General features: G+C 41.8%; 2 protein-coding genes, 1 non-coding gene and 1 pseudogene across 13 annotated transcripts; 3 read left to right on the top strand and 1 right to left on the bottom strand.

The window, feature by feature from the left end:
* Positions 1-1339: 1339 nt before the first annotated feature.
* LOC124989769 (zinc finger MYND domain-containing protein 19-like) lies at positions 1340-2111 on the top strand. The gene has a single exon (XM_047559766.1). It carries the CDS (start codon positions 1428-1430, stop codon positions 2109-2111), a length of 684 nt encoding a protein of 227 aa, XP_047415722.1. The 5' UTR covers positions 1340-1427.
* A 5193-nt stretch (positions 2112-7304) lies between these two features.
* Trnaa-agc (transfer RNA alanine (anticodon AGC)) lies at positions 7305-7377 on the top strand. Its single transcript has one exon. It is a non-coding gene; the product is annotated as a tRNA-Ala (tRNA).
* A 13670-nt stretch (positions 7378-21047) lies between these two features.
* LOC124989478 (phosphatidylinositol N-acetylglucosaminyltransferase subunit A-like) lies at positions 21048-24913 on the bottom strand (annotated as a pseudogene).
* A 189-nt stretch (positions 24914-25102) lies between these two features.
* On the top strand, positions 25103-53008 carry Znf322 (zinc finger protein 322). 11 transcript variants are annotated; one of them, XM_047558060.1, is made up of 5 exons: positions 25103-25382; positions 26365-26458; positions 37539-37613; positions 47079-47169; positions 48772-53008. In XM_047558060.1, exon 5 carries the CDS (start codon positions 48954-48956, stop codon positions 50157-50159), a length of 1206 nt encoding a protein of 401 aa, XP_047414016.1. In that variant the 5' UTR covers positions 25103-25382; positions 26365-26458; positions 37539-37613; positions 47079-47169; positions 48772-48953; the 3' UTR covers positions 50160-53008. The 11 variants fall into 11 exon arrangements, 10 of the variants coding, with proteins under 10 accessions (XP_047414016.1, XP_047414010.1, XP_047414009.1 ...); XM_047558054.1 differs by lacking the exon at positions 47079-47169 and adding an exon at positions 26185-26260; XM_047558056.1 differs by lacking the exons at positions 25103-25382; positions 47079-47169 and adding exons at positions 25721-25844; positions 26185-26260.
* Positions 53009-71793: the final 18785 nt, after the last annotated feature.

The following is a 71793-nucleotide window of genomic DNA, read 5'->3' as shown; positions in this document are numbered from 1 at the left end:
CCTTGCTCCAGCCCACCCAGACTGCCTCTTCTCTGCAGGAACCTGTAGGCTGACCACGTGACTTGTCAGCTGGGGAGCCATGTCACTGGGTCAAAAGGATTTAAGTCATTCTTAAAGCTTTTTCTAGTGTCCTGCTATCCTTGCATAACTGAGCAGTGCCTTTTGTAACTTTGACTTAGCTCTTGACTGTTCAGACTCCTTATCATGCAACTGCATAAATACCTGCACATACAGAATCTTTTCTATGTATATACCTTTGACAGACTAACTCCAGCTGCAAGATTGTGTAATGATTCAGAATAATTCAGAAAGCCATAAAGGTTAGATTGTTACAGTAAACCCTCTTTCTCTTGAACTGTCTTACATCTATAGGTAGCCCATTCAGCCAAGATCTTTCCCAAGAGATTACCTGTAAGATTCATGCAGCATGGCCCATGTCTTAAAGGGCTAGTAACAGATACAAAAACCACAGAAACAGACAACCAGAGAGGATCCCCCACCCCCAGACCATAGTAGTTTTGTTATAGCAGCCTTAAAAATCTAAGACAAATACCAAGGCCTGAGGTTGATCCAGTATCAGGTTTTCATTTATTTTAAGGAGTCAGAAATAGTTCTGTATGAATTTTAGTAGGAAAAGTGATGCTAGATGCATTCAATATTGAGATACTAAAGGGTTTCTGGTGATAGCAATAGGCAATCATTCAACACTTGTGAAGTAATGAGTCTCAGATCTAGATTTGTGATCAAAAGAACACTCCGTAGTGTGGGTGATGTAGAAAAGCCTGAAGCAGCAACGTGGTGGATGAGAAGGCTGTCCCTTGAGCTGAGCTTGTCAGAGACAAGAGCTACTGGTGCTTTCACTGAGATGGCGTACTGCCTTAGCAAGTGTGCGTGATCTCTGACCACAGCACTATTAACTTAGAATGCAATGGCAAATAGGCAACCAGAAGGTCCCCAAGCATCAGGAATTAAACACCATGCGCTACGTAATTCGCTGGTCAAAGTAACCGTGTGAAAGCAACAGACAATGAAAGATATTTGGAATTGAATGACAATAAAAGCACAACATATGAAAAAAATTGGAATGTAGCTGAAGCAGTAATAGAAGAAAATCTATAGCTGGACTTACTTATACCAGAAAAGAAAAAAGTCTTAATTCATGATAAAAGACATCACCTTAGGAAGCTGAAAAATAGAAAATTAAATACAAGTTAAAAAGGAAATAAGAGGCTCACGGGGGTGCGCGCGGCGGCGGCGCGGGCAGGTCTGGCGGGCGCTAGGCGGCGGCGGCGGCCCGAGCGCGGCCCAGCCGCGTCCGCCCTGGGCCCGCCGGGTTCGACTCCAGTCCTCCCGGAGCGCCGCGGCCTCGCCCCGGCCCGGCGCCTCCCGAGGGAGCGGCGTTGCCGGCCGAGAGCGCAGGCCCGGCCATGACCTACTTCAAATTGGGCATCGTGCGGCTCGGCCGGGTGGCCGGGAAAACCAAATACACACTGATAGATGAACAAGACATCCCCTTGGTGGAGAGCTACTCCTTTGAGGCCCGAATGGAAGTAGATGCAGATGGAAATGGTGCTAAGATATTTAAATATGCCTTTGACAAAAACCGAGGAAGGGGATCAGGCAGGCTCCTTCATGAGCTGCTGTGGGAGAGGCACAGGGGCGGCGTGGCTCCCGGTTTCCAGGTAGTGCACCTCAATGCTGTGACTGTGGACAACCGTCTGGACAACCTGCAGCTGGTGCCTCGGGGCTGGCGGCCCAAAGCCGAAGAGACCTCCAGCAAACAGAGGGAGCAAAGCTTGTACTGGCTCGCAATCCAGCAGCTTCCCACGGACCCCATAGAAGAACAGTTCCCTGTCCTGAATGTGACCCGGTACTACAATGCCAATGGGGATGTGGTGGAAGAAGAGGAGAACTCCTGTACCTACTATGAGTGTCATTACCCTCCCTGCACAGTGATTGAGAAGCAGCTCCGGGAGTTCAATATCTGTGGGCGCTGCCAGGTGGCCCGGTACTGTGGCTCCCAGTGTCAGCAGAAGGACTGGCCTGCCCACAAGAAGCACTGTCAGGAGAGGAAACGTCCCTTCCAGCACGAGCTTGAGCCAGAGCAATGATGGGCAGCAGAGCTGCCACTGATGCAGGCCTGTGGCTTTGGGCTTTTCCATGGCACAGCAGAGACAGGCGCTTGAACCTGGAGGTGCCAAAGAATCCAGTGGAAAGCCCAGAAAGCTACTATGAGACTCCCCATGGCACACGCTGTTGGTGGGGAAAGTGCTCCTCCAGTGTTAGATGTCCAGCAGAGACAACGGGGAGGCGCCCCAGGACCTTTCTCATTATTTATATGTTAATATGTTTGTAAACTCATGTACAGTTTTTTTGGGGGGGAGGCAGGGAGAGGGTTAGAAACTACAAATAGGATCATTTGCTGTAAGCCTCAAATGGCAAATGGTCGACCACAAGTCTAGAAACTCAATAGTGGAGCTTCTCTCCTGGGCAGTGGGGGCCCCACCATGGGTAGCCTGCACAGAGTTGTGTCCTAAAGGACAGAGTAAAGGGTGGAATCATCTGCCGTCTCAGCCATTCTCTGCTCCTCACACCTTGCTGTTGAGGGTCAGGCTTATTTTTGTGGAATCAGCCAAGTGATGTGGAATGAAAGGACCAGCTTGTGCTCTTCGTTGGTATCTGTGGAGCAGAGCATACCACACTTTCTCTGGAGTCTGGCTGGGAGTGGAGCGAGACTCAGTGTTCCACTGGTCAGCAGGAGCAGTGGGGGTGGTCCAGGAGGCCGGCCACTGTTTCAGTGACTGTGGGGTGCACTAGACCTGCATTGACCCTAGACTGTACCTCGCTTGAAGTGGGATGTTCTATCCAGAAGGATACACAGGGCCTGCCCAATGGCTGCAGGGTAGCCAGGGTGGAGTGAGTGACACTTCTCCATCAGCTATGCAGGACGTGGCCCCCAGGACGGCCATCCTTCTCCCTTTGGGGGCTGTAGATGTCTGAGGGCTGGCCAGCATCTTGTCCATGTAGAGTCACCTGTGTGGCTGGGATTTTGCTTGTCTTCACGTCTGGTCAGCTGTCTTGCCCCCAGGTTCTTCCCATCTGACTGGCCCTGTGTTGGTCTGTAGGCCTTGCTACACTGTCTCTTGTAACATTTCTGCCATGTTCTCATGCCTGTCCTGGCAGAGCATGGCCCTTTGGTGGCCTTTTGCCTGTGAGCAGAGCTCCTATGGCTGCTTTTAATTAATTAATTAATTTATGATTTTTTAAATTCTGTGCTGAGGAGCAAACCCAGTACCTCACATGTGCTAAGCAAGTGCTCTACTACTGAGCCACAATCTTGTGGCTGCTTTTTATTGTACCTGGTGGCCTCGTGGAGGAGGGAGGACTGGAAAGGGTGATTGAGCTGGGTGTGGTAGTGCACACCTCCAGTGACTTGGGAGGCTGAGGCAGGAGGATCTAAAGTTCAAGGCCAGCCTCAGCAATTTTTCGAGGCCCTAAACTTGTTGAGACCCTGTCTCAAAATAAAAAATAAAAAAACAAAGGGCTGGGGAAAAAAAAGGAAATAAGAGACATTTAAAGCAATGAAACAGAAAATGAACAAGCAATAAAGGAAATCAGTGAAAAAATTTGATTCTCTGAAAATATCAACACAATTAACAAACTAGATAATCTGACAAAAAACAAGGAAGATACAATTCCTCATAATAATTAGGACATTATCAAAGATACCATAGAGACCAGAAAAGATAACAGTTACCTTGTGTACAATAGCAAGGGAAATGGGAACATTATGAACAACTGTTTGGGAAAAATCTGTTACAAGAAATTAATTGGAAATGCATACTACCTAAATATACACAGAGGAAATAGAAATATCAAAGACATGTCTGTGAAAGACATTATACTCATAAGTTTAGAACTTTCCACAGAGCCCTTGGTGCTTTCACTGGTATAGCTTATTAAACACTATTGGAAAAAAATTCCAATTAAGCATGACATCTTAGAGATGCATGAGGAGGAACTATGTTTTATCTTGTTTTGAGAAAAGCATCGCCCTGATACCAAAAGCAAAGGAGGGCCTTGCAATAAAAAGAAAGTGTAGGTTCATAGCTGTTATGGTTTGGATGTGAGGTGTCGCCCCAAAGCTCATGCTGAGACAATGTGAGGAGGTTCAGCGGAGAAATGATTGGGCTGTAAGGGTCTTGACCCAGTCAGTCAGAGATTCCCTGGTAGCGATTAATTGATTAGTAACTGAAAAGGTGGGCGTGGCTGGAGGAGGTGGGAATGGGGGCGTGGCTTTGGGCATCTATTTGTATCTGACAAGCTAGTCTCTGTCTGCTTTCTGATGACCATGTGAGCTGCTTCCCTCTGCCACACACTTCCACCATGTTGTTCCTGCCTCACCTGCCTCACCTGTCTCACCTGGAGCCCTGAGGAATGGAGTGGACTGTCCATGTATTGAGCCCTCTGAAACTGTGAACCACCCCCCCAAATGAACCTTTCCTCCTTTACAATTGTGCTGGTTGGGTCCTTTAATCACAGCAGCAAAATAGCTGACTAAAACAACAGACTTCATGAACACAGAGGTAAACATTAACATTAAATACTAACAAGTTGATTCCAGCACCATCTATGAAGGATTAATACACCGTGAATTAGAGGAGATTGTCATAATTATGAAAGATTAGTTCAGCATCAGAAAGTCAATCAATCCTAATTTATCACAGTATCAGGACACCATTTATTCATTTTTTTGCATTTAGTGTACCTTTTACGATTGTGGCAGGGAGAAAACGTGTTTTTTCTCACTCTTTCTATAATGGGGGTGCGGGGTACATGAATGAATGAATACATAACATATACTTTTGAGATGCACACAAGTTAAGATGCATACCTGGCCAATAGGCACATTAAAAGGTACTCAATACCATTAATCAGTAGGGAAATGCACATTAATCCAAACACAAATAATAGTGCACATGAACTAGAATGGTTGCAGTTAAAATGACTGACAACATCAAGAGCTTGATGCGTGTGAATAAACTGGACCTCTCACACGTTGATGGTGGTAATGTAAATTTGAGCAACCAGTTTGGAGGAAAATTTTGGTAGTGCATTATCAAATTTAGCATGTCCTTATACATGACCTAACAATGTCCTTTTGCCCCAACTGAAACTAAAGCATATGCCCACAAAAGCCCTCTCCATGAAATTTCATTGCTGCTTCTTCCACAGTAGCTAAGTGACACTGATTTTCTGTCATGCTCTACCAGGGAAGGGTAGGCAGTTTAAAGAACATACACTGGTACATGCAAAAACAAGAACACACTGGGTGAAAAAAAAAAAAGACAAAATAGTGCAAGTTGCATTAAATTCAAGAGCAAACCAAACTCAATTACATTGGTGGGTGGGAGGTGAACAGCAGGAGCCCTGAGGAAGCCTCTGAGATGACAGCTCTGTGGGGGGTTGCACTGTGTCCCTCTAAAAGGACACGTTTAACTCCCAACCCCAGCACCTTAGAAGGATCCTCACCAAGGCCATCGACTTAATATGAAGCCTCTAGAGTGGGCTCAAAATTGATGTGACTGGTGTCCTCATGAAAAGGGAAACTCTGATAGAGACACATAAAGCCAGGAGGAAGGGGACTTGAAGACATAGGTAGGGGACAGGAGTGACACATCAAAGCAAGGGAGCTCAAGGACCCCTGGAAACGCCAGAGGCTAGAGACTCCAGGTGGGCTCTCCCTAGAGCCACCAGAAAGAGCAGGGCCCTGCAGAAACCTTGACTTCCTACTCCCACCTCCAGAACCAGGACAGGACATGTTTGTTTTAGCCCTGGGCTGAGGTCTTTGCTATCCAGCCCTAGGAAACGACAGAATGGAAATACCTCAGTGAATTTGTTTTAGTTTTTAATAAGCTTCACAACTCTGAACTGTGTAAAGTAAATTAACACAAGTGAGTTCCTTGATCTACTTGTGTCTGGAAAGACAAAAAGAAGGAGAAGGAGGAGGAGGAGGAGGGGGAGGAGAAGTTTGCTAAATTCAAAGATCTGATATTCAATAGATAGATACACCACACTCCAGATTCAAGGAGGAAGTAGGTAGGAAATGATCTCAATCCCCCTAAACAGATAAAGAATTAATAATAGATACAAAGAGAAGCTACTTGAAGGAACAAAAAGTGGAGGAATATTTGAGTTTATTTCCATATTGGGGGCATGGCTTGGAAAACGTGCTATTTTTTTTTTATGTTCAACATCATTATTTATTAGGAAAATGCAAGTCAAAACTACAATGAGATACCACTTAATACCCCCTGGGACAGAAATTGGAACCCACATACATTGCTGATGGAAATGTAAAAGATGCATCCACTGTGGGAAACAATATGGCACTTCCTCAAAAAGTTAAACATGAAATTATCAAGTGACCCAGCAATTCTATTTCTAGGTATATTCCCAAGAATCAAAGCAGGTGTTCAAACACAAAGGTATACACAAATGTCACAAGAGCACTATTCACAGCAACCAAAAGGTGGAAACAATCCATTTCCAACATACATGGAATATTATTCATCTATAAGAATAAAGGATCGATACATGCAACAGCATGGATAAGCCTAAAAAACATTCCATTTATATGAACTATCCAAAATAGGCAAATTTGTACAGAGAAAAAGGTTAGTTATTGCCAGGGGCTGAAAGGAGGGAAAAATGGAGAGTGACTGCTTTAAAAGTACAAAGTTTGTGTTTATTAATCAGAAAAGCCATTTTTATTGGGCAGTGTTTATATGTCAGCAAAGTAAAAAACATTGAGTTAACTTGGTAATCTAAAATTTATCTTTTTAAAAAGGTAATGGAAGTCTTTCTTACTGTATTTTCTTGAAACAATAGAATCATATTGAAAATAGCTGTGTTATTTTTACTGTAATTCCCAAATGTGAATTGAATGTTATAATAGCAAATAAATACAATAATTAAAAGCTGTCACTACTTTAGATTATCTGGAAAACGTGCTATTGACAAGCAGAGCGTTCAAGAGAGCGCCTGGAGTCACTGTGCTACTTCGGGTGTGTTCTACTTCATCTACGCGGGAGAAAGAACCCGAGTGAGAACCAGGCTTCCTGGGCCTCTGTCCTCGGCCTCCCTGTGCCGGCTCAGAACAGAGGCTTCTGGCTCCGCTGTGGCTGAGAAGGCCGTTACTGGCTCGCCCTGCTGGGAAAGTTTCCGGGCGGTCTCAGCAGCCTGGAAACCTGGAAAGATATTCTGTCCTGGTTATAAAAATAGCCGGAGAGGCCGGACGCCAGGGGGAATTAGCTCAGGCGGTAGAGCGCTCGCTTAGCATGCGAGAGGCAGCGGGATCGACGCCCGCATTCTCCAGTTTTGGTCCCCTCGCTCCCCATCCCTCTGTCCGTGGTGCCCGGTAAACACCTTCACCAGATTTGTCTCCAGCTCAGTGCCGCCCTGCACTGTAGCTTTTTGCAAGATTAAAGAAGAAAATCATATATCATACACAAAACCAAACTATTGCACAGGCTTGCAATTTGGGGGGGCATCATCTACAAGTTAAAAAATATTGTTGGTAGAAAACCAAATGTTTAGCCTTTGGGTACAAAGTGAGACAGCCTGTGAGTTGTCAGTAGGCACAGGTCTGGGTGTGTCGACATTTTGCTTTTATTCACTTTGGTCAGGTAGAGGATGAAAATGTGTTTTCTGTCAGATTGAGAGCTGGACAGGTATTAAGAAGAAAGGCAAAGATGGAAAGACATTTGCAAGGGAGAGAAGTAGCCGACTAACTCTGGTGGTCAATTGGCTCACCACGGAAGGTGACATTCCACCCTTTATCTCTCTGCATAGTTCATTCTGATGAAAATGTGCTCAAGATATATTGGGAACTAGGTCCTCTAACTTCTGAGATGAACCATACAAAAGTATTTTTGAAATTGCAAATTCAAAAGAAACTGCATATGAGATTCTGTGTTAATCACACATCAAGTGGCATTTAGCTCTGTTAGCCAGGGCAGAGCTTAGAACTTCGCTCAAGAGGGTGTTTGATCTTTGCCGGACTGGCTTGCAGGGAACTCTGCAGGCCCCTGACCCTGCTGTCAAGATTGCCCTCTTTCCGTTCTTTTCTCTTTCTCATAACCCAAATCTGTTTTGATTCCTCTCAGCACTGCCTATGTTGATTGTGATAGAAAAATAGTTTTGTCAAATACATGTGTCCCATAAAAACTGTCTTTCCATTCTTAGGATATGCATTCCTCATAAACTGGGACCATGAAGGAGGGCCCACCTGATGGTGCCCCAAACCAGCTGCAGTTTCTTGAAGGCCAGTGGCTAATATCCGTACCCATGAATCACTTTGAAATGAAGAATGGGACTGGGCCACAGTAGCTGTTCCCTCCGGATCATGGGCTTCATCCATGCCTGGTGCTCAATAAGCACTTCAGGAACACATCTATGGACTGAGACTCAAATTCTCAAGTGTTCTCTTCCTGGACTCCTCCAAGGTTCTCCATCACTCCCAGAGTTTGAGGGGAGGAAAGTCAGTGTAGCTTCAAGAACTGTGTCTTCTAGGAAATGCAGGAGTTCTCCACCATGGACAGCCACCCAGAGGCTTGGATCAACAAAGAGGTAGAGGCAAGGAGACCAAGATGTTTTAATGAGATACCTGGGTCAGAGCTAAAGGCCGTGACAGACATAATTCTGTGGTCAAATGGGTTGATTCCATGTCCACAATTAAAGAGAAATATGGAAGAGTTCTTGCCTATTGAACTTGGGAGAAGGCGCCAGGTGCTCAACCATTCTTTCAGGTAAAGGAAACTTATTTCAGATTCAATATCCCCATGCTTACCCAGCACTAGGACAGGGTTGACAGCAATGTTTTCGTCCTCTAACTTTCCTCATAGTACTCTTAATCCAACTGAGGCAAGGTCTGCATTCTCACTTATAGCCAATGACCTTTAAAACTCCCCCAGCCACAAACTGGTTATCCCTCTGTAGAAGATTAAAACTGAATCCTCATCTCTCATGCTGCACAAAAATCAACTCAAAATAGATCAAAGACCTAGGAATTAGATCAGAAACTATCCAAATCCCAGAAGAAAACATAGGGTCAACACTCCAGCATATAGGTATGAGCAATGAGCTTTCTCAATAGGACACCTAAGGCTCAGGGAATAATGCCAAGAGTTAATAAGTGGAACAGCATCAAATTAAAAAGTTTCTGCATAGCAAAGGAAACAACTAGGAATGTGAAGTGAAAACCTGCAGAATGGTAGGAATCTTTGCTAGCTACTCTTCTGACAGAGGATTAATGTCTAGAAAATATAAAGAACTCAAAAAACTTCACACCAAAAATCAATAATGCAATTAATAAATGGGCAAATGAATTAAACGGACACTTTTCAAAAGAAGAAAAAGAGTCAGCAAACGTATGGAAAAATGTTGGACGTCATTAGCAATCAGAGAAATGCGAATCAAAACCGCACTGAGATTTCCTCACACCCGTCAGAATGGCTGTCCTCAAAAACACACATAATCAATGCCGGAGAGGACGTGGAGAAAAAGGAGCATTTTTTTACACTGTCGGTGAGATTGTAAATTAGTACGACCTTTATGCCAGTCAGAATGGAGATCCCTCAAAAGACTGGGCATGGAACCACCATATGACCAGCTATACCACTCCAGAGTGTTCTTCCTGAAGAACCAGTCATCTCACTGCTGTGATACGTGCGTACCCATGTTTATAGCAGCACAGTTCACCATAGCCAAACTGTGGAACCAGCCTAGGTGTCCATCAGTGGATGAATGGACAAAGAAAATGTGGCATATATTGTATAATGGAGTTTTATTCAGCCATAAATGAACTTATATCTTTTGTAGAAAAGAATGGAACTTGGGTGCATTATGCTAGGTAAAATAGGACAAGCTCAGAAGGTGAAGATTCATGTGTTTTCTTTCCTATGCCGAAGTTGGAGATGAAACAGCGAAAGGTGGGGATGGGTCTCATGAAAATCGAAGGGAGGTCCGCAGAGGCCAGGGAGGGAGGGTCGGCGGAGTGAGGGCGGGAAGTGCTGGGGAGCTGTAGAGGCCCGTTGTGTCGTGTCGTGTCGTGTCGTGTCGTGTGCGCGCATGAACAGGCAGCGGCAGATCCCAGCATCGCGCGCGAGTACGATGCACCGGTGAAAGAAACGTGGGGCAAAAGCGACCCTCGGGCCGCCGGACTTCCCCACTCGGGCTGCGGGTTTGTGTCTCCGGGACGTTGTGGACTGACTTCAGGAACCCAGGACTTCCGTGGAAGTCGGAGAAAGGGAGGCCGCGCCTGGCCCGCGGCGCGGACGGCCGGGCCGGGGTCTGGGGAAGGAGGCCCGCCCCGGCGACCCTGGAGGCCAGCGGACCTCGCCGTGCGGGCGGGCCTCGCCGTGCGGGCAGCCCGGCGCTCCCACGGCTGGGCCGAGCTCCCGGCCTTCCTGGGGGCTCCGAGCAGCCCCGCGTCCGCCCTGGGGAGCCCTGCGCCTTCCTCGGGGCCGGCGGGCGGACCGTGGCCGAGGCGGGGCCGAGCAGCCGGGGCGGTTTCCCGTGCTGGGGGCTGACACCACCCCGCAGGCAGCCGGGACCCGGGGAAGCGGCTCCGTGTGGCCGCGGGGATCAGCTCAGGCGGTGGAGCGCGCGCAGCACGCGAGAGGAGGCAGGACCTACGCCCGCATCCTCCAGACCTTCTTTTCCTCCCGTCTGCGGCCTTTTCTCCTGTTCTGAAAGTAGGGCGCCTGCCTAGCACTCGTCAGCCTCTGGGTTTGATGCACGCGGGCGCGCGCGCGCGCACACACACACACACACATATACACACACACACCAAGGGCATCAAGATGCAGCCAAAGACATCCAGGACGATGGAGTTTCTATAGGATCGAAGAATCGGCATGAACTACTACTCTGTATGACACCTGTCATACGTGTGTCAAAACCCATCGAGTGAACTCTGATGTAATTCTATCGATTTTAGTTAATACTAATGTATTGACATGGGTCCACTTATTGTTTAAAATGTAACAAATCTTGCACTGGTTCCAAGGAAACAGCAAGAGTGTTGGGATTTATGGGAACTCCATACCTTCTACTTAAATCTAACATTGCTCTAAAAATAAAATCTATTAAAGTAATAATAATGCACACTTTCTATTTTTGAAATATGCTGTGGATTTTATACTTCAGCTCACTTCACTTCATCTGAGCTACATTCCAAGCACTTTATAGGCACATGCCACCATATTGAGTAGTACAGCCTTATGTAGTTCTTTTTTCCTGGTTTGGACTACAGCTACTATCTGTATTCTAGAGAAACTCCTCTCCGGAGTTCCAGCCTTCATCCCTGACTCCCTCACTGATATCTTTACTTGCACCTTACATGAGCATTTTAGGACTTACTAACAGAACATGATAGTAACCCAATGATTCATCTTCCCAAAACTGCATGAGTTGAAAAACGTCCACTCTTGGAGAAAGGCACCAGTACCCACACAGTTGCCCCAACAGAGATCATCTGCAGTTTTTTAACAGTGAAGCCCAGCAATTCTACTGATATCTGAGGTAGAAACATTAGCTTATGTACATTTCCCCCATCAATTACTCAAGCTACTTTGTCCCAGGGTCTATGGATAACTATCCCCTTCTCTTAGAAGTCTCAGGAGTCTTCACCATACCTGGTTTTTCACAGTTTTTAATTTCTCTTAAGATGATTTCCTCAAATCATATCAAATGTTTTATTTCCATTCTATCTGGAAGTGTCTAGTTTGTTGTTTTATTTTTATCATTTCTCCTCACACAGAAATGTAAGGCTACTGTCTGACTTGGTCATGGCTGAAGAGCCAAGCATGGCGGGTGATGCAGCTAAAACCAGCCTGCACTAAAGGTGCATTGCAGGAATGAATGAGCTTAACACGCTGCTCTGTAAATGTGTTCAGCATCTTTGCCAGGCCCCTGTGCTAATGCCCTAACTTTTCCCTTGGCCTTTCTAACCATCTCTGACACAGGCATCACGGCTGGCTGTCTCTTAAAATGCAAATCTGGTCATGTTACAGTCCAGTGTAAAATCATTCAGTGGCAACTTTGTGCTCAGAGCCCCTCAGCTTCCAAAATTCTATCCACCTGCCCTTCATCCCCTATGGGTTCATTTCTCTGGGACCTTGAACATGTCTAAATGTCCTTTTCTGATTAGCTGTTTAGTTTCTCATCCAATAAAATTAAATTGCAAGAGTTGGCCTTGAAAAGTGATGAAAAGGAATGGGGGAAAGAGGTACAAACATCTTTTTATAAAGGTGCAACTACAAGTAATTACTGCCAAAGATTTGGCTTCTGAGAGGAAAATACGAAAAAGCCAGCGGCGTCCAGCTGCCTGACTCAGACTCGTCAGCATTGCTGGGGCACAAGTGCGCTCACTTCTTGCCACTAAGGATACAACAGGACAATGCCGCTTATTCCTTAATCGCATTATTTAATTGTCTTTACTTTTCTTTCGTTTTGAGTCCTAAGGATCTAAGAACACTTCCTTCAGTCCTTATTTGGGTTCCTTCCCCACACATGCAGATCCCTACTCTCTGAGCATGCAGTTCTGTGATCTTCCCGGCAGGAGTCGCTATGCGCCCAGCTCTGGGCCTCTCTCCTGGAGGGACCTGACCTTGGGTCTGCCCCAGGCTCTGTCTTGAGCTGCCCCCCAGGGTGTGAAGAATCGTTCCAAGTTCCTGTCTGTAGCAGACATCTACAGACTTCTGCGGACTTCTGATAAGGCCAGATAAGGCCACTAAAGGGAAAAGTGGTCTAAGTCCTGGGAGGAAGAAAGAAGGCACCAGGAGAGTGGGTGTTGGGAGGACCCACAGGCAGAGGCTGCCAGGTTCTGTCCTTCCAGTTGTTTGTAACCGCAGAGAGCCGCTTGGTTCTTACAGCCATTTTCAAAGAGTAGTCATTCCTTTTCCAAAATATGAGCATAAAACCACTGGGCTCATTTGAACAACTGACACTTTCTCTGAAAATTATCTTTACTGAAGGCAAATACCACTCCTGCAAATGTGGTATATTTTCTTCATGACCACAGAGGACAGTTCCTTTGCTATGGGTGCATTCCAAAATCTGTACCACACCCATGGAGAATGATTTGGCAAATCTATCAAAGTTACACATATCCTTTGACCTAGCCACTCCACTTCTAGGAATTCATCAGGAACCCTTAAACACGTGACAGAAAATGTACATATGGAATTACTAATTGCAGCACTTCTTACATCAAGAGACGAAGTCTCTGAGGATGGACAAGCGAATCAAATTAAGTGAAATATGGCAGATGCCTAAAATAGAATATTTAGGGGACTTAGGGGAGCTTATACTGAAAACAGAGATTCAAAACCCATCGATAAAAAGTTTATACAGTAGAAAAAGCAGTCAATTACAAAAATTACATTTAGGTACATAGATAATTTCTTGTACATCCCTTAAGTAGCTTTGGAAACACACAAGCATTTCAAAACATTGCTTGCATTTTGGCCTGGGAATCAACTGCCTGGGAACACTTGGATCACCTTTTGGGAAAACTTGTGAATGTTAAACTGTGTGAATTTGTTACTATCCAAAAATACATTAAAATTTAAAACAAAGTAATTATCCCACACACGTCACCATTTTTTCAAAAGAAAACAAAAAGAATAAGTGAATCCACAGTATTCTTTATCCCCAACCTCAACCAAAGTCTCTGGACTCTCCACAGCAATCATTAAGGACAATTTGTATGTCCAGTCCGGGAACTTAGTATGCTACAGTCCTAAAACTTTGATAAAAGACATTTCTTTCAGGGGCTGGGGATATAGTTCAGTTGGTAGAGTACTGGTCTCACAAGCACAAGGCCCTAGGTTCAATCACCACCGCAAAAAAAAAAAAAAAAAAAAGGATTTTCAAATTAAATTAAAGTGTTTTCCAATCTTGGCGGCACTTTTCATTTTTATCTACCAGAGACAGGGATAGGAGTTGGCTGGCTAGGAGCAAATGATTAATTTATTTGATCAATTTGTTAATTTATTTGACTAAAGACCCAGATCAATAGGAAAAAAAAAAAAAAAAAAAAGCTGGGTAAATTACAGGGACTAGGCACCCTGCTCCTTGGGTGCCCCAAGCCTTTGGCAAACATGAGGCTCCTCCGAGCGCAGGATTAAAAACGAATCAGTGCCGGCTTGCTTGGGGATATTTTGGAGAACTAGTGACCCTGCTCCTAAAAAACTGGAAATCCCGAGAACGGTCCAGCTCTTGGAAAGAAAATAGATGACTCCCAGAATCTGACCGGCGGCAGCAGTCATCGCTGCTTACTGCAGCAGTGGCGCTTCAGCTGCACAGTCTGAAGGCTCCGAGCTCAGCCTCGAAGAGGTCAGTTAGCGGGGTGGCCAACTCGGACTCGCTGACGCGTAAGCCCCTGACTTTTGTTGTCCTTAATCTTAACTTTATCGCTCACAGAAAAGAGGGAACGTCTGTGTGAATCGGTTCTTTCTGCTCCCACTGGTTCCACGCGGACACCGCTGCCGCTTCTAGACCGAGTCCAGCAGCCTACACAGCGAGCAGCAGGCCCGGCGTGGGGACGCGCCCCGCGCAGGGGCGATGCGCCCGGCCTGCGCGGGGCAGGCGGGCTGGGTCCCGGGCTGCGCGGCCTGCAGGGCGCCGGCTCTCCGCGGTGGGAGGCTCTCAGGGAAGACCCCTGCTCCCTGAGGTCCGCCTGGGCGCTGACCCGGGAAAGCAGGCCGGCCGGAGCGCGAGGGAACGCGTGGCCTCGGCGACACCCGAGGTGCAGAGGGGCGTCGCCGCAAAGCGCCGGGTGGCCTCAAACCTCCACCCGGAAGCACACGTCTTTCCTGATATTTTGTGTATAAATGCGAAGTGCAGATAAAGCACTTCTGCTATGTACCAAGATAAGGGGGCGTCTTGGTGACGAGCTGTGCCCTCCAAGCGGTTTGGATTCATTGCACACCATCTTCATTTGAAAGAACAATTAACAGTCAAAACTATGATATATGCAGACTTTGGTTATTGGCATTGTCATAGAGAGACTGTCACTTCAAAGAAAATGATTGACAGTGTTTGTTTCCACTTTTTATTTGTTCTAATTAGTTATACATGACAGTAGATTGCACTTTGATACCTCATCCATAGATGGAGTATTCTTCTAGTTGTACATCCTGTAGAATAAAAAATATTCGCTTTCAAGTCAAATTTTTCATTTAGATAACTGAGCTTCCAACATCCCAATCATTATTTTCCTGATGAGACTATATTAGTGTTCTCTTATGCTTGTTTGATACTACATACTGAAATCTTTTGACATTTGGTAGAGGTAAATACCTCAGTGGATCAATATTACCAAGATGTCACAAAATCTCACATGGGTAAAGATCATCAAAGTTAGTGATACCGCTTCAGATAACCCAACCCTAAAGAAACTATCACCTGTCATATTGTAAAATCAAAGCATGTCCACAATTACCTGGAAATTACAATTTAAATGTATTTAACTCATACAATATGTGATTTGTATAAAATGATTTTTCTCTGACCACAAAACTGTGCAATTTTTCCTACTCATAAAAACATATCTCAAAAATTTAAATGTGGTTGCTGGTGGGCTGCAAATTAGTGCAGCCACTCTGGAAAGCAGTGTGGAGATTCCTTAGAAAACTTGGAATGGACCCACCATTTGACCCAGCCATTCCACTCCTCGGCCTATACCCAAAGGACTTAAAATCAGCATACTACAGAGATACAGCCACGACAATGTTCATAGCTGCTCAATTCACAATAGCCAGACTGTGGAACCAACCTAGATGTCCTTCAATTGATGAATGGATAAAGAAACTGTGGTATATATATACAATGGAATATTACTCTGCCATAAAGAATGATAAAATTATGGCATTTGCAGGCAAATAGATGAAATTGGAGACTATCATGCTAAGTGAGATAAGCCAATCTCAAAAAAGCAAAGGACAAATGATCTCGCTGATAAGTGGATGATGACACATAATGGGGGATTCAAGGGGGGCAAGAATGGAGGAAGGAGGGACTGTATAGAGGGAAAAGAGGGGTGGGAGGGGTGGGAGGGGTGGGGGGGAGGAAAAAATAACAGAATGAATCAAACACCATTACCCTATGTAAATGTATGATTACGCAAATGGTATGCTGTTACTCCATGTACAAACAGAAACAACATGTAACCCATTTGTTTACAATAAAAATAAATTAAAATGAAAAAATGAAAAAAAGAAAAAATACAATATTGGCTTGAGCTTCTGTTGTATCACAAAAAAAATTTAAATGTGGAAACAGAAAAATATAGCTGTTTTCCAATAAACTAGTCATTAAAGAGAGTTAAAATTTGTTCTTCTTACATGTTTGTTACAGTAATACAATATAGGTTGATCGTTACTTCAAACAAAATTAACATTTAAAATTTTTCAGGTTTTATTTTTAACAAGGTAAGTGTTGATAGATATCATCCACAAAGATCTTTGGGTTCACAATATTTTTCATAAGTCAACAGAATATTATTTATAGTTCACTGGTTCAGGTTCTGGGGCCACTGAATACACAATCACAACTTTTTTTTTCTTTTATATTGGTTCTTTTTAGTTATACACAATATTAGGATTAATTTTGACATAATTACAAAAGCATGGAATATAATTTGCTATAATTCAGTCCTCAGTATTTCCCTGTTCCTCCCTTCCTCCCTCCCCGTTCTCTTTCCTCTACCGATCTGCTATTGTACTTTTTTAAATTAATGCCTTGCAAATATACATAATGGCAAATTTCACTGTTATATTCATATATACACATAGGAAATTAAGGTCAAATTCATTTCACTGTTCTTCCTTTTTCCCATCCCTCCTCCCTCCCTCTCAATCCCCTTCTAGTCTACTGATCTTTCTCCTATTTTAACAGAATTCCAGCCACCCCACACACCTTTTGTCTTTTTCTCTCCTTTTCCTCCCTCTTATTTTAGACTAGTTTCCAAAATTGACTTTTTTGGGTCTGACTTATTTCACTTAGCATGATAGTCTCCATTCATTTACCAGCAAATGCCATAATTTCAATCTTTATGGCTGACTAATACTCCATTGTGTACATATACCACATTTTATTTATTCATTCATCTGTCAAAGGGTACCTAGGTTGGTTCCATAGCTGGGCTATTGTAAATTGTGCTGCTGTAAACATTGATGTGGCTGCATCCCCACAGTATGCTGTTAGACATTTCAGATTTATACTGAGAAGAGGTATAGTTGGGTTATATGGTTGTTCCAGTCCTAGTTTTTGGAAGAGTCTCCATACTGCTTTCCAGAGTGGTTGCACTAGTCCATAGTCCCACCAACAATGTATAAGAGTATCTGTTCCCCGACATCCTCACCAACACTTATTGTATTCTTGATAATTGTCATCCTCACATGAAATTTCAATGCAGTAGTTTTTGATTTTCATTTCCCTAATTGCTAGAGATGTTGAATTTTTTTCACGCATTTTTTGGACATTTGTATTTCTTCTTTTGAGAAGATAATCAAAATAATTTTTAAAGGTACAAAGGGTCCTGACACCAGAAAACTTGAGGAGTGTTACTACAGATTATTTCTGCACAACCTCTGTGCAAGGTCTCTCTTCTTTCTCACTCCATCATCCATTCCACTCATAATTCATTGACGATATGACCTATCTCAGGTACTACACTAGGCTTTGAGGGTCCAGAGGGGATGGAGCCATCTCCCCACCACAGGAAGTGACAGCATAAGCAAAGATTCAGTTCCTGGTTCTTACAGCAAAATACATTCTCCTGCACATTTCATGTGATGTGATTCTTCAGTTCACACTACTTTACTAGGGCTGCCATAACAAACTAACCTGACAGAGCAGCTAAAACAAAAGGGATTTTCCACATATGCCTACACAGAGGTCTGCATTTCTGTATTCCTACTACCACTTCACAGGCTTAGCTCAGTAACAACCACCTAAAAGAGACCTGGCCTGTATCACAGAGTAATTATTCTCTACAGCTGTCACAGGGTCCTGTTTACCCTCTGCACCAAGGGAAACTCAAGAGATCATTTTCAATGCAGATGTCCAGATGCTGCTAAATGTCACCCATTAAAGAAATCTTATGCCCAGTATAGGAGGCATACCTATTCCAGTCAGAGGCTGGCCATGAGGTCGAGAGCCAAGACAGAAACTTGGTCTAGTTCCTTGCTTTCTCGCTGGGAGATAGAGTTCTGATGAGGAAGGAAAGGGCCATTAATGAGGTAGAACAAGATATATTCAGGAATATTCCTCTACCATTTCTCTCCTCCAAACTTGAGTTCCTCCCACTTAAGCTTTTTTTGTGAAGAGAGACCAACAGACACACTGGACATGTGGGGTCACAGAGAAAAGGTCTTGTACAGGCACAATAAGGTGGCCCTCTGCAGGCTAAGGAGATGGGCCTTCAGAGAAAGCAAGCCTGCTCACACTCTGACCTTGGACTCTGACTCCTGAGCTTTTGAATAGAGCCTTCAGATATGGCCAAATGTCCATTGGCTTTCCTTCAGATTTCCAGAAGGCTTTGCCTTCTCCATTCTGTCCTTTTGCTGTAGTCTCTGATCCCGCTGCCCTGCACCATTGCCCAAGTCAGAATAACCCAATTTCTCCAAAGTTCTTGCTCCTCTGGTATATATTCCATTGGATTAAACTAGGCACAAGGATAGAAAATCAGAGTTCATCCTGGTTGACTGACAGTGGATACTGAATAGAAAAAGAACCTGAGTTTAGGATTTTGTTGTGTGGAAAAGAAAGTCACCACTGATGGGTGTTGACCTCCATGATCACAAGACTAGTATTTTTACCCATAGACCTCCATATATTTATTTCATTTTCAATTATTACTTTAAAGGGTAGGATTCAAGTTTTTAAATTTTGTTTCCATTGCTCAGCTAGATTATATGGTACAATGCAAATAGCATGATTTAAAGATGAGCCCTCTAAATTAACTTTACACCAAATTTTAAGTATGTAAATATGTTCGTTCTTTTTATACCTGAGTGGGAAAAGCTGAGATGCCCCAGAAAATCAGGTGAAGAGCAAAATTCTATTCCCTATCCTATGAGAATAGTTGAACAGTTAATGGTGATTCATTTTTGAAATGTTATTGGTTAACTTTGGATCAAAGCAGGATATACTGAACCAGGTTCTGCTAAATGAGTGAGAACATTCTGGAAGCTTGATGAATATGGTACATGTGGCCAGTTGGGGCTCTTTCCTCCAAATTCCACAAATAGGGTTATGATGACCAAAGCAATAAAGATTCACCTCTCCATCTAAGGCTGATTCCTTTCCATTACTGCAGATTCCAGACTCTCTCCTGTGGGCCTCTCTGTATCAAATGCCCCTTCCTGAGTTTCTGTTCTCTATTGCCATTTTCCTGTTTGCAACATACTCACATTTTTTTTTTTTTTTTTTTTTTTTTTGTGGTGCTGGGAATTGAGCCCAGGGCCTTGTGCTTGCAAGGCAAGCACTCTAACGACTGAGCTATCTCCCCAGTCCATACTCACCTTTCTTGCACACTGAAGCCCTAGGCCCTGCCCCTGTGGGTCCTGAGTTCTACGGTAGTTATGGGCTCTCTGTTCCCCTTCATAGCCAGGAGTCTGCTTCAGCAGAAGGCATTGCTTGGGTCCCCCTTTCCCCTACGCTCCCTGGAAGCTGCCACTAGTAAAGATGAAAGGGACCTCTTGCTTACTAAACTCCACTCTTCAGAGGCAAGAACAGTGGTATCAAGCACAGACTCAGAAGCCAGACCGCCTGAATCTAAGTCCCCACTGGGCCTCTTATCAGCTGTATGATCTTGCTTAAATCACTGAACCTCATTTTCCTTATCTGTAAAATGGGGTTATTGTAAAAAAAGGATGTAATGAAGTGCTTATGACAGTGCTTGGAACACAGTTCATAGCATGTAAACATACCTAAGTCTTTGGTGTTCAACTCTGTCTGTAGTAGCTGACACTGCTGACACCACCTTCTTAAATGAAACTCTCCTCCCTTGAGAATGACTTATTTTTGTTTTCCTCATCATTTGCTTGCTGCTTACTCTTTATTTATTTATCTTTTTGGTCAAAATGTAAAACGTCATCATTGCTTTTATTTTTTGGACACAACGTGTAGTTTTACACGTGCAACTGTAATAGCAAATGAAACAGAATGTACTTTTAATAAATTCCTCATCAATGCAGTTCACTTTCAAATAAATGTTTAGGTAGCAGGGTAGAACAGTTTCTACATGCTGATCAGAATTTAATTCCATCTGTTTAAAAAAGGGAAAATAATTTAAACTTGTAAATTACACTTAACATGCAAAATCAAGTAATTTTAAATTCTATTTTCATCTTAAAGAACAACTGAAGAATTAAATGACAATTTTGAGAAAAAATAAGAAAAAAATAAAATCTAGTAGTATACATTTAAAAACTGCTAAGTAGAATAAATAAAACCAAATATTAGCTGTTTTTCACTTTACTATGAATACTGGCACTTTTATGTCATATTCATGTCACTTTCAAAGCATAAAAATCCTAGTAAGATGAAATGGTTTGATCAGTCCATTTTTCTTCAACAAAGGAATCCCTAACTTCTAGATTTTAGAAACTGAATTCTTGCATTAGTGTTTTCATACAAATAAAACACAAATGTATTTATTTAAATTGGTGGTAATCTAAAAGGTAAGAAATTCTGTTAATGTTGTTCTTTAAAAAAAAAAAGTGCAGAATCACAATCAAGATAAAATCCATCTAGTGCACCCACCACAAGTGCCGTCAGTGTTTTGACTTCACATCCTTTTCTCATAAAAACTTATTCTCAAGAGTTCAGAGAATTCAGGCTGTGGCTGGGGCTCACTGGTAGAGCACTTGCCTAGCATGTGTGAGGCACTGGGTTCAATCCCCAGCACCACATTAAAAAAAAAAAAAAAAAAAAAAAAAAAAAACTAAACAAAATGAAGGTATTAGGTCCATCTACAATTAAAAAAATAAAAGGAGTTCAAAGAAATCACAATACACACCATGTGGATATTGTGGGTCTGGAGAGTGAGCACAGTCAACATCCACCCACAGAGACTGTCCCTCAGGGTTTCAGACTTGGCTTGCTATAGATGAGACATTCTGGGTAAAGGCTCTGTGCACACTACAAAACTTCTCAGACATCACTTGGCACGGTGAGGGGCAGTGACTCATCAAAAGGACAGGGTAGCAGCTGGCTTTGAGATGGCACACCTCATACATTCTACTCAGAAAACACAAAAGCACAAAAGTACAAAGGATCAAACGTACACTGAAAATGTAGAGGATTTCTGTGCAGTACCATCAGCAATTAAGGCAAATGTCTCTTCATAAGCATGATTGAAGACGAACACTCCTCAGGAGAACATGCAGGACAGGACAGAAGCAGTGCTGGAACACGTCTTGACTTTTCCCGAGTGTCAACTGGCACTTTTAGCATGTTGACTACTTTATCATTTCATGTCAACCGTGACAACAAAAGAAGTCATTTGAATGATTACCAGGGAGAACACATCTGTGGTCCTTAACGGCAGAAAGAGTCTAGTTCAAAATCTCACACATAAGCAGGTGCTCAACACAACCTGGTAACTGGCAGAACATCCTCTTCCAGGAACCTGCTGAGTATGCATAACTCTTACTAAGTGGACCCAGGAAAATGTTCTAAGAGCTTGACTTAATGTCTAATGAACATGTGTAGACATGATTTAAAGTTTTTTACATAATTGTTATACTTCCCTAAAGAAAACTTGAAAATATCTGATAAATAGCTGATTAATGATATAACATTAAAAACTGGCCAAAAAAACTCAGAAATGTTTGTCCATTCAGCACCCAAAGTTCTTTCAAAATATGATCTTAAAACATCTCTGTTAGGTTTCAGTAATCTAAAAAATGGCACACCTCAGTTTAAACATTCTCTCCTACATTTTAAATAATTCCTGAGTTTCTACACTTGGGAATTGCATACATTTATCTTCCCTCAAAATAAAACACTGAATGATACAGAGGCAGCAAAACTTAATAAATTAACTTTAAAAATAAAAAAAAGCAAGATTATTTTTCAATGGTCTGAACAGAATCATTACAACTGTTCAAACTTTCACAGCCCAGGCTTCCTTTGTCTGGTTTTGGACACTTCATGGTTCTCACCGCTTTTTTCGCTGAGGATATTGATGAGTCCAGGCACCCCTGCCCAATGGCACCAACTGCAACATCAACAAAGAATTTAAGTCATTCATCTGGAAGATGAGAGACAGCTGAACACAGCTGACAAGGCAAACACTCATCCTGTTACTGCGCCACAGCGAGAGGGGAGCCATTCAGTCCCTTGTCCATCAGCAACACTTATTTCTTGCCTCCTGCTTGTACACTTTTTCTGTTCTTTCTGCAACATTCCTCCAGGTGCAAAGTCTTCACTATGTGATGGATATTTTCTAGAGTCAACAATGCCCCTAACTTTAGTTGTCAGATAGCTTTTTCCAAATCCTTTGCCCAAAGACTTTACTGAAAGCTCGTATTATTAAATAAGATTTTCTGGAAGCACCTCAGCAATTCCAACAACTTGTAAACCACAACTAGCTGCTTCCATAATCACTAGGCGGCACTTCAGTAGGGGACCTATGAAGAAAACTATGTCCCTGAACCCCAAATTTCCAACATCCTTGGTTCTAAACCTCCCAAAGACACACCCTGTCAGGTAGCTGGTGTCTTTCTTGTACTTCTTCCGAAATGATTCTCTTGGGACCCTCTCCTCCAACTATGAAATTTAAATCTGGATATTTCTGATGAGTTCAGGGATACCACTAAGCAAACTGGTTCCTTCTCTGTGATCAGTTCTGATGACAGCCCTAGTTATACTGCTATGCCTCCTAAATGGGTCTGAAGTCAACAGGAGCTACGACATTAGAAATGACAACACCATTTCAGGGCTCATCTCTGCTCTTATTACAGTGTTTTCCTTACTAGTTTAAGAGATACAGACAATGTGATGTGTGTCACAAACATACAATTAGAAGTTTATCTGTAACCACAGAGCTGACATCAGCAAATCCAAAAAGTCTGCAATGATCATCTGGAGTATAGAAGACAGTATCAAGGACCATGGCAGAGAATTATGGGAATGGATTATAGTGATTCCTGAACAAATAGAGTGAAAAGAGAATCATGAACCATAGATTGATTGTACACAACTTTCGGAGGCAAGTAATAGACCTTGAGACCATTAGCGAGGTAATGGAGGCCTTTTTGATTTCTGTAAGCATGGTTGAAAATTATGACTTTGTGCCCTCTTTCAATGGGGCACTGAGAAAACTGGTAAATGAGTCTTTCCACACCCTCCTTATTTGGGTAGAAAAACTCAGACACCATGCACATTATGGGTACAGGTTCTCCAGGTGGAAAGACTTGCAGGACTCGCTGGGGAGACAGTTTAGGATCAGTACTCACCGCAATTCAGTTGGGATATGTGTCCTGTTAATACTGAGTCCCATGGCTATTTGTCCTTATTCTCTATTCCCGGCTCTACACTTAAACAAAACAAACAACAGAAAACTTCTTAAAGATTCTAACCTCAGGGATAACTGAGCTAGTTCCATACTTAAAGTTCCAGTTAAGATCTTCATTTCCTATAAAGTCCACCAACTGGAATCTTATTCTGATATTTCTGGGACTTACTTCCTGTCTTCCACGCAGTCTCAGTTAACTACTTGTTTCTATTCATTTACCATACCTTATCTTCTACAGTCTTCTCTGACCTATGTTCCCAGATCACCATATGCAACTTCTACTTCACACTATTTTTTAAAATTTTTATTTGTTCTTTTGAGTTATATATGGCAGTGGTATGTATTTTGACATATCATACCTACAAGGAGAATAACTTCCCGTTTTTGCCTCACACCATTTTTGACACCTAAGGTCTCCATACCAGGTTGTGAGCTTTAAAGGAATGGAACTGAGTCTTAGCTTAGTCTTTAAATACCTAACATCCAGCACAGTATCAGGTGCTCAATACCTAACATCCAGCACAGTATCAGGTGCTCAATAAGTGGTAAATGAATAAAAAAAATAACATGAGTGTTGCTTCAGCCAATGTCTTTTTTAAAGAAGAGGTCGAAGGGCTCAACAATTATTCAGACCTTCTTATGCGTAATGCAGGATCAGAATCCAGTTTCATTTCACTCCTATTCTTCTCTACAATACATTCCACTATTGAAGTAACCGCAAGTGCAGTGACCCCAGGCACAAGATCCACCATCAGTTTCAGCTTCCCCCGTTACCAAATGTGCGATCTTGGGCAGCTAATCTCTGCGCACACTTTCCTTCTAAGACCGTAATACACACTTCTTCCAACCTGTTACGACTAAATGGCAATGCAGGAGGATAGTGTCTAGAACCACAACACACACTCAAAAAAGGTCACTGAGCATTACCTAAAGACTGCGAGGACCCTCGGTGCAATAGTTTCGTCTTACTTACAAGTTTCCATTTAAAACAAACGAAAAACAGAAGGCTGCGGCTGCTCTGCAGAGGCGGCCATGCCCACCTCCCCTCTACAGGCCCCACGAGACGGTTTAGGACAGCAGCCCTGGGCCGGGGCGCGGGGCACCTCGAGCCCGGGGCTCGGCCGCCTCGGCCGCCCCCGGGGCTCGCTCGATAGCCTTCCCCTCCAGGTCTCGGGTGTCGGCGCTCCTCCCTCGGACGAGCGGCCAGGAGCAGGCGACCCCACGCAGAGCCGCCGGACGCAGCCCCGCACCGCTCCCTCCCGAGCACCGCGCGCGCCTCCGGTCGCCGTCCGGGTCCGAGAGCACCGCGCCCGGCATCCCGCTCTCGTCCGCACGGCGCCTGCGAGCAGCCCCACCTTCGCCCCACCGGCCCCGCAGGCGCGGCCCCGCCCCCAACGCCGGCCTCCCCCCGGCGCCGCAGGGCGCACGCGCGCCCCGCGTGGGCCCCGCCCCCGACGCCCGCCTCATTGGCCGCGAGGCCCGCGGAGAGCGCAGGGCGCACGTCACGTGGCTGAGGGCGGGGCTGAGGCGGCTGCTGCCCAGCTGGGCCGGACAGCTCCGCGCGCCGCGGCCTGGTGGGCCCCGAAGGCCCCGCGGACTGCGGCCCCAGCCGAGCTGCGCGGCGGGGGTGGCTCTGGCTCCGTTGGCGTCCCAGGCCCGCTCGCCTTCCTTCCGAAAGCCGGGCGCGTCGCTCCCCGCTGCCGAGCCTGCGGTCGCCGCGCACCGGATGCGAGCGTCCGCGAGGCACCGGAAGTGTCCTCCGAGGCCGAGGGGCGGCGCGGCGCGAGTGAGGACCGGGCCGGGTGGGCTGGGCGGCTTGCGGGCGGCGCGGCGCGGGTGAGCGCGGGGCCGGGCGTGCGGGGCGGTGCGGGACGGTGCGGGACGGTGCGGGACGGTGCAGGCCCGGCCTGGCCGGCGGGTGCGCGCAGCTTCTGCGCCGCGCCGGGGACCGTGGGTGGCCTCGGAAAAGTTGGACGCACGGCCCGGGGGCGCGGTCGTCGGGGCGAGGGCGGGACGCGCCGCTGCGGGCGTGCGCGGCTGGTATGGACGCGGACGGGCCCGCCTTCAGGGAGACGCGCCGGGCCGCCCGAGCCGGTTCTTGCGTGCGTTCCCTTCCCGTCGCCTTTCGGACGCCGGCGTTAGAGGCAGCCGCGTCCTTCTGGAGGCCGGCGTAGAGGCAGCTGCGCGGTGCGCGCGATCACGCGCACACCGCGGTCTGCAGGGTCGGAAGAAGGGCCCTGGACCAGAGGTGGGGAGAGTGACGACTGAAGCAGATAGCAGGGCGAAACGCAGGGCCTCGGGCTTTGTTGTGCGGCCGAGTCCAGCGTGAGGCTTGACGTTTTGTGTGGAGCAGGCAGGTCAGGAAGGAGCCTCTGAGCAGCCACTGCTTGCAGGAAGACAGCGTGAGCAGTGGTGGAGAGAGGTCTTACGCTTGAAGGACGCTCACAGGGCTGGACGGTAAATGGGGCCAGTATTTACTCTTTTTGTTTTTTCCAGTTCTAGAGATGAAACTCAGGGCCTGCACGTGTCAGGCAAAATCCATCAGTGAGCTACACCTTAAGCCCTGTTTTTGTTTAATTTTGAGACAGGTCTGGCTAAGTTGCCTGGGCTGCCCTGGAACGCGTGGTCCTCCTGCCTCAGCTTGCCCAGTAGCAGGCATCATAGGTGTGTGCTGTGGCCCCGGTTTGGGATCAATATTTAAGTGCCTAGCTCTAGAAAAATTATAAATATCACGAAGTTATCTTGAACATTTTTTATTTTTCTTTTAGGAGAGGGAGGATTTGAGCATTGTGAGTAGTTCTGGACTTGAGACCTTTTGGAGCCAAAAGGAAGACAGTAGACGACAGTCTTGAAACTTTAATGGTAAGTGGCATAACAGGCTCTGTTTTTTCTTTTTTCTTCTCTCTCTTGCTGTGGTTTTGTTTGTTTGTTTTGTTGGTACCAGAGATTGAACCAGGGGTGCTTAACCACTGAGCCACATCCCCAAACTCTTTTTGTGGTTTCTTTTGAGACAGGGTCTTGCTAAGTTGCCCAGGCTGGCCTCAAACTTGTGATCCTATACTTCAGTCTCCTGAGTTGTTGGGGTTAGGTGTAGGCCTTCCCCACCCTAGACCTTGGGTTTTTATGTAAATGTAGGTTTGAGGGCAGAACAGGAAGGAATGGGAGAAAACACATGGAGAAGAGAATGGCCTTCCTTAGCTCTTAACATAGTAAAAAAGTAAGACTGAACCCTGTCCTTTCAATTCAGGGGTATGTTCTAATCCTTTCTGTCTTTCCTGTGTTTTCATGACTGACTGACAGTAATTGCTTATTGCTTATGTCACACAAAAAAGGTAATATGTCCAATGCTGAGGCAGGCTCTGGAGTCAGAAGATGTATATTTAACTCCTGACTGCTACTTAACCAGCTGAGTTCTTGGGTGATTCGCTAACTGCCCTGAGCATCAGATTTTCTATTGTAAGGTGCAAACACTGGTATTAATACCTCTTTTACAGGGTTCTTGGGAAGATTAAATGAGGTATCCCTAACCAAGGGCCTATATAGTCAGCACTATTTATTTCTTAGGAATGCTTTAAATAATGACTTTAATTATCTCATACATACTTTGACTATAAAGAAAACCTTGAACTCTTAAGCTCTGTGATTTAACCTGTCTGCTTGAAGTTTTGTTGCCTGCCTGGTTATTTTGTATATTCTGACCCTAGACTTGAGAATACCAATTTCTTCCTAAGATGGGTTAAGAGAAGCATTGTAAAGGGAGGGTATCCTGGAGCTAAATCTTAAAGGATGCGTTTGGGTTTGCCAGATGGACCAGTCGGGACTACTGGAGATCCAAGGATGATGGCCCTTTTTTGTCCTGATATTTGTTTGAATTTTTTATTCATTTAACAAATGTATTCTAGATGCTAGGGATATTGCAGTGAACAAAAGATTAGGTACTGCCTTTAGTAGATGTTACATTCTAATAGAAGAGTCAGATAAATGAACAACTGCAAAATGTGTGTTACAAAGTTGAATTGAGAAAAGTGCATGGAAAGAATTAAAGTAGGACAAATAACTTGAACTGTTTTTAGATAAAGGTAGTCAAGGTGTGCTGCTTTTGAGGAAGTAATTTTCAGACAGAGTTGTGAATCAAATAAAGGAACTAGCAACATGCAGGAATAATGATTAGGCAGAAGGGAGAAGTGCTAAGGCTGTGGTGTTCTGTGAGACTGAAGGTAGGCAGAGATGACACATTTTGTAGGACAGTAAAAACCGGCTATGTCCTGAGTGTGATAGGAAACAGCGTTTTAAACTGTGGAAGTATCATGGTCTACTCTGAGGTTTGACAGCCAGTCTATATTTTATAGGTGCTGACACAAACATGAATGGGAAAATGACTTCTTTATTTTTATCAGTTTTTTTCTTCTTGGTGCCCTATACTTTCTTGACTACTTACAGCAGATATGATACTTTAAACTGATTACTTTAGTGGATAATCAGATTAGTTTACCAGCCCGTGACCAACTCAGAATCCTTTATTTCCACTGAACTCTCCTTTTGAACTTGATCACTTTTGTTTTATTTTATTTTATTTTTTTGCATAGCACTGGGCATTGAACCCAGGGCCTTGTGCTTGACAGGCGAGCACTTTCTGAACTGAGCTATATCCCCAGCTCTGAACTTGATCACATTTTAAAAGACAAAATTCCCATAACCCTACCATTTTAAACCACCTATTTGTCTGCATGCCTTCATATCTACTTAGTTGTGATTCTGAATTGATTGTTCCCTTATAATATTTCTCCATATTTTTCCCTTAATTTTGCCATGATCTTCCTATTAATCGTTAACTGAGTTTTTTAATTTAGTTTATTATTTTAATGGGTTTTGAGCAAGACTTGACAAAAGAGTCAAGTACAAAGAATGAGCTCAATAAATATTAGTGGTTAGCACACGCCTGTATTCCCAGCAACTTGGGAGACTAAAGCAGGTTGCAAGTTCAAAGCCAACCTCAGCAACTTAGTGAGATCCTTTCTCAAAATTTAAAGAGGGGAGGGCTGTGGATGTTGCTCAGTGGTTAATGGCCCCTAAGTTCAGTCCCCAGTAACCCCGAAAGTGTTAGTGGTTTTGTGCATGTGGAGGTGAAATCAAAATAAGAGAACTTATTGTTTGTTGAATATCTACTGAGACCCAGGCATTGAACTTAGTCCTTTATCCATAGTGTTTTGGTTCTCATAGCAACTCCTTGAAGCATGTGTCTTACCTAGTTTGTCAAAGAAGTTAGGAAATTTAAGTAACTTAGCCAAGTTCTTCCATCTATTAAGGAGCACAGTGAAAATTTGAACCAAAATCTGATTTTAGAGGTTAAACTCTCAGTTTTAAATGAGAGTTAAAATATATCAACGTTTAGCTACTATGTCTTTAAAAAAGTTTTTTTTTAATATTGAAATAGTTTCAGACTTTTAAAAAATTGCAAAATAGTACAAAGAATGCCTATATAACCCTCACTTGTGTTCTTTTAATGTTAACATTTTATCATGTTTGCTTTATGATTTTGTATATCTGTATATACACACAGATATATACAGGGGTCTTTTTTAAGCATTTGGAAGTGAACTGTGACTTAGTGCCACTTAAACTGTGAGAGAAGTAAGTTCTAAAGTCCTAACTTCCCTCCTGTGTATACATGTACAAGGCTGCTAGCTACCTGCTATTCTTGGGAGAATTGAGAAAATAGTTTTTCAAATATATTTTCTGTAGTGTTTCATTCTCTCCTGGAATCCTAATTGAGGAAATTATTTATTTCCTAAAATCAAAAATATTCCTTAAATTACCAGTATAATATCAAAATCAGGAAATGAACATTTACACAGTACCGCTATCTAATCTACAGACACTATTCAAATTTAATCAGGTGTTCCAATAATGTTGTTCTTAGCAGAGGAGGGTCGTCTGTTATCCAGGATCCAATCCAGCATCATTTATTCTGTTTAAGTATGATGTTGCCCTTTATTGTGCAACATGTTCTCAGACTGTGATAACCATGGCATTTGTTGATAGAGTGTCCCTTAGTCTGGGAATGCCTGAGGCTTCCTGTGAGTGGATTCGGTTTCCTGGTTTTGGCATGGTGCCACAGAGGTACTGTGTTCTTCTCTGCAGGGTTAGAAGGCACCTGGGGTTGCTTTATCTGGTTACTGGGGATGTTGACCTTGGTATCTTGGTTGAAGGTGAAGTCTTTCCGATTCCTATACTGTGAAGTTACTCTATATAGTCTTTGTGATTAGACAGGGGGATTGTTTTTAAACCCCACCGTTTCTTTTACATTTAATTGCTGTGAAAAGCCTACTTGTTCCTCTGTGAGTGCAGAGGCCTGGATCCTGGAGCTGGTTCACTGCTGTCGTTACTTGTTTTGTTCTGCTGTGCTTTGGGTTTGCACAGGGGCAGCTCCTTCGTCCCGGTTCCCGGGCTATTGTGGCACACCTCTGCTTTCTGAGCACCTCCTTACTTTCTGGCACAACAGGATATTCCAAGCTCATCTTGTAGCTTCCAGCTCTGTAATCAGTCATTTTGCCAAGAAGTCCTGTTTCCTTTCAGTGGAGAACCAAAATCTGGCTCTTGGTTTACTCATTGCCACGAGGATTTCATTTTTGTGACTTCTCTGCTGATAGTACTAGAAAAAACCACAGACATTTCACACATACAGTACCTTTCTGTCTTCTCCCTGACCTCATTCTGGTGTCTGCCTCTGATTCCAGTTAAACGGTACGGAGTTCTTTCTAACCTTTTCTGTTTCTGTAATTTCCCTGATAGTGGGGAATCTGGGTGCCATTACTCACAGCACATTCACATGTATTTTTTTGTTCAATCCAGGATGAACTTTTAACTAGTGTATCCCACCACCATGAGGAAAGAAAACAAAAATCCTAATTAGAGAGTTCAGTAATTGCTTTTGTTGTTTTGGTTTTTGGTTGGTTTTGGGTTTTTTTAGTACTGGGGATTGAACCTAGGGTGGTTAACCACTGAACCACATCCCCAGCCCTATTTTATATTTTATTTAGAGACAGGGTCTCTCTGAGTTACTTAGGGCCTTGCTAAGTTGCTGAGACTGGCTTTGAACTCTCAGTCCTCCTGCCTCAGCCTCCCAAGCTGCTCAGATTACAAATGTGCCCGGTGGCACTTGGCTCTCAGTACTTGCTTACGGCTATTTATCTTTGGTTTGAGTTTATATAGTCCCAACACTGCATTACTGTGCTAAGAATTGCTTTCACACCCTTTTCTGGGTGGTGGTTTTTCATTTGAAACACAAACACATTCGTTTTTGAATTGTATTTTAGTTTTCTCCCCCATTTTGTCTACTAAATTATTTGGTTTATTCATTTATTAGTACATAAAATAATATGGTTATAAAAGTTTCACTGTATATACACAAAAACATTATTAAAGAAATGTGGCTTTTCTTCCTCCTGCCTTTAACACCACTTTCATTTTCTTGTCTTTGATCCCATTTTCACTTGCCTTGTGATGATGATCTAACCCATTAGTTGCATGTTTATCTTTTCTTAATTTCTTTTTAGCCAAATAGATGTTTATATAGCTTAATTTCTGCTTTCTTACATAAAAGAGCAGTTTTTTTACACTTTTCTTTTTAAAATATGCTGGAAGTCAATTTGCCTCAGTTCATAAAGATTTCACTCAGTTCTTTCTTACAGCTGCATAGTACTCCATTATGTTTGTTTATACCATAGTTGATTCAACCACTTTCCTATATTTTAAAATATTTTTCAGTTATAAGCAATGTACAATGAGTAACTATGCTGTGCTGTGTAATTTTATATTATTGGAGGTATATCTTCAGCTTTTTAGAAATCGGATTGCTGAGTCAAGAGTAAATGTCTGGTTTCATTTTATATCTTCACATTTCCTTCCAGAGAGGTTGTACCAGTTTACAACCTCCAACAACTGGTGTGTCTGTTTCCCTGCAGTCTTGACAGCAGAATGAATTGTATCTTTTGATGTATGCCAATTTGATTGGTGGAGAACAGTATTTGTGTACTTCTTTTGAGGACTTTGTAAATAAACTTCATTTTTTTATAGTACCTTGAGATTCACAGCAAAATCAATCAATGAGTGTAGAAAGTCCCCTCCAAGATGCATGTAACACAGTGTCTCCCTCTGCTGATACCCCACCCCAGAGTGGTGCATCTTTTACAGCCTGAACCTGCCACCATCACACCACCATCACTCAGACTCCATGGTTTGCATTAGGTTTCACTTTCATGTTGTACTCTGGGATTGGCACATGGTTATGGACATGTGCCTACCCTTTATCTAGAATTGTTGCACTGTTTTAACTTTCTCATTGCTCCACCTATTTATCCATCCCTTCTCATCTATGGAGATAATGGTATGACTTTTCTCCATACAAGCTATTATATTAATGGGCTCCCAAATATTGAAGGATTTCCTGATACTGAACCAATCTTGGATTCCTTACCCACTTGGTCATGGTGTATTATTTTATTAATGTGATGTTGATCTTTGTTAGTATTCCTCATTGATAGTGATACTGGGCTGTAAATGTTTTTGTGCTCTCTTCATTGGGTTTAGTTTGTCAATGTTATTTTTGTTTCACATACAAACAAAACATGAATTTTATTTTTATTATTCCAAAAACAGTTTTTAATTAGTGGGTCTACCTGTCTGTTTTGGTGCCAATACCATGCCATTTTTGTTACTATTGCTCTATAGTAGAGTTTAAGGTCTGGTATTGTGATACCTCCTGCATCACTCTTCCTGCCCAGGATTGCTTTGGCTATCCTGGGTCTTTTGTTCTTCCAGATGAATTTCATGATTGCTTTTTCTGTTTCTATGAGGAATGTCATAGGGATTTTAATTGGAATTGCGTTAAATCTGTATAGCACCTTTGGAAGTATGGGCATTTTGATAATATTAATTCTGCCTATCCAAGAACACGGAAGATCTTTCCATCTTCTAAGGTCTTCTTCAGTTTCTCTTTAATGTTCTGTAGTTTTCATTGTAGAGATCTTTCACCTCTTTGGTTAGATTCTTTGGTTAGATTGATTCTCAACTTTTTTTTTTTTTTGAGGCTATTGTGAATGGGGTTGTTTTCCTCATTTCCCTTTCAGACGTTTCATCGCTTATGTATAAAAATGCTTTAGATTTATGCATGTTGATTTTTATATCCTTCTATTTTGCTGAATTCACTCGAGGTCTCAAAGTTTTCTGGTGGAATTATTTGGATCCTCTAAATATAGAATCATGTCATCAGCAAATAGTGACAACTTGAGTTCCTCTTTTCCTATTTAGATACCTTTAATTTCTTTAGTCTGTCTAATTGCTCTGGCTAGTATTTCAAGGATGATTTTGAATAGAAGTGGTAAAAGAGGGCATCCTGTCTTGTTCCAGTTTTTAAAGGGAATGCTTTCAGTTGTTCTCCATTAAGAATGTTGGCTGTGGGCTTAGCATAAATAGCCTTTTCAATGTGGAGCTATGTTCTGTTTTTTCTAGTGTTTGGAGCATGAAGGGGTGTTGTATTTTGTCGAACGCTTTCTCTGCATCAATTGAAATAACCATATGATTCTTAACCTTAAGTCTGTTGATGTGATGAATTACATTTATTGATTTCCGTATGTTGAACCAACCTTGCATTCCCAGGATGAACCCCACTTGATCGTGGTGCACTATATTCTTAATATGTTTTTAGATCAGTTTGCCAGGATTTTGTTAAGGATTTTTGTGTCTATATTCATCAAAGATTTAGTCTAAAATTTTCTTTCCTTGATATGTCTTTGTCTCATTTGGGTATGAGGGTGATATTAGCTTCCTAGAATGAGTTTGGTAGGGTTCCTCCCTTTTCTATTTCCTGGAATACTTTGAAAAGTATTAGAATGAGTTCTTCTCTGAAGGTTTTGTAGAATTCAGCTGAGAATTCATCTGGTCCTGGGCTTTTCTTGGATGGTAGATTTTTAATGGCTTCTTCTACTTCATTGCTTGATATTGATCTGTTTAAATTGTGTATGTCCTCCTGGTTCAGTATGGGAGGATCATATGTCTCTAGAAATTTGTCGATGTCTTCGGTATTTTCTGTCTTTTTGGAGTATAGATTTTCAAAGTAACTTTTCATTATGCTATGTATTTCAGTGGTGTCCGTTGTGTAATTTCCTTTTTCATCATGAATTTTAGTAATTTGAGTTTTCTCTCTCCTTCTCTTCGTTAATGTGGCTAAGGGTTTGTCTATTTTGTTTACTTTTTCAAAGAACCAACTTTTGTTTTATCAATTTTTTGAATTTTTTCTTCTGTTTCAATTTATTGATTTCAGCTCTGATTTTAATTAGTCTCCAGGTGTTGGAGTAATTTCTGTTTTTGATTTTGTCATTGATTTCTAATTTCATTCCATTATGATCTGATAGAACACAAGGTAGTATCTATTTTTTTGCATTTACTAAGGGCTGCTTTGTGGTATAACATGATCTGTTATCGAGAAGGTTCTGTGTGTTGCTGAGAAGAAAGTGTATTTGCTCGTGATGGATGGAATATTCTATGTATATCTGTTAAGTATAAGTTATTGATTGAGTTCTATGGTTTCTTTGTTTAGTTTTTGTTTGGAAGATCTATCCAGTGGTGACAACCATGTGTTAAAGTCACCCAGAAGTATTGTGTTGTGGTCTATTCAATTCTTGGAATTGAGAAGGATTTGTTTGATGTACATGGATGCACCATTGTTAGGGGCATAAATATGTACAATCATTATGTCTTCCTGATTTATGCTTCCCTTAAGCAGTATGAAATGTCCTTCTTTATCCCTTCTGACTAACTTTGGCTTGAAGTCCACTTTATCTGAAATAAGGATGGAAACCCCCCACACACACTTTTTTACTGAGTCTGTGTGTGTGGTAGGTTTTTTCCCTTCCTTTCACCTTTAGTCTGTGGATGTCCTTGTCTATGAGATGAGTTTCTTGAAGGCAGCATATTGAATCTAATCTGCCAGTCTGTGTCTTTTGATTGATGAGTTTAGGCCATTAACGTTCAGGGTTATTATTGAGATATGATTTGTATTCCCAGTCAATTTGGGCTTATTTTTGTTTTTTAACTTGTCTTAGTTTCTCTTGATTGTTTTTTCCTTTAATTTAGTTCCTCCCTTTGCTGACCTCCATTGTTGTTTTTCATTTCCTCCTCATGGAATGTTTTCTTGAGAATATTCTGTAGTGCAAGCTTTCTGTTTGTAAATTCTTTTAACTTTTGTTTATTATGGAAGGATTTTATTTCATCTTCAAATCTGAAGGTAAATTTTGCTGACCATAAGATTCTTGGTTGGCATCCATGTTCTTTCAGAGCTTGAAATATGTTGTTCCAGGGCCTTCTAGCTTTTAGAGTCTGGGCTGAGAAATCTGCTGATACCCGTATTGGTTTCCCCTATATGTAATCTGATGCTTTTCTCTCGCGGCCTTCAAAATCCTGTCTTTATTTTGAATGTTAGGCATATTCATTATAATGTGCCTTGGTGTGGATCTGTTGTGATGCTGTGCATTTGGTGTTCTGTAAGCCTCTTGTATTTGATTTTCCATTTCATTCTTCAGGTTTGGGAAATTTTCTGATATTATTCCATTGAATAGGTTGTTCATTCCTTTGGTTTGTATCTCTGTGCCTTCCTCAATCCCAGTAATTCTTAAATTTGTTCTTTTCATGATGTCCCATAGTTCTTGGAGATGCCGTTTATGATTTCTTACCATCTTCTCTGTTCGGGCAACTTTATTTTCAAGATTAAATATTTTTTCTCCTTTGTCTGAGGTTCTGTCTTCCAAGTGATCTAGTCTGTTGGTGATGTTTTCCATTGAGTTTTTTATTTGGTTTATTGTTTCTTTCATTTCAAGAATTTCTGTTTGGTTTTTATTGTTGTTGTTTTGTTTTGTTTTGTTTTGAGACTCTCTCTTTGTTGAAATGATCTTTTGCTTCCTGCAGTTGCTCTTTTAACTGCTTATTGGAGTGGTCATTCATTGCCTGCATTTTCTCTCTTCTCTCATCCTTTGCTTCATGAATCATTTTAATTATGTATATTCTGAACTCCTTTTCTGATATTTCTTCTACCATGCTGTCACTGGATTCTGTTAATATAGAATCTAGGTTTGTTTAGATCATTTTCTTCTCTTGTTTTTTCATGTTGTTCATGTATCTTCTCATCTAGCAGTGCAGATCTGGGGTATTGCAGTTTCCCCCCATAGGCTTATAGTGACCCTATAGGTTTCCAAAATCTTTTCTTTAAGGGAGATCAATATAAACGGTGCCCAGTACAGACAATATGCAACCCTAACCCAAATAACCCCTATGAAGACATTAATAATATTGTCATAATAAACAGAGAGGATGAGTTCAATTATTATCTACAGTATAACAAATAGATTTGCAATAAGGTCTGCAGTTTCTAATGGAGGACAAAAAGGATGTAGCTGTTAATGGGATAAGAAAAGAGTATATAGAAGTTCTAGGTCATAGAAAGAGTGAAAGTGTAATCCAAAGAAGTTGGTTGTTGGCATGAGAAAAGAGTGAAAGAGACTCTGAGGAAATAGGTAAACAAAAGGAAAATAGAGTGAGAAAAGTAAAGAAATAAAAGCTTAAAAAATTTTCAAAAAGGAGAAAACAGTCATATAGTATTCAAACCTCCCAGTCTTCAGTAGCCTGATGCATGAGAGGTACCTGACAATGAGCTTCCAGTCTCCAGCAGGCATCTCAGGATGGTATTTGACCCACCTACCAATGGGAGCTACCACTTCCAGGATAATCCAAGATGTCTGCTCTGGCTTCCAAATGTGTTGGCAAATGGGGAGCTGCAGCTCAGGGTGTAGGTGTGGTCAGCTGGAGGTCTAGGAGGCAGGTAGTGGTTGGTTGGGCTGAGGGGTCCTGGAGACGGTGCTCTGTCAGTCCAGCCAGGGGTCCTGCAGGTCCTGGCTGTTGTCTCAAAATGGCGGCGGCCACCTGTAACCAAACCTGCAGGTACTGTGACAGTGAACTTCCAGGCAACAGCAGGCAGCTGGTGATCCACTGGAGGTCTGCTGGCTGTTGTCAAATGATCGGCAGGTGAACCTCGGGTGTTGGGTGATGGGTAGCTGAAAGGCAAGCAATGGACAGGCAAGAGGCAGGCAAATGGCCATGATAGGCAGTGAGCAATATGCCCTCAAAAAGTAGTTGATATGCTGGCAGATTGCAGGTGATCGCAGTAGACAAATGGGGTAAACAGCAGGGGATCGATAAGCAGCAAAAACTGCTTCACTGAGAAACAGATCCTCTGCTTGAAACCCAATTTATGGAGTGACAAGGAACGCAGCCTCCCTCTAGTCCGCCATCTTGGATCTTTCCCCTAGTGCCTTTTTGTAGGATAGATCTTTGATGCCTTTCTAACTAGTCTGTGCAAATTGTAGTTTTAAAATATTCTATATCTAGTGGGGTCGATTTTTGATAAATTGTGTTTCTTGAGAAAGCAGTATATTTCACAGGTTACATTTGGAAATTACATTTATTTAGGCAGAGATCTGCAATACTGTCTTGTACCTGTTTGTTTCTGTTTCAGTGGTTATTCTTGCTCATCCTGTTTTATAAATGTGTTTTCTCCCTTGTTTTCTTCATTAAGTTAGCTAGTGGTTTATCTGTTTTTCAAAATAAGCAGAATTTTTATTTATAATTAGATAATAATGTTTTTCTTTAGTTTTATTTTTTCTAGAGAGTCATGGGGGGGTTGGGACTATGGTTACTCTACACAATTGAGTTTGAGGGCTTAAAGGAAATTCGTCTTTTTTTTTTTTTTTTTTTTTTCATTTTTTCTTTATTTGCTTTTTTGCAGGAAACTCTTAAGTTTACCTGTTGTTATGTCCTTTGAAGAATAAATGATCTAGTCATGTATCCTTCCACTTATGGCTTTTTGTCCTTTTCATGTCCTTGTGTTTTGCAGAATGTTATCTGCCTTGAGAAATCAAATTCTCAGGACCAGGAAGTAAATGCAACTTTTCTTCTGTCTAGATTCTAGGTAAGTTATAGTTTCTTCAGTCTTTTGAAATGTGTCTTCTCCCAGACAAGTGCCTATCCCCTATAACATTTCAGTCCTTTCTCCTTATCAGGTAAGGAGAGAAATAGAATTTCAATGAGAATTCATTGATGCATAACACATTATTAAGCACCATCCTTATGCCTAGCACTACTCTCTATACTAGGGAAAGAGCACCAATGAAACAAGCACCCTTTCCAAATTTTTAACAGGTGATAAACTAATAAGTGAATTATATAGTACTTTAAAAGGTGATAAGGACCATGGAGAAGAGTAAAGCAGTATGGGGGATGGGTAGTGCTGGAGTATGGGTGAAGACATAGTCGTTGAAGGAACTGACAGGGAGCCATGCACATAGCTGGAGGAAGAGGCTGTAGACAGAAGGGCAGTAACCCTACGTGGAGTGTGTCTCGATGAGGAACACCTGGGAGGTGGTCATGGCTGAATTAGAACACAGAGAAGCGAGAAAAAGAAGCTCAGAGAGACTTTCTGGGCCATGGTGAGGACCCAGTGGAAGAGGACACCATTGAGGACAGTGATTGCGCTGGCTGCAGAGTTGAGAGTTGAAAGTATTGGGAGGGCAGGGGCTCAAGGATGTGTTAGATTGCGAGGACTACATGACAAGATGCTGGCGACTGGCGCCTTAAAGAACATCATAATGTTTTCATAGTTCGGTAGGCTAGAAATCCAAGATGAAGTTTCTTGTGACGGTTTGTTTTTAATCTTCCTTTTTTTTTTTTTAAATGGAGGGTTATATATAGTAGTTGGGTTCATTTTGACAAAATCATACATGCATGGAATTGGATCACAGTTCCTGTTCCACTTCCTCCCTTCTTCTGTTCCCCCACCTCCAGTTCTCCTTACTCTTTCCTCTCCTCCCCAATTCTCCTTCCTCTGCTCTGCCTACATTCCCCTTTCACTCATTTATTTATTTTTGATTTGCTGTTTCTATATATACATATAGGTGAAATTCCCTGTGTGTGTTTATACATGCACCTAATGTGAAAAACATTAGACCCTTGATTTTTTGCGACTGGCTTGTTTCACTTAGCATGATGTTCTCCATCTCTACCCATTTACCAGAAAAATGCCATTATTTTATTCTTTTTGACTGACTAAAACTATTGTGTACTTATCCACTTTTTCTTAAACCACTCATCCATTGATGGACATCTGAGCTGGTTCCATAACTTGGCTATTGTGAATTGTGCTGCTGTGAACATTAATGTATCACTCATACTAGTGTGCTGATTTTAGTTCTTTTGTACATACGCAAAGGAATGGGATAGCCAGGTGGTATGGTGGTTCCGTTCATAGTCCTTTGAGGAATCTCCATACTACTTTCCAGAGTAGTTGTGCTAATTTGCAACCCACCAACAATGTATGAGCGTACCTTTTCCCCACATCATTGCTAGCATTTATTTTTGTTTGTATTTTTGATAATTGCCATTCTGACAAGTAAGATGAAATCTTAGTGTAGTTTTGATTTGCATTTTCCTGATTGCTGGAGATGTTGAATATTTTTTCTTTTTTTTCTCCTTTGGCCATTTGTGTTTCTTCTCTTGAGAAATGCCTGTTTAGTTCTTTTGCCCAATCGTTGAGATAGGGATTTACTTTTATTCTTATACATGTGGTTATCTAGTTTTCCCAGCACAATTTGTTAAAAAAGCTATCTTTCCTCCAACGTTATATTTGGCACCTTTGTCACTTATCAGATGACTGTATGTGTTTGTCTCTGTTTTCTATTCTGTTCCTGTTTCTTTTTGTCTATTTTGATGCCAGTACCACACAAAAACTCTATAGCTCTGTAGTATAAATTGAGATTAGGTATTGTGATGACTCCTGTATTATTCTTGTTCAGCATTACTTTGGCTATTCTGGGTCTCTTATTCTTCCAAATGAATTTAAGGACTGTTTTTTTCTAATTCTTTGAAGAATGTCATTGGCATTTTGATGGCAATTGCATTGAATGTGTATATTGCTTTTGGTATTATGACCATTTTGATAATATTTTGTCTGTACAAGAACTCAATATTTTGTCTATTCAGTTTTCATTGTAGAGATCTTTTACCTCTTTGGTTAGATTGATTCTCCAGTATTTATCTCTTTTGAGGTTATTGTAAATGAGATGGTTTTCTTGATTTCTTTCTCAGCAGAATCACAGTTGGAATATATGAAAGCTACTGATTTATGAGTGTTGATCTTGTATCTGGCTACTTGGCTGAATTCATTCATCACCAGTAGAGTTTTTGGGGTCTTCTGGATGTAGGATTATGTCAGCAGTGACAGAGAGAGTTTGACTTTTTTTTTCATATTGTATCCCTTTAATTTTCTTCTCTTACCTGATTGCTCTGACTAGTGTTTCAAGAAGTATATTCAGTAGAAGTGGTGAGAGTGAACAACAAAGACCCTTTTTGCATCATTGAGATGATTGTATGATTCTTGTCCTTAGTTCTGTGTAAGTGGTGAATACATTTATTGATTGACATGTTGAACCAAACTTGCATTCCTGGGATGAAATCCATTTGATCATGATATATTGGTGTTTTTTTGAATGTAGTTTGCTAACATTTTATTAAGAATGTTTTCATATATGTTCATCAGGGATATTGGTCTGTGGTTTTCTTGATGTGTCTTTATCTGGTTTTGGTATCAGGGTTATACTGGCTTCATAGAATATGTTTGAGAATGTTCCCTTCCTTTCAATTTCATGGAATTTGAGAAAGACTAGTGTGTGTTCTTCATCAAAGGTCTGATAGAACTCAACTGAGAATCTGTCTAGTCCCAGGTTTCTCTTTGTTGTGGGCTTTTAATTGCTGTTTCAATTTCATTACTTGATATTGGTCTGTTTAGGGTTTTCTCTATCTTCCAGGTTTGGTCTGGATAGGTCGTGTGTGTCTAAAAATTTGTCGGTGGCTTCTGGATTTTCCAGTTTGTTGCAGCATAAATTTTCAAAATAATTTCTGATGACAATTGAATTTCAGGAATTTCTGTGGTGATGTCCTCTTTTTTGTCTCAATTTTGTTGATTTGGGTCCTGTCTCTTTGTTAGTTTGGCTAAGGGTTTATAAGTCTTATCTTTTTGAAGAATCTGCTGTTAATTCTATTGATCCTGTGTATTTTTTCTTGTTCTCTGTTTCATTGATTTTGGCTCTGATCTTAGTTATTTTATCTTCTACTAATTGTGAAATTAGTTTGTTCTTCCTTTTCTAAGGCCTTGAGGAGGTAGAACATAAGCTTATTTGTTTGGAATCTCTGTTTTTAATGTAGGCACTCAATACTATATGTTTTCCTCTTAGAACTGTTTTCATACTGTCTCAGAGATTTTGATATGTTATCTGTTCTCATCTAAGAATTTCTTGATTTCTTCTGTAATTCATTCTTTGTTCAAAAGAATATTAACCTTCATGTGTTTATACAATTTCTATAATTTTTCTTGCTATTTATTTCTAATTTAATTCCATTATGGTCTGATAAGGATACACAGAATTATATTGAGTTTTTTTTTATTTATTTATTAACATTTATATTGTGACCTAGAATATGGTCTATTGGAAAAGGTTCCGATGAGCTGCTGAGAAGAAGGTAAATTCAGCTGTTTGGGGGTGAAATATTTTGTAGATATCTTTTATGGTACTGTTTAGATTGGAAACATCTTTTGATTTTATGTTTGGATGACCTGTTGGTGAGAGGGTGTGTTGAAGTCACCCAGTACAATAGTATTGGGATCTATCTGGGATTCAATGTCAAGAAGCGTTTTGTTTATTTGTTCATTTTTAATGTAATTAGGTACACTGACATTTGGGACATATATACTTATTGCTTTTGTTATATCTTCTTATTGGATTGTTCCCTCTACCAGGATATGACCTTCTTTGTTTCTTCTGATTGATTTTTGCTTGAAATCTTTGTTGGATATGAGAATAGCTATTCCTGCTCATTCCTGCTTGTTTTGGGACTCTGTTTGTATGGGATATTCTTTTGATTCTTTTACTTTCAACCTGTGAAGAGTGTCTTTGCCTATGAAATAATTCTTGTAAACCTCACATAGTTAGATGCTGTTTATGTTAACCTACGTTTATTGGGGTGTTGAGACCATTTAGGTTCATTGTTGTTATGAATGTGTGTTGATGGTTTTCTGCCATTTTGTTTTGTTTGCTATATTTCATTCTGTCTGGATTCTCACTCAGTTTGTTACTCTTCTATTGATCTTTGCATGTTTGGGAGCTTTGGGATTTGTTTGTGGGTTCCTCTGTGTACAGTGTATCTTTGAGTATTCTTTATCATGCTGGATTGGTGGTCATTCTTTTAGTTTTCTTGGTCACAGGTTTTTATTTTCCCATCAATTTTGAAAGAGGGCTTTGCTGGGTATATCAATCATGGTTTGATTTTTTTTTTCTTTTTCTTTTTTTTTTTTATCTTATAGTATCTTATTCCAGGCCCTTGGCCCTCCTTGATTTTAGGTTCTGATTTGAAAAATCAGAAGTTAGCTTTATTGGTTTGCCTCTAAATGAGCACTAATGTTTCTCAATTGCAGCTTTTAACATTCTTTTCCTATTTTTTGGGTTGGGGATTTTATTTTTTGATGTGTCATAGCTTGTGTTCTGATCTGGTATATTTGGAGTTCCATATATTTCCTGTGTTTAGATGTCTATCTCATTTTTTATATGGGGATAGTTTTCTGTTACTATCTCATTTTAAATGTTTTTAATGTCCTTCACCTCCTGTCTCCAAGATCTCTTCTATCTCAGTGACTCTCAGTTTTAGTCTCTTCATTAAGTCCCAGAATTCTTGAATATTCTGAATGTATTCTTTTTTTTTCCCCCTTGCATATTTGAGTACTCAAGTTCATGTACAAGTAAATTTTTAATTATTTATTGGGTCTTTTCATTTCCAGGAGTTCTGATTGGTTTCCTTTTCATCTCTTATTTCTTTATGGAAATGGTCTTTCATCCCCTATATTTGCTCTCTTAATTAATTCCTTAGATCTTCTTTTAGTTCATTGAATATTTTAATAATCATATTTTTATAATCTTTCTCTGGATTTCCATCCACTTTCATATCTGTGGAATCCTTTGTTAGGAGATTGTGAATTCAGGAGAGATTTGATTGCCTGTTTTCTCACATGTTCAGAGGTCTTGGACTTGTGTATCAATTGAGATATATTCCCTTCTTCTTCTACACACATCCTTTTGTGTATAGTTATCTTTTCTGTTGTGGGACTTCTGTTTTTGGTATATGAATTGATGTCCAGGGCTAGGACCTGAGGACCTCTTCTTATTGTTCCTTCTTGGAGCCTGGTTGTTGGTGTGCGTTTTTTTGTCTCCTTGTTGTGAGTTGAAGTAATGTTGAGGCTTGCGTGGGGTGAGATTGACATTGCTTGACTCTCTTCTGTGTGAACTTGAAATGCCCGCCAAAGGAAGAGGGGAGCCAGGAATAGCACTAACATCCACACCAAATGCACAACCTTAAGATAAATGTCTGGTGTCTGTTTTGACATCTGTAACACTGATTGCCACTTGTATTGGAATGGTGGGATCAGTGTTTAACATTAGTACCAACAATAAAAAACTCAGAACTACATCAGGCATTCAACAGCAACTGTCTACTATATCGTCCACTGTGCTAATAATCCAGCAATGTGAATGGGATAGGAATTATATAAACTATATAATTCTATTATTTTGTGGAATTACTGTTTCTGACATAAAGATAAAATAGGGTGGAAAGGCAAAAGAAAGTTTGAAATGTTTTAAAAGTGAATAAAGGCAAAGAAGATCGCTTGCAGATGTCAACTATAAGGAAGAAGGAATAAAAAATTAAGAAACAAAATGAGGAAGAGGGAATAGGAGAATGTGGCTGCTAGTTGGCGAAGAGAGTGAAGAAGGGGTAATAAGAGGGACAAGAACCAAGGTATGAATAAACCAGCAACTATAAGATCAAAACAGCTCAAACCCCATAGGATTGTACTCCATCTAAGGCACATGAAGGCTAAATAGTAAGTACAGGAGAAAGCAATTAATATGAAAGTTAAATTATATGAATATGTATTTTCTGAACCTATCCATTCACACAGTGAGAGAAAATACACACACACACGCACAATCTTGAACAGTGGAAAAAAAAGTAAAAAATCATATGATGAAATGATGTTGGAAAAAATTTTAGAAAGTTAAAACTTAAAAAAATAAAGAATAAAAATAATTAAGTGGAATATAAAGGAAGAAAAGAAATAAGGAAAGAGAGAATCTTAATGAGAAATAAAGGGCTTGTTTCTGCTGTGGCAGTCAGAACTGTTGGCAGGGACGGACTTCTTACGTTCATGTTTGGCTCTAACCCTTGGGTCAAGGGCTGCGGTTGAGTCTGATGTCTCTCTTCCTCATCTGACTGCCTGCCACGAGTAGCAGCTCTTCATGTCCAGCTAGGGTGGGGTAGACTGGGCAGCACTGGTGTACTATAGTAGCAGGGATGGCACGGAGTTCTGGAGTGGCAGCTCTGTACTCGGGTTTAGCCTTGGTTGGCCTTTGGGACTCGGTGGGTACCTAAGATACAATGCATCCCCTGTTACTGGGGATGTGCTATCTCTGCTGGACCTCTGGATCTCTGGGGCCTCTGATACAATCCCAGTCTTTAAATTGTAAGGACTAACCCTCCGCAAGTTTCAGCTTCACCACTGTGAAGGTAAATTCCCAGGAGTCACCCTGGAGTGCATGCGCTCCCACGTAGCCACTCTTGAGTGTCTTCCCAGTAGCTTTTACAGGGCCCACGACAAAAGGGACTTCTCATCTGGTATTGGGAGCCCGTGTGGTGCAGGCACAGCTCTCTTTGTGCCTGTCTTAGTCACTCTGGCTCAAGCACACTCTGGAGGTCATCGCAGCTTCCTTTATGTGTTCCCAATCTTCTGACTCTAGTTCCCAGGCCACACCCAAGGTCATTTCCAGCCAACAACTTTGAGTCCCACTGAACTTTGGGCCTTGTAGTTTTTGGTAGCTTGCTTTTTTTTTTTTTTTTTTTTTTTTTGCAGTGTGCTGGGAATTTGAACCCAGGGCCTTGTGCTTGCGAGACAAACAGTCTACCAACTGAGCTATATCCCCAACCCTTTTGGTAGCTTTTTACTGAACCACTTCCCCACCAACGGTGTCCATTAAGATCAGCCTCCCCTGTAATCCACAGGTTTCCCTAGCCAATTTTTTAAAAAAATTTTTTGTTGGTGGACATGCCATCTTCCCTCTCTGCCTTGTTCTCTCCCCTCCCTCTAGTGGCCACTGCTCCCTCTACAGGCAGCCAAGCTGGCACATCTCTAATAGTTTTGTATTCTGTTTGTTCTGACTTGTATCTCTGGTTTCTTTTACAGTCCAGTGTTAGGTTTCAGTGAGTTCCCTGAGCTACTCACCTCACTGAGGGGCAGTCTTCCCGCTTTGTCAGTCTGGTTCCAAGGAACTGCAGGCAAGTGCACCATCCTCTAACGAACCGCCTTCTCCTCTGCCCTACGGCCTCTCTGGAGACCCTGTGTTTAAACATAGCTACTCTCTGAGAGAGTAGGGGTTAGAACTTCAGTATATGAATTTGAGAGGCAGCACACAGTTAAGCCATAATAAATGAGAACCAATTAGGAGGTTACCGTGATAGTCCATGTGAGAAACGAAAGTGGTTTGGGCCACAGGTTGGTAGTATCAGAAGTGGTGAAAAGTGATTGGATTTCTAGATTCATGTGTTTTGAAATGGAGCCACCAGATTTGTTGATGACTTGATTGTGGGATGTGAAGGAACAGAATGCAGGATGACTTCAAGATTTTGGCTTGAAGAAATAAAGGATGAATTTTTTATAAACTGGAATGAGACAGGTGATGGTTGGAGTTGATCTCTAGCTCAGTATCAGTATAGGTCCTCTGATGACTTTCTTTGACTTGTTTTAGTCTGCTTTTTTGTTGCCGTGACCGAGAGACCTGCAAGAATAGTCAGAGGAAAAGTTTATTTGGCTCACAATTTTAGAGACCTCAGTATGTAAACAACTGATCCATAGCTCTGGGTCCAAGGTGAGGCAAATCATGGCAGAAGAGCACCTGGGACATGACTTAACACAGATGGAAAGAGCTCTGCACATGGACAAAATGTGCAACGCCAAAGGCATGCCCCCAGTGACCGACCACCTCCCTCTGGCTGCAGCCTGCCTGTCAACCATTACCACCCCGTTAATCTAGTCAAGTGAATTAATGCAGTGATTAGGTTAAGGCTCTCATAACCCAGTCATTTCACCTGCAAACTTTCTGGTATTGTAGGCATGAGGTTTTGGGAAACACCATGTATTCAAACCATGACAAGCTGTACGTCAAGAACTGATTCTCGGCATTTAGCTTGTAAACTGTAATAATAGGAATAATGTTCTCTGTGACACTTTTGACTTCGACGCTTTATTGTGGCAGGGACAGAGCATGCTCTGGGGCGTAACACATTGTGTGTTTGTGGTGATACCTGATAACTATGAACTAAAGGCCCTTGGTGCATAGATAAGCAGTGCAGGGTTTCATGGACACACAGTTCCGGGCTGTCTAGGAGACTCTGACCTGTGTGTATGAAACACGGCACTCTGACTCAGCATCTTGGTAGTAAATGCAGAGAGAAGTTCTTATTAGCCGATGGGTTCATGTGCTAGAAGGATCAAGTTGTAGATGCACTTCCTAGGTCACCCATTACCAGTGAGCAGAGAGAAATGGTCTTGCAAGGAGTTCTGTGATACCTTGAGGATCACCTGAAGGATGTGATTTTGACTGGAGAAGGTGTGTATGATTTCTAGAACATGCAGGAGCACAGAGAAAGGATGGGTATTTGGAATATGAGATGCAGTCACTGTGTTTAGCACAGCATGCTGTTTTGTTTAGTTTACCTGCTTTCTTTTCTTAACTGTCTGACCTCCTGAGTCTTGTTGGCTTTCTAGCACGTTTCTCTCTGTGTCCCTCTCTGGTCACAGTTGTGCGTTTCTTATGGATCTGCATGTCTTAACTGAAGAAACCGCACTACTCGCAGCCCATTCAGTTCTTCCCCTTGTCCTCTAATACTAAATTTCAGAACATATCTGAGTTGGCATGTGAAGCCGTGGTGTGTTTTTTTATTTCTGTAACTTTTTCTTATTGCAAGAGCGATCACTGTGATTTGCACAAGGAAAGCATACAAGTTGCTGAGTGAAAATTAGAAAAGTGGTTAGCAAAGCCATAGTAGTACAAAACCACCCACTTGATCACATACCAAGAGGTAACAGCGTGCTGAGTCTTCTCCGTCCTTTGACTTACTGCCTTCTGAGTGCAGGTGCTCAAGTCCTTGTGCTTTCTGGTGTGCTGGAGTCATGGAACTTCAGTATTGTTTTCATTCACAGATGAACATTTAAGCTCCAATCCAATATCAGTTTCTTAAACAAGGGGCCTTTCTGATGAACTGTGGACTCTTTCCCCAGAGTAATGGACATGTACTGAACGGCACCTTATGAGTTATCTAAGACCCCCATGGATGCCAGATAAGAGTTTCCTTTCCAAGTTGGAACACAGGTATGTGCCAGGCACTGTCCTAGATGCTAGGGAAACTGCAGTGCACAAAACAACCAACAGACATCAGAGGAAAATCCCTGTCCGTTAGGAGCTTGCTTAACATCCTGTGGAGAAAAGCAAAAGAGGAAAAGAGAGACAGGGTGTTGCATGTGGGTCAGCTGGGGTGGAGATGTGTTATGATTTAAAATAGGATGGTCAGGAACGGCCTCACTGAGAATGTGACAGTTGTGCAGAGGTGGGGAGATGAGGGAGAAAACCTTGAAGATGCGGAGGAAGAGCCCTCCTTCCAGTAGTAACCAAGGTGTGCACACCCTGAGTGGGAGTGGTCTGGCTTGTTGGACAGCAAAGACAAGATGCCTGTCGAGCAGAGAACCAGTCAGTGTGGTGACCGGGAGGCAGACTTGCCAAGGCTTGTAGGTTTCTAACAGGAGCAGTCACAGGGGGTGGTGAAGGTGAGTGTGGGGTTAGAGTATGTTCCAGAAGCCTTGGAAGACAAGAAATGGAGGCAATGAACAGATCAATTTCTTTTGAGGAGTTTTATGTAAAGAGTAACAGAGAAGTGGGACGTAGCTTGAAGTGAGGTGGTCTTGTTGGTTTTTAGAAGAGAGATAACTGCCAGTTTGCTAAGTAGAATGATCCAGTAGAAAGAAAGAAAATGAGAATACACAAAGGAGAGTAGAATTTTGGGAGAGATGATCTTGTGAAAAAGGCAGGCACAGTCCAGCACCAGTAGCAGTGTTGACCTTGGACTGAGCCAAGGTTAAGAAGGAACAGTGGGGACCACGAGAGGCTGACTGAGGTGGAGGGAACCTGCAGGTTGTCTGTCTCTGCCTCTGTGTGTGTTTCACTGTTTTCATTTTGCTTCCATTTTCTTAGTAAAACAGGGCGTACAAACATCAGCTTACACTCCTCAGGCGAGGATGGCAGTGTCAGTGTGGGGGTCAGACAACGCAGAGGTCCTGGAGAGAGTGCCAGGGAAGGACGCAGAACTGCCCTTGGTTTGCTTCCTCCTCTCCTGAACGGGCATGCTCGTGGCCTAAGAGCCCTCTTGGTTTTTCAGCTGAAGCAAAGGAAAGAAGAGCCCTGGTTTTGAGATTCCCCAGGTTCATAGAAGAGTTCTTATTGGTAGTTTCTCATGTGTGTGTCTCATTTTAAATTAGTAGAGAGGAAACCAAATACAAGTTGAGCATTCCTATTCTAAAAATCCTAAATCCAAAATGCTCAGAAACTGAAACTTTTTAAGTGCCAATATGATGCCATGAAAATTCCACACAATGAAACTTTTTTCATGCACAAAATTATTGAATATTTTATAAAGTTGCCTTCAGACTACATGTATAAAGTATATACCAAAAAAAAATTTTGTGTTTAGACTTGGGTACCATCCTTAAGACTTCTCATTATATGTGTGCAGATATTCCAAATTCTGAAAGTATCCAAAATCCAAAACACTCTGTTCTCAAGCATTTTGGATAGGGGATGCTCAATCCTTGTAAAACAAAAAGACTTACAGATCCTGATACAGAATTTCTGTCTTTCCTATAGTGATTTTAATTTTAAAGATTCTTAATGTAGGAATATATTATCTTATTTGTCTTACAGGTTTGGAGATACCAAGTAAGAAATCCATGTATATGATGCTGGAAACTTGCAGAGGCAGACTGCCCATGACTGAAAGGCTTGGCATAGATGGACCTTCTAAGTCCTTACCAAGAAAATGACTAAGGAGGCAGGGATGGGCCAAGAAGACCCATGGAACACGCCCTAGGAGAGAGCCATAGAAGATGTACACTTCAGAAGAGAGATGGGATCAGCGAACTCAGAAAAGGAAAGTTCACGCGCGCCCTCAGAAGGGTAAGAAGATTTTCATTCATGTGCGTCAGATTGCTCCAATAGATAATCAGATATACGAGTGCCTTGAACGTGAACGAGACTTCTGTGAAAACTTAGCTCTTATTATGTGTGAGAGGACCCACACTGGGGAGAAACCTTACAGATGTGATATGTGTGAGAAAACCTTCATCCAGAGCTCAGATCTTATTTCCCACCAGAGGATCCACAATTATGAGAAACCTTATAAATGCAGCAAATGTGAGAAGAGCTTTTGGCACCATCTGGCCCTTTCAGGACACCAGAGAACACATGCAGGTAAAAAATTCTATACATGTGACATTTGTGGCAAGAATTTTGGTCAGAGCTCTGATCTGCTTGTTCACCAGCGAAGTCATACAGGCGAAAAACCGTATCTGTGTAGTGAGTGCGATAAGTGCTTTAGTCGAAGTACCAACCTAATAAGGCACCGAAGAACTCACACAGGTGAGAAGCCATTTAAGTGTCTAGAGTGTGAAAAAGCTTTCAGTGGGAAATCAGACCTGATCAGCCACCAGAGAACACACACTGGCGAAAGACCCTACAAGTGTAACAAGTGTGAGAAGAGTTATCGACACCGTTCAGCCTTCATTGTACATAAGAGAGTTCACACCGGGGAGAAGCCCTACAAGTGTGGTGCCTGTGAGAAATGCTTTGGCCAGAAGTCAGACCTTATTGTGCACCAGAGAGTCCACACAGGTGAGAAACCCTATAAATGCTTGGAATGCATGAGGAGTTTTACTCGCAGTGCCAACCTCATTAGGCACCAGGCAACTCACACTCACACGTTTAAATGCCTTGAGTATGAGAAGGGCTTCAGCTGCAGCTCGGACCTTATTGTGCATCAGAGAATTCACGTGGAAGAGAAACCACATCAGTGGTCTACATGCGAGAGTGGCTTCCTCTTAGGTATGGACTTTGTCGCCCAACAGAAAATGAGAACTCAGACGGAGGAGCTGCATTATAAGTACAGTGGGTGTGAGAAAAGCTTTCACCAGAGCTCAGCCCTGCTCCAACATCAGGCAGTGCACATTGGTGAAAAACCATATATCTGTAATGTGGGTGACAAAGGTCTCGAGCTCAGCCCTCCTCATGCTTCAGAAGCCTCACAAATGTCTTGACCAGGCAAGAATCATGATACCATGAAAAATAAAATTACACATCATAGAGCTCATTGGGATCAAGAACCCTAGGTGAATCTCAGCCTTGGCTCAGGGCTCAAACTTCAGTGGGGACCAGAGAGCCTGCAGTTGTGGGAAGCATGAGGAATGTGTCACCTGGAAGTGCCACCCTAACAGCCACTCCAGTGAGAAACTCCACAGAGGCTCTGAGTCTGGGAAAGCCGTAGTCTGAGCTCGCTCCCCTGCAGGATTCACACAGGTAGGAAACATGCAGTGCACATGAGAGCTCTCTAGCAGGGCTCAGCCCTCCTCATTGCAGAGAAGAGCTTTTTAAATGCCTTCAGTGTCAGCAGAGCTCATACAGGATGTACATCTCACTGGACACCAGAAAACCCATCTGGGGAGAAGCCCCAGCAAGTGTGGAAAAAGCTTCTAACAGAACTCTGACTTTCTTACCCACCAGAGAAGACATACTGGTGAAAAATCGTGTATTTGTCTTGAGTGTGACAAAAGCATTAGCTGGAGAGTCTTCCTTGGGTTTGAACCAAAAAAAGAAAATAGAAAAAAAATCTGAGGAAAGATCTTGTAAGTGTCTGAGAAAAGCTTGTTGGGGGCTCACACAGGTGAAAACCCACAAATACCTGAGTCTGGAGAAGCCTTGCTAGTAGCTCCTTTTTTATCGGGCTTAAAGAACCCATTCTGCAGAGAAGCTTGCCTCATTAAGAAGTCTAATTGTTAATTGTGGGTGAGAATCTGTGTATATATAGTACTTGTAAGAACTGGTCTCAAACTCAGTTGACCCATGTGGTAGAACATTAAGCGGAGTCAGTATGGAAATCATTTTTTAGATACCCAGAAGCTTGTTCTGGGAAGAGCTGGGGCAGGTCATAATAGACCTGATGGGTAACTCAGGTAAAGATACTTTTCTTTTATCTGAACCACTTAATGATTGCTTTATTTTCACTTTTTAAAATTCAGAAATCCAATAAAGGAAAGGACTGTCACCTTGCAGTAGAAGACATGGCATGTGTCACTGTTTGGGAAAGGAGAATACTGATCTTTTCTTTGTTTCACCCTTGGCTAGAATGGGACTAGTGTTCTGGTAGTGACATAGGAACCCTTCACTGGCTGTGAGAAGCGCCTAGAAGCCAGGAAGTAGTTATCCTAAATTAAGTCTCCCAACAGTTTCAGCCCCTTTGCAGGATCGACCTATAAAAAAGAATACTTAGCTTTATTGTATATTGAGGCAAACCTCAGAATTTCTCTTTTCCCTAAAACATCTTCTGGGTTATCGTTAGTATTTGAAATTTCAAATTTAGGGATTCATTTCTTTGCAACTCTAAATACAAATTATAGGATAATGGTTGTGATGTGGTCAGTGTCCATATTTTTTGACTTGACTTATTGTCCCTTTTAGTGATAAATGCCATCCTTGGGTTCCTGGCTGAATGGCTAGGGGAAGGCTGAAAGAAAGGTCACACCTGAGTGGGCTCAGCGAGACTCCCGGTGGTGCCTGTCGATGGAGGACCAAGACTGGTTCCACTCGGAGCTTCCTGACACTTCACAGCTGGCATTTCTCCATTATCCTGCTGTTTGTAGCAAATCAAGCCTCATAATGATACATCTTTTCATTTATTTCAGTTCTTCCAAGGAAAGAGAAAAATACATTTTAATCCCAGGGAAAGGATTGCAGTCATCACAATATAAGGTATATATATATATAGGCTTGGAATGCAGGATTCTAAATGCTAGAAGGGAGTAAATGGTGGATCCACTGGAAGTTTAAGAATAAATGCTCGTTTCCCATTTAACAGGGTAGTGGTTGTATTTAACGTTCTTTAGAAGTAACAAATATCCAAGAATTGAAAAACGTTCACTTCTCAGGTTTTTTTTCTCCCATCAGATTAAAAGACATTTAATACAAATACTTCAAATTCCTACAGTATTTGGAACTCTACAGGCAGGTGAATGATTCGTTTCTGGTCAGAGTCCTTTGTTTTTGGTTGACTTCTCTTAGCAGACCCCTGAACTCCAGAGGGATTGGCATTGGATTCATGGAGTCGGCCCACAGCTGCCTTGTGTGAGACGGAAGCTTTGATCTAACGGTGGGCTAGTGAGCCTGATAGTCTTAGGGCTGGTGGTTGTAACTCTTAATGATATCAAAGAATCTGATTCTGGAACTTTTTCTTTTAGAAAATGCCCTGTTAAGTTTTAGTTGTTTCGACATGTTTCCACAATTTTTATAAATGGCTCTTATGTCATGAAAAGTTGCCCAGTGTGATAAAACACAAAGGATGTGTTTTTTCCTTTGGTGAAGGTCATGCCTATCCCTAGTATGACAGTTGTAACACCTACAGGTCTTAGGGGTGTGGCATGGCAGTGACAAAGATGGGTCCTTTTGGCTGCTTATTAGTAATTAGACCTTGGAGAAGGGACAGAATAGGTGTCATCAGCAGGCCGGTGCCATGCCCCTTCTCTCAACTCATCTTACTGGTGATTTCTCTAGTTTTAAATGAACCATGGGCCATCCCTCAAGTGGAGATCTTTGCGGGTGAGAAACAGGTCTGAGGGCCGTTAACCATGGGGGAGAGGCACTGGATTGGTATTAATCGTATAGCCTAACCTGAGGTTGGAGAGGACCACTTGGGAGCCTGCAACCAAAACTAGAAGGTAACTTCTGGGATGGATGGAGGTTCCCTTGAAGCAGTGCCAACCTAAATCTACCTCAGGTAAGTAGTTAGAGTAACTTTTTCAATATTTCAGACCAAATGAGAAATTGTATTCAATGTATTCCTATGCTTAACGTTTTGTTTCCCCTTAATTCTTAAATAAACATTTGTGAAAAACTCCAGTTTTGTCTGCCCTATACTATAAGAAATTAGCATTTCCCTACACTTGCGTTAGGGTAAAGCAGATATTCACATGATACTTAGGCCTGGTGGTGGTGATAACACTGGGCAGTCTTCAGAATTTCAGGAGTTTTTGAGGCCAAGGCAGAGAGCAGTGGACACCTGGAAGGACTGTCCTGTGTGCTTTGCTTTTGCACATTGGATCTTTCTGTTACAAAAATAGCACAGGGAGGAGCAGTAGCTTGAACCAACCATATTTGGGGTTCTGCTAAATTAGAGTAGCAACAAAGCTATGTATTTGTGTGGGTAATTGTTACCCTTAAGATTAAAGGAACATTTTGAATTTGCAGTTCCTGGCAGAATCCACATTTGGCTCCAATGCTTCCTCTGTTTTATCACTTGGGCTAGAGTGGGCAGAGGAGGTGGTGTGAAAACAGTTGCTCTGATGTCTCCCTTTGTGACGTCCCCAGGCTGTACCTGTTTGCTGTCACAGAACAGGTTGCAGCTTTCATTGTGAGAAGGTGAGGTTTCTCTGCCTGGATGAAAACAGGAAGGGAAGATGGAGCCATTTGGTTCAGTTTCCTCCTGCCATTCCCATGGCAGTGTGACCAGACCGGCCTGCAGCCTTCAGTCTTTTTTTTCTTGCTTAAAATGATGCTGCATCCCAACAAAGTGAGGTGAGAAACGTTTCTCGCAAAAATACTAGCCATGTCCCCTAGCTGAGAGGGAAAGGTGGCCCAGCGCTGGGGAAGTAGAAAAGGAGAGGTGCCTTCCAGTGCACACAAGTTCCTTGAAGTGATCCTCCAAGTTACTCCTTGGGAGAAACCCACTGCACGTGAAGCACCTGTGTCATCTCTGACCATCTTCCCCTGTCACGTTGTCTTTAGTGACCTCTGGAACCTTGTCTTGGTCTCCTCTGTTGATCATTTTCTTCACTAAGATTTTCCTGTCTTCACATGGGCATGGCTGTTCTTTCATTCTCTGTTGAAAAACAAAAATGCTGCCTTTAATATTGCCAGTTTTCTCTCTGCCCCCATTCAGATTTCACCAGCTTAAAACCTTTTTATTTTTTGAGACAGGGTCTCTCGGAGTGGCTGAGGCTGTCCTCAAACTTGTGATACTCCTGCCTCAGCCTCCTTTGTGCCACAGTGGAAGATATGCTCTCAAACGCTGCAGTCCAGTTACCTGTCCCCCATCCCATTCTGTATTTAGCAACATAGTTGAGTACTGATTCTGTGTTTCCAACCTTTCTATTTTTTCTAACTTTTCAGGCATCTGAAACTTGATCCTTTTTAAACTATATCAATAGTTAATGCAAAGTGGGCAGTTTGCCCTCGTGCATTATGTAGTAGAATGTGGCTTGGTTAATTGAGCCCAACACCAGGTTGAAATGCCATTTCCTTTTCAGGTTTAGTTGGAAGGTTAGTCTTAAGCTAATTTAGGACATAGCATTGTCTTGATTGGAGATGTGGGTCCAGGGTAGACACATAAGCTGAGCCAGTTAAACTAAGGGAAGACGCACATAAACCCTTCTGCACCAGCCCACCACTCCACAGGCACAGACTGGGCAGTGATGGAAAACAACCAAGGACTGCAAGAGATGGCCAGGGACTCTGCCTGGAGGGAGCTGTGGCCTTGCAGTGACACAAGCCAAGGAAATCCCTTTTTATTATGCCTCCTTAAGTTGGCCTTCTGTTATTTCTGACAAAATCATCTTGACATTGTCTAAACTCCTGTCTAGGTAGGCAGTTTTCCTTGATTTCCTCTGTATTCTGCTTTCTGTACCTGGATACTGCTAAGTGCTGCCTTGTCTATTCATATATAAAAGCTGTTGATTAGCGAATTGCCTGGAGTTATGTGCCAGGTTTCCAGGGGGAAAGGCTGTTGCTTCCCTGGATTCCTGAAGAGCTGGACTGGCCCACCAGAGGTAAGATGTGCTGCTGTGGCCCAACTCGGGTTGCGTTCCTCTCAGAGTTCTCCTCACACACCTGACCATGGAACAGTGTGAAATGACTGAGAAGAATAAGACTCCTGCACTAACATGGTGCAGAAACGACTCTGGCTAACGGAACCAGGGATCTTTGGAGAAATAACTGGTACAAGATTCAGGGTACGAACTGTCCAGGTGACACAGGTACAAGTCTTGTCATGCTATCTGGCAAGGAGGTCAGCACAGCCTCAGAAGGTGCTCAGGGGAGTCAGAAGCCAGCAGCAACGACAACAATGGTGAGGTTGAATCACATCAGATACGCGATTAAGCCAAGAAGCAAAGTAGTCGGGCACGTTTTTATTACGTAAGACGGGGTCTCTGTTCCCCAGGCTGGGTGTGTGGTTTCAAGTGACCCTCTGGAGTAGCTGGGGGGGATGGAGTGTGCCGCCCTGTTATGACTGCTTCATTGGGCTCATTTGAGGGGCGTTAGGGGCCCAAGACATCCTCTGGATCAGTAGTTAGGGAAAAGAGGCTAGCCTTTGGCCTACATTTCTGTACAAACTACACCGAGAATCAAAACAGTTTAGAAAAATGTCTTCGTAGAAGTATTCCACCAGTAAAAGCAGAAGAGAGTATATGAAATCAAAAGTGATATTTATTGTACATAGCTGGGATTTGTTCCCTGAAAATGTCTACTGTTTAAGAAGTGTCAGAAATCATAGAGCGTTTGTATTTAAATAAACAAATCTAGACCTAGCGAGGAATGTCATGCTGACATCGACATGTGAACTGTAAGGCATGCCACCTGACAGCCCTGCGTTTCCTGTGGGCCTTTCTGTTCTTCTAAGACTCAAATCTGGTTTTGCCTTTACACTAATTGTTCCCACTCCCTGGAATTGCCATCTTAAAATGTTGCCTCTCCAGAGAGACCTTTTCAGTCATAAAGAAATCACTTTACCACTCACAAGCTAGTTTTAGTTTCTTGTAATTTGCTTCTCACTAAGCATAAATTTTTTTAAGATGCACTTCTACCACCCCTCTACAATGTGCACTCGGTGAAAGCAGAGCAGGCCTGCGTGGACAGCTCCTGTGTTGTCGGTGCCCAGATTTGTGCCTCCAGTGCTGTAGGTACTTAACGCGCGTGAACTGAGCGGGTCGGGGTCTGCACAGGTGTCTTGTAACCAGTCCTCTTCTTGAGCTTACGTGGGACCAGAGAATACAAGCACTCCCTTGGTTCGTGTCACACAGGGATGCATTAGTCCAAGTACATTACAAGACTACCTAGCAGACAAGGTGCTCGGCTGGCATTGACCTAGGCTGCCCTGTTGCAAAGGGCCTGTGGAGGAGCCCATGTAGTAAGGCCTGAGGACGGCGTCCAGGAACAGAGCCGCCCTGTATTGACAGCAAACAGGGAAACAGGTCTTCAGTCCTGAAGAGTTAAGGAACCAAATTATGCTAACAGTAAGTTTGGAAAAGGTCCTCAGCCTCAGATGAGATTTCCACCTGGAGAAACATCCAGCAGAGGCCCCTGAGCCACAGAATAGTGGGACAGTGAGTGTTTTAAGCAGCTGAACGTGAGGTGGTTTGCTGTACAGTAATAGGAAATAATGCATGGTAAATGAGCAAACCGTTCCTTTGTCTTTCTGCCGCTCTCCTGGGAATGGAGTGCCAGAACTCTGCCTTCTTGCTGCACAAGACGCCCAGAGGGAAGAGTCTCATCTGCTCGCTCACTCCTGTTCTTACTGTCGCCGTTTCTTTTATAATGTTTGTGCCATGTCACTACCTAATGCGTTATCGCTTTTGCTTTATCTGTACACCTTAGTGTTTCCAATTGAATGTGGTTTGCAGCCATCGTGCCTGTCACCCTTGAATACTGGGACATGCATCTCTTAGGAACGAGGGTATTGGTAACTCACCACCTCTGAGGTGATTCGTGCACTTCCCTCTGGCTTCTGTCAGGAGGCACGTAGGTCTGTGTGCCCCGTTACTGACAGTGCTGAACGCAAGCCCTTGGTTAAAGGGTGGACACCAGGTACCTCCATGGTAAAGGTGCCTTTCTCCCTTTAATTCAGTGGTATGCATCGTTTTGACATCCATGATGACCCATACTTGAGGGACCAGATTCTCAACATACATTTGTGTTATCTACAGTATATACAGAAAAGTTTCAAAATCACTAAACAACTAGCCAGTTGTGTGGTGCACACCTGTAATCCCATCTGCTAGGGAGACCCTATCTCAGTAATAGATGGGGGTGTAGGCCAATGGTAGAGTACTCCAGTGCCCCAAAATAATAAAAGCTAACAACCCGACTATTAGGTAAGATTAAGATTTAAGTTTTTCCCTCCACCCTTAGGATATATCCCACCACAGGAGTAGCTATTGTGTCAGAAACTACCTGAATGGTTTGTTGTTGTTGTATTACTGCATTGATATGTGGTCAGGTTCATTTTTATTAAGTATAAAGATTTGCTTTTTTCATGCTTTACTTTTTTAATATATAAAACATTAACACAATTCAGAAGCCAAGACACTACAAAAACCTTCACTCAGAAATCTTGGCCCTCTCCTTATCCTGTCCAGTCTATTTCTACCTCCCTAAAGATGACCCATCCTTCATTTGTTTCTTTTTACAAAAATGGACAAATACATACATGTGTAGTTTGATGTGTGCATGTATACATCCATCCTACTCTAGATCCAAGCTATGTGACATCTTGGGCTGTTCCTATTGATTACTTTTTCCCCTTTTGAATCAAATCCCTCTGTGTGAATGTCCACGTGTGTGTGTGCCTGGATGCATATGTCTAATAACTACTGATTGTGTACTAGGCTTTATGAATGATTGAATGATAAATCATAAAGACTAGGTTCTTAGATTTCCCTCTCATTTTAGCACTTCACTTACTTTCTGTCCCCTGAAATTGGTAAGCTGGGTTTTACTTTCTTAGGAAAGCCAAGTCCCTCTTATTTGATGGGATTTAGTCATAATCTGTATTCCCTGTAGATCTTACTTTAGACTTTTCTTAGGTCTCCAAAAGATCTCAGTTGTATAACTTCAAATATTAAAACTTTTTTGTGTATTGACTAAGTTCCCAAGATAGAACAAGTTCTATTCTGACCTGATCTCCAGCCACTTTTAACCTCTAGTGTGTCTGATCTTCTCAGTACAAAACCAGCCACTCTGGTAAGCCCCTACCTGAGGGTACCAGCCCTCAGCCAGAGATAAGTAGAGGACACATATACAGGCATCTGGCTACCCTCTGCAGTTCATTCCTTTTTGTGCCCTGCTCCACAAACTGCAGCTTCCTTACCCACTCCAATGTATGTATCATGTTTTGACATGATTACATGTTCATATATGATACATGTGCCTTTAAAATCTTGTGCTTTTTTTTTTTTTTTTTTTTGGTCTAGCAGTATACAGATAAATGAAAACACACCCACAAAGTGTTCTCTGCCTTACACATCAGGAAATTAAAGGTTAAAGGTTATTTTTTCCTCCAGAGACAGTAAACGAGAAAGTTCAGAAACAGATTTACAATTTATATGAGAACTTAACTTGGTATATTCGAAAGATGTTACTTTAATTCAGCACAGAGAAGATCATTCACTCAATAAATGGCATTAGATTATTAGGTAAAAACTGAAGAGAAAAAATGTTAGGTTCTTACCATGCCATGTGCAAAAATAAAAGACAAGTAGGTGAATAGATTGGAATTATAAACCCAGCTCTACCACAGTAAAGCAAGAAGACCTAGAAGAAAGTCCCATGACAACTCTGGACTTCCTTTCTACTCTATAAACATTTAAATATCTGCACTGTGTATTAAGCGAACTGCCACTAAATGGCCTTATGTCTCTATTGAGCTCTTGGAATTTTAGTCCAAATTGAGATGTGTAAAGATACACTATGAATTTCAAAAACTCAGTACGAAAAATACTGTAAAGTATTTCCTTTACATTTTATATAGATTGCATGTTGGAATGGTATTTGAGATATATTGTTTCAAATAAAATTTATTACTCAAATTTCACCTGTCTTTATTTTCTTGTGGCCACCAAAAAATGTAAAATTTGACCAACATCCATGATAAACATAGATGCAAAAATTCTCAACAAATTACTAACAAAATGGAATTCAGCAGCACATTCATTCACCTTGATTGCATGGGGATTCATCCTCAATGAAGCATCCTCAGATGTGATACATCACAACAGAATCAAGGACAAAAAGCATGATCATTTCAACCGAGGCAGAAAGTGTAATGAAATTCAATACTCCTTAATAATAAAACCACTCCCCAAACTAGGAATATAAGGAAAGTAACAATACAATAAAGACCGTCTATGACAAAGCCAAAGGCAACAGTGAATGGGGAGAACAGGAAGCTGCTTCTCTAAGTCCTGCACCATATAAGAATGCCCACAACACCAGTCCTGTGCTACACAGTGCTGAAGTCCTAGCTAGGGTGTTACACAAGGGAAAGAACTGCACCTGGGGAAGAAGGAGGGTAAGCTGTCCCTGGCTTAGATGCTGTGGTCACTAATAGGGAAAATCCTAAGCGCCCCATCAGTTCATTGTTAGAATTAAGTTCAGCAAATATTCAAAGTACAAAATTGACAAAAGTCAGTATTTTTATGTGCTAATAAAGAAGTTGCATGTATGATAACTACAAAAAGTAAAATACTTAGGAATGAGTTTAACAAAGGAAATTAAAAAGCTATACACTGAAAACTATACAACACAAAAGAAGGAATGGAAGGAGTCCATGTTCATGGATTAGAATACTTAATATTGTTTAAATGTCCAACACCTGAAGTGATCTACAGATTTAACCCATTCCCTTCAAAAATAGTAATGGAATTATTTTTTACAGAAACAACTAAAATTAATTATGAACCACAAAAGACCTTAAATAACCAAAGCAATCCTGAGAAAGAAGAGCAAAGATGAAAACACTTCTGTTATCAAAACATATTAGAAACATACAATTAAAGCAGTACAATATAGGCATAAAAACAGCCCTAAAGACAATGGAGCATAACAGACCTCTTCATGTGCATGCTCAGCTGATCAACAAACATGCCAAGAGCACACGGGAAACATCTCAAACGATGCTGAAAACTAACTTCATGTAAAAAAAAAAAAATGCAACTGTCTTATACTATACCCACACACCACAACAAAAATGATGAAAAACTGAAATGTTAAACTGTAAAACTGCTAGAAAATGGGGAATCACGGCATGGGCTTTAATGGAGACTTCTTTGTATGACACCAGATATATACAAACTGGAAAGCCTCTGCACCGGAAAGGAAACTCACCAGAGTGAAAACTACAGAATGGGAGGAAATCTCTGCAAACCATGTGTCTGGAAAAGGGTTCATCTCCAAATGCACAAGCAAGCCCTGCAACTCAATAGCAAAATAATAGCTTATTTTAAAATTGGCAAAGAACTTAGACATTTCTCTGAAAAACAAATACTCAACTATTCATGAAGATACTGTAAATCAAAACCACAATAAGAAATCTCACATCTCTTAGGATGGTTATTATGATGGGTGGGAAAGGTCACCATTGGAAAGAATACAGAGAAACTAGAGCCCTTACACACTAATGGAGGCTCCTCAAAAAATCAGAGTCCCATGTGATCCAGCAATCCTACTTCTGGGTACACATATCCAAGAGCATTGAGATCTGCCTCTCTAAGCTACATGCATTTCCATGTTAGGACAAATACCACAAATGCACTTATGTGAGGTATCAAAAGTAGTCTCCATTATGAAAGAACTTTTTTAAAAAAAGTCTTTGAATTAAATTCTTTATGCTCCGTGATATGTCACCTGCATAGTCACCGTCAGCAAATCTGGCAAATCCATAGAAAGCCTTGCTCCCAACCATACGCCAGTGTCCAAGCAACTAATGTCCTGCAGATCCACAGAAGCAGCCTTCCTCCAGGCCATATGCCAGTGACCATCCTGTGTGTCCACACAAACAGCCTTCCTCCAGACCCATAAACCAATGTTCAGGCAACCAGATCCATCCTGGTGTTTCTGTTGCTTTGTCTTTGTTTATAACATTACTTGGCACTTTTTATGTGGACAGTGTACATGACCCTTCGTTTCACAGCAGAAGTCCTTTTGTCTTTATTCTAATAGCAAACTGTTGTCCAGGTTTTGTTGTGTTCCCTGGGAGAATTCAGGTCACCTGTAATGGCAACTTCACACTCATTGCTTAATGTTGCCATTGTAACTTTAAAAAAAAAAAAAAAAAAAAGATCCTGGTGAATACTCAACTGGGTACAAATGTCCTATGTAGTGTCAATTGTGTTTCCAAGATAAGAATGACCATTACAGGAATAAAATTTTTTAAAATGTAGATTTGAAAATTGTAAATTTTAAAATGTAAAATGTAAATTTAAAAATTTAATTAGAAGAGTCACCTCTAATTAAAACAATAAAAGTATTTGTAGGGCTGGGGATATATCTCAGTTGGTAGAGTGCTTCCCTCACAAGCACAAGGCCCTGGGTTCAAATCCCCAGCACCACAAAAGAAAGAAAAAAGTATTTGTAGAAGTTCTACAAATATTAATAGTCTGTTATAACAATTCCACAAGTGTGACAAAAACAAGCTTTTAAAAGTCTTGACAGATATATCCTAATATAATCTACTGCATGTTAACATAGACTCCCAGCAGAGATCAGTATCTGCCAGGTCCTCAGGGTGCGTTGATCTAAGCAGAGCAGTGACCACCCCACAAAGTCCCTGAGGCCTGATGAGACCTGAGCCCCAGCCACCAGAACTCCTCATAGGATTCTGCAGTAGCTCCATCTGCTCTTGAAGATAACACTCCAACGACAGTACTATCCACTCCTCCCTACCAAGCACTGGCGAGAGGAGAAGCTGAGAGCTGGTTCAACCAGCTCTATCTAGCCTCAGACCACTGCAGCTGGCAGCTCGGGGAGCAACCAGAAAGGGGCAGTTAACATTCGGCTTACTCTCCCTTTCTTTGTATCTCTACATTTATTTCTAGCTCGCTCGCTCTCCTCCTCACTTTCTTTGTATCTCTACGTCTATCTCCAGCTCACTTCTCTCTTCTTCTCACTTTTAGCATTTTTCATGTTATTTTTCCTTGCCATGTCTTTTGAGGATTAGGGATTTGGGTTTATTTTGGTTTGGTTTGTTTGCCTCATTTCTGTTTTCCTTCTCTCTTCTGCTAACAGCCAGTCTCTTGTTCTCTTATTCTCTCCCCCTTTACTTTATCCTATTTTTTCTCCTTCTGCTTTATAGCCATCACTTGCTTCATCTCTTCTACATTCTCTGTTCACATTTTTTAATTTGTCCATCTGTTCACACATTTTGAACATTATAAACTATTCTACCTTCCTGTCACATTTTTTTTTTTATTTAGATACTGTGTCTCACTGAGTTACTTAGGGTCTCACTAAGTTGCTGAGGCTGGCCTTGAACTTGTGATCCTCCTGCCTCAGCCACGTGAGCCACTGGTGGTATAGGTGTGCTACCATTCCCAGCACGTTCTCTTTTTTTAACTGAACTATATTTGTACCATCTTTTAGAACTGTTTGGTTTATATAACTCCTGCTCCACCATCTATACTGTTGCAGTTATTGCTGTTGTGGGTGACATAGGTAAAACCTGCTGTTTACTTTAATGCCAGATCTAGTTCACAGTTATTTTACATTTTTGCTGTTGGCAATTTCTGACCCCACCACTCCTGTTTTGTGGTAGTGCTGCACATGTCATCGTAGGCACCAAGTTTTTATTTTAATGTTGTATATTATTTGCATCAGTTGTCACTGTTGTTTTTCCATCCTTTCTGTGTGGTGCTGGAAATGTATAGGGTTACTACAAGTTCACAGGTTAGAGACTCTGCTGCTGAACTAAACTCAGCAAAAAGCCAGCAGCACACCTTGCTCCACACACAAAGTAATGACACTCAAACTACAGCTGTGTATTAATACAAAGAATAGAAGAGACAAGAACCCAAACAGACCAAGTAGGACTGACTAGGGGTGGGCCCCTAGGCCCCCCTCATGAATATTCACTATATAGCATAAACAACAAAAAGGCTGTGTATACCACATCTATGAGGGGCTTAATCTAGATTGCTCCCATGCCCTTAACAAATAAAGTTAAGTCAAGTCTGACTCCTAAAGGGGTCTCAATCTAAACCATTCTAGGACACTTTGGCAAGAAAAGGCATGCTCTAAAAGAACCCACACATAAGAGTGGAAGAAAGCCTTGTGTAGTGGCAAATACCTGTAACCCCATTAGCTCAGGAGGCTGAGGTAAAAGGATCGAGAGTTCAAACTCAGTCTCTACAATGACAGGGACAGTGAGACTCTGTTCCTAAATAAAATACAAATAGGGCTGGGATGTGGCTCAGTGGTTGAGTGCTCCTGAGCCACATCCCAGCCATATTTGTATTTTATTTTACCCACCCCCAGCCCATAGAAAAAAAAAGTGGAAGAGAAATCCATCCCAACAGATGAACACAATTCAACACAGCAATACAAAAAATATGATAAAAGGTAATATGATGCCTCCTAAAGTTCGTATCACCAGCAACTGACTCCAAAGACCATGAAGTGTAGAAATATCAGATAAAGAATTCCAAACAAGGATTATAAAAATGACCAGTGAATTCTGAAAAAGACAGAAGAACAACTGAATGAATTATGGAAGTCAGTCAGGATATGAATAAGAAATCCAATAAAGGGATAGAGATTCTGAAAAAGAACTAGACAAAGCTTAGAAATGAAAGACACAATAAGTCAAATGTTCAATTGAAAGTCTCTAATTCTGAAGACAGAATATCAGAGCTAGAAGAAAAAGTGGCCAGTCTTGAATACTCAGACAGGATTAAAGAAAATAAGTAACCATGATCAGAGTATATAAGAACTCTGGGACAACATTAAGAGACCAAATTTAAGAATCACTGGGGAGTTCCTGCTGTGACTGGTCTCCCTGACACGTCTAATTGTCCTCCGCCTGGAGGGCTGGGTGCGGGCGGTCAGTTGGACCTACCTTTCCTCGTCTGGTCTTGTTGGGGAGTGTCCTCTTCCCTTGTCACTGGTCAAGAACTGCCGGGGGGCTTAAGACCCCAACATCTGGCGCCCAACGTGGGGCCCCTCAAGGCTGATCCGCAGCCAAAGTGAAGAGGCAGCTTCAAAACTGAAAGTACCGGAAGATCAGGCCAAGTGAGTTCTGAAGTACGGGCATCCCTGAAAAGATGGGGCAAACACACAGTGTAATGTATAAAGCTGCTCCCCACCCTTTCTGTTGCAGCCATTTTCCCCGCCCCCCAACCACTTGTCAATCTGTGAACATCCTAGCTAGCTATGGTTCATCAGTCAGCTTGCAAGTATCCTTCTCCAATATTGGTCCCCTGTTAGTCTGGAGGAATTCAACTGTTTACTGTAGCTACCCACCATCTTTTCTCATCCTTCTGTCTCTCCTCCTCACTTTCTCTATCCTCCTGGCTCTCACACTTTCTTCGCGCGCCCTTTCTCTTTCCTCTCATTTTTTCTCTTACCCTGCAGGGAGACACTCTGTTTGCTTAATAAACTCCCTTATGTGATTTCCCGTGTCCAGTGTGGTTTTCATGGGATTTCCTTACAGTGGTGCGGTGACTTGGGATGGGATCTTCCACTGTCTCTTAAGTGAGTGGAACCCCATCCGACGCCCCAGTGCCCCCGGATACGGCCCCACCTTCCATTCTGCCCGGATGCTCTGCTCTGCATTCATCACCAGACTTCAGGTTGGTGAGTCCTCTAGGCCGGTTCCCCTAGAACAATTTATACCCTCGAGGCAGCTGAGGGGTGGGGGTCCCCCAGCCACAACTTTTATAGTTACAGATGGCCCCTATAGTTGGTCTTATCTGCTGGGTGGATTCCTGATTTTATGGTGGAGATTCTCTCTCAGGGTTGAGGCTCATCTCACGCTCGCGCACTCACACTTGAAAACCCTGATATCAGGTTCTCAACTCTTCTCGGCTTTTGCCTGGCCCCACATTGATGTTTGTGTGACGACACCATCTGTGTGCCGCCTTCTTGTCTCCAGTCAACTACTCTGTGGATTTGGGATGCCGGGGAACAGACTCAGCTGTATCAGTCCCCACCATGGAATCTGGGTCCTCCAATCTGGCAGATTCCACCCTGGAAACCCTGCGCCCAACCCCTGACTTAAAGCCATCAAAATCCGTTTGTGTAATGGCACACAGCTTCCGTGAGCGAGCGGGCAGATGGAAAAGGATTCCTCATCTTCAAGTCTCTTCTTTCTTGCTTCTTGACTCTTCCTGCAGGCACAAGCGCCTCCAGACCCTGCTTCTCCGTCTTCCCTGCTCCCCATGTAATATAAGCAGCCCCATTCCCCACAAGTAGCGGGAGATAATTGTTTGACAATTTTCTGCGTCCAAACCTAAATTAATTACTAACCAGGAAAAAGGGTTAAAAGGACCTAAGCATCAAGTTTCTGCTAGAACATTTTAGCACCTTTCAGATCCAGATCTCAGTCAAGGCTTACACTGAAATGTAAATGGAGGAAGGCTCAGTGGGAGACCAGTCTCAAACCCAAGGAAAAAAAGTGTTCATTTTAAATTTTCCTGGGCTGCAACACAACACTTTATCTCTCCCTTTTCCTCTTCTCTCTGCCCTTCTCTTTCCCATTTTCTCATGTGATAATTAATGGCCATTATCATTTTTCTTCTAGGACTTTTGTTTTTCTTAAATGCTATATTTTTGAGCTCACAATTTTGATCCTACATGCCTAGGTTAATGATTTTTTATCAGTTCTTTTTATCCAAATCGAGTTATTTTTGGACATCTGTTACATTGCAATGGAGACAAATATTACAAGGCCTTTACTTTTGGGTTAAATATAAGCGTGCATAAAAATTAAAATTTTAAAAATGGATCCAAATATTTTTAATTCATGTGATTTAAAGAGGTTCAATTTAAATTGGATAAACTAAAAGAAGTAAAATATCTTTAAAATTAACTCACAAGTCTCTAGGTGGTCACATTAATAAAATGTTGATGTTTATAAAATGTCTAACATCAATTTTTCTGGGACTTTTCTTCAACAGGAAAGAGACAGCAAATACTGTTGGTACACTTGTCTGATATCCTGGTTTTTTTTTTTTTTTTTACAATAAGATGAGTGAATTAGAGTCGACATGTATGGGATTACTCAAATGTGTTTGTTAGAGACATCTAATTAAGTTATTCCATGAAGTAACATACTTAAAAACATTATTCTTTGTATATTAAATGCGTTCATATTTTCCAGGTATACAAGCCTTTAAAGCAGAAAATTTATCAAGCTGCTATTCTCCAAATTAAACTTGTCTGTAATGGTAATTTTAAACTCATCATTTAATGTTCTATATAGGACCTGTCATCAATAGAGTATATATAAAATATGTTAAATATATTTCTAAGTTATTGAAAGCCTGATTTGTTTAAAGGTTAAGCATGAAAGCATTTTGCCACTTTGCCACACAAAAGGAAAGTTAAAACCTTTCTTTAATTCATGTTATAGATATAATGTTAAATTGTGTTAACTAATGTTCATAGAGACTCAGGAGTCAATATATGTAAACTTCTTAAAATAACATTTAAGAAAGAGTGTAATGCACAGTAGCAAAAATGGGACAACAGTGACTGAGATTGGGGTCTTTGATGACCTCATGGCTGTGGCATGCCTGGTGCCTGGGAGTGCTCCTGTGCAGGGGCACAAGATGCCTAACTGCTGTGGCAGTACATTGATCTCAGGCACACAGCTCTTGGGCAGGAAGGAATTCTTTTGCTAGATAACCAGTGTTTCATCAGCTCCCTTCTCTGGTTCCTGCCCACCTTTCAGTAACTTTGGACATTGGACTTCCTTGACAGCTACACAGAGCTCCTAACATTGCACTTTGCAGCTCTGAAAAAAATTATCTTAATGTCCTAGTCTCTGTAACTTTCCTGAAAACAAAGAATAATGCTTACATACATATATAAAGATTGCTGACATAACTCTTTAGATCTGCATTTCCATCAGAGAACAGAGTTCCATCTGATCTCGGCTTAATCTTCAAAATCTGTGTTTATAAACCTTTATTTTCTAATACTCCTTTGTCCCTCACTGAACTTGAGAATTTGGTCATGCTGGTCATGGCAAAAGAGGAAGCCCCACCTTACCTGAGATAAGGCTCTGCCTCACAACCCTGCTGCATGTTAGAATGGCTCCAGAAAGCACCCATCCCCAGATGCCTTTACAACCTGCTCTTCCCCAACTGGACTTCCACTTTGGACCCCTCAATTGACCCAATTTCTAAAAAGGGAACTCCAAACTGCTTGCCCCACGCTGCCCCCTTCCAGCTCAAAGAAGCCAGATTGGTCATCACCCCCTTTTCCTACAGCAGTGAAGGAGTTCCTAAAATAAGAGGGGTGAATGAAGTCAGAATTGGGGACAGGCAGTTAGTGTAGAAATAGGGGATCAGTCAAATTGAGGAAATGAAGTCCATGAAAATCATCTGCCTCTGGAAGTCTGGAAGGAGAATGGACTTTTTACATCTCACCTGCAAAACCAGCCCCAGTCACTTAGGCAGGAAGGAGAGAGAAGGCTTTGGAAAGAACCGGAGAATAAAAGATTTTCTTAGAAAAACAGAAATGGGGGAATGTAATGTATAAAGCTGCTCCCCTGCCCTTTCTGTTACAGCCATTTTGCCCGCCTCCCAACCACTTGTCAATCTGTGAACATCCTAGCTAGCTGTTGGTTCATCAGTCAGCTTGCAAGTATCCTTCTCCGATATTCGTCCCCTGTTAGCCTGGCAGGATTCAACTGTTTACTGTAGCTACCCCGCCATCTTTTCTCATCCTTCTGTCTCTCCTCCTCACTTTCTCTATCCTCCTAGCTCTCACACTTTCTTGTGCACACCCTTTCTCATTCCCTTTCTTTTCCTCTCATTTTCTCTCTTACCCTGCAGGGTTTATTTGCTTAATAAACTCCCTTATGTGATTTCCCGTGTCTGGCGTGGTTTTCGTGGGATTCCTTACACACACCACACATGGTGACCCTGTGCTCTCAGCTCTTGACTCATGCTGAAGAGTAGGGGCCTTGAGTTGTCTGATACACAGGTGGAAAAAGCCTGGAACACCTTTACTCAGGTGGCCCCTTGGTTTCCTGCCGCTAATCTTTTTGACTGGTCCACATGGGATCGTGTAGAACTACTTGTTAGGAAGAGGGAAATCAATTTAGGGGAGGGTCCACCATTCGGAGTCTACCCTACATTATCCACCCTTAAAGCCTGCTTCTCTCCAGGACCTCCCAAAGGGGGCTCCAAGTTTCTCTCCAAAGAGCCGCCACCTAAAGATGATACTGGGAGAGAACTCACTGACTCTAACATCCCCTCTCCCTGTATGGCCTTCCCTGTAAATGTTAAAATGTTAGTTTGGGAAGGAATGACTACCGATCACAAATTGGCCTGTGCAGGGATGAAAGATCACTCCATAGGAAGGTGGATTGTGGCTACCAAAGATATTGGCACAGCGAGCGGGCAGATGGAAAGGGATTCCTTATTTTCAAGTCTCTTCCTTCTTGTGCTTCTATTCTCTTCCTGCAAACTCGAATGCCTCCTCCTTCTCCCCTTCTTAATCCCTCCTCCTCCTCCAACTTCGACTCAGCTCTTTCTGCTTCCATTCCCTGGCCCAGCCCACCTAGTCCTCCTGCCATGAGGTCCCACATACACCGGTGTGGAGGGAGTAACCAGCCCAACCATCAGTGGCATGTCCTAGTAAGGAGTACGATATAGTAGCTCCATTCCCCACAAGTAGTGGGAGATAATTGTTTCACAATTTTCTGCGTCCAAACCTGAATTGAACCAGGAAAAAGGGTTAAAATGCCCTAGGCATCAAATTTCTGCTAGAACATTTTAGCCCCTTTCAGATCCAGATCTCAGTCAAGGCTTACATTGAAATGTAAATAGAGAAAGCCTGAAGGCTCAGTAGGAGAATGGTCTCAAACCCAAAGAAGAAAAAAAAAAAAAAAAAAAAAAAGGTAAAAAGAGTCTTACCTAAACTCCAGCAAAAGTAAATTTTATGGTGCTTTATTAAAGTAATTAACCGTCGTATCATTTTTCCAGGACTCTTGTTTTTTTTTTTTTTCTATGTTCTTTTGAGCTCATGACTTTTTGATCAGTTCTATTTTTTTTATTCAACTAGAGTTTTTGAACATCTGTTACATTGCAATGGAGATTGAACTATAAAGTTACAAGGCCTTCGATTTTGTGTTATTTGTATGTCGTGCGGTCTGATGTCGTGTTTTGTCTGTATCAAAATTGAGCACTCCTAAAATTAAAATTTAAAATGGATCCAGATACTTTTAATTCACATGATTTAAAAAGGTTCAATTCAAATTGGGTAAACTAATAAAAGTAAAATGTCTCTGAAAATAACTCCCAAGTCTCTAGGTGGTCAAACTAATAAAATGATGATGTTAATAAAATGTCTAACATCCACTTTTCTAGGACTTTCCTTCAACAAGAAAAAGATGGCAAATACTGTTCAGGACACTTGTCTAATATCTTGACTAAAAACAAGATTACTAAGAGTTATGTCCTAACAGGCACAATTCTATATACGAAGGGTTCCAAAAGTTTCAACTGTGTTTCAATTAGAGTACACAAATAAACAAATAAATATTTTGTATTAAACAAAATATTTAATCTTATTAAAATGGAGAATTTATATAAATTAAGAAATTTCTTAAGAGTTGTTTCAGAAAGTGAACAAAAAGGTCAACACATAGGAAAGAAAAAATAAAAGGTTCTAGATATGGAAATATATTTAGTGAAGAACAAAATGTTTCTGGGTAAGAAAGTGCTTATGTGATAAAATACATGAGGGTCTAAATAAGTGCTAAGAAAGTCTGTAGAGGGCAAGTTTCAATAAGTTTGCATGTAACTAAGTTGTTTGTATGTATGTGACACAGTTAAAGCTATTTAAGGTTTTTCCTAAGGTGAAATGCTGGTGTTCTGATATAAACCAAGGTTTGGTCTTATATGGTAAAATGACGGGGATTTCTTGGAAACATTAATTCACTCTTAACTTTGTGTCTATTAAGTTTTATTCTTTAGAACAATTAGTCTTAAAAATTGAGGTTTGTGCAGTTATGGTTGGAGAGCTGTTGGAGTATTGTGCTGCATTAGAGTCTAAATTTTTCTTTAAAAACTAAATTTAGTAATGTAGGAGTGTCAAGATAATTGTGAAATGGTCACTCTTTGTATGTTGAATGTGTTCATATTTTCCAGGTATACAAGTTTTTAAAACAGGAAATTTATCAAGCTGCTATTCTCCAAACTAAACTTGTCTACAATGGTAATTTTAATCTTATAAAGAGTACATTTTATTGGGGATTTATTTCTATCATTTAATGTTCTATTATAGGACCTGTTATCAATAGGGTATATGTAAAATTTGTTACTTTTTACACTGAGATAAAAATTTTTAGTGTAAATGTATTTCTAAAGGTTAGAACCTGATTTGTTTAAAGGTTAATATTGTGAAACAAAACCATTTTGCCACTTTGCCACACAAAAGGAAAGTTAAAAGCTCTCTCAGCCTTTCTTTAATTCATGTTTAGATATAATGTTAAATTGTGTTAACTAATGTTCATATAGACTCAGGAGTCAATATATGTAAACTTCTTAAAATGACATTTAAGAGAGTGTAATGCGTAATAGCAAAAATGGGACAACAGTGATTGAGATTGGGGTCTCTGACCTCATGACTCTGGACAGTGGACTTCCTTGGGAGCTACACAGAGCTCCTAACACTGCACTTTGCAGCTCTACCATCTTAGATCTACAGACTCAACTTGATTCCTTGGTCGCTGTTTCCTGTAAAATCGTCATGGTTTAGATCTGCTAACGACGTAGGAAGGAGGGCTTTGCCTGTTCCTTGGTGAAGAGTACTGTTTCTACGCCAACCACTCTGGCATTGTACAAGATAAAATCAAAAGCCTACAAGAAAATCTGGAACGTCGTAGGAGCGAGCTCCACTCTAATTTCCTCTGGACTGGGTTACACGGTAGCTCCCCTACCTCCTCCTGCTTGTGGGACTGCTAATCACCATTATCCTTGTGTTCACCTTTGGGCCTTGCATAATCAATAAGCTTATCCATTTCTTGAAAAGCCAGGCTAAGTCTGTGCAGCTCATGGAGATCCGACAGCATTATACCACCCTTCATAATGATGATTGGCCCTATAAGATCATGGATCACTTGTATCAGGACACTGAGGTCTAAGTGTCTCTCCCTTAAGCCCTGCTCCTCCTGAGAGGCCCACCTGAAGTGCTAAGGTGGTAGTCAATGATGGGTAAGATCCTCAGAGGAGGACCACCTAAAGACAGGCACACCTTTGAGTAAGGTGGACCCCCAAACTGCTAGGGTGATGTTCCATGACGGGTAAGATCCTCCCAGGGGCAACCTAAGACAGACACACCCTTAATATAAAATAAAAAAGGGGGATATGCTGGGATTAATGGCACGTTAACTAACTCAGGCTGACTTCTTACTCCCTGGCAGGTGAGCAAGATCAAGGCCTCAAAGGCAGTTTCAAAAGTTAATGACGATAAATTGGACCACCATCAGGGATTGGTTAACAACAGTTCCGCAAACATGATCAGCTCGTGCTTGCCATATAGTCCTATGGGACTCTCGCCTGCATGACCACCCCCCCCCGCTGACCTTTAAGTTGATTGGTTCTCACCTAGCCTTCACCCTACATAAAAGCTGTGTGATTTCCTCAATAAACAAGTTACTGCTGTGAAAAAAAAAAAAGAAAGAAA

This window comes from Sciurus carolinensis, chromosome 7, assembly GCF_902686445.1.
Source record: "Sciurus carolinensis chromosome 7, mSciCar1.2, whole genome shotgun sequence".
In the NCBI taxonomy this organism is placed as follows: domain Eukaryota; kingdom Metazoa; phylum Chordata; class Mammalia; order Rodentia; family Sciuridae; genus Sciurus; species Sciurus carolinensis.
The sequence above is the reverse complement of the archived record's forward strand: the minus strand, read 5'-3'. Positions and strand labels throughout refer to the sequence as shown.

Bases quoted from the DNA above. Each gene is read 5' to 3' on its own strand.
- LOC124989769 (XM_047559766.1), top strand. From the start codon at position 1,428: ATGACCTACTTCAAATTGGGCATCGTGCGGCTCGGCCGGGTGGCCGGG.
- Znf322 (XM_047558061.1), top strand. From the start codon at position 48,954: ATGTACACTTCAGAAGAGAGATGGGATCAGCGAACTCAGAAAAGGAAA.